Source organism: Marmota marmota, unplaced genomic scaffold (assembly GCF_001458135.2).
Source record: "Marmota marmota marmota unplaced genomic scaffold, marMar, whole genome shotgun sequence".
Lineage (NCBI taxonomy): Eukaryota > Metazoa > Chordata > Mammalia > Rodentia > Sciuridae > Marmota > Marmota marmota.
The window spans coordinates 3,375,309-3,447,397 of record NW_025999905.1 but is presented as its reverse complement, the minus strand read 5'-3'; positions in this window follow the sequence as shown (position 1 = coordinate 3,447,397).

Sequence of the window (72,089 nt, the reverse complement as noted above, 5' to 3'; positions counted from 1 at the left end):
TTTCATTTACCATAATTTGTTTGTAGTATATAAATAATCATATCCTTATTTTCTTTTTATTATCTTTCTAATGCATGCACACATACATACACACACACACATAATTATATGTATTGTATAACCCCACATAATCAAGTACACAACTTTTTAAGATCTCATTTTTTCAAAGTAAAGCCTGATTTGGAGTCATCTTTTTCTGTCAGCCCTGGAGACGCAAGGAAGACTGCTGTAGATGAGTCAATAAGTGGACGATATTGGATTATACTTGAGATGGGTTTCACTATAATATTTTCATAGTCTTGAGGAAATAAATTATACAAGAAGAAACAATATGTAATTTGCATATGTGAAAACTTGGGACATTTATGATGTGTACGCACACACGTGTGCACACACACACACACACACACACCAGAACCTTAAAGGTAAGCAAAGTTTCTGCTGCCTTAAAGAATGACCTGATGGAAACTTATAGTGCTAATGTCTGCACCCCATCTTTAGCTATTTGATTTGATCACTGTGCTCTGTCCCAATTTGGTGTCCATTTCTCTTCTTGCATTTGGCTTTCATGCATGGTTTGCTTGTCTCCATAGCTTCAAGATTTCCTTCTCTTGCTCTCCATTCTGTGGATCCCAAACTTGATCCACTTAAGTCCATGGCAATAGTTGGGACTGAAATCCATTCACTTCTTTACCTTTTCCCCTATCACATTAAAGTGGGCATTACTTGTGCAGCACTCTGGAGACCTAGAAGCTGAGAGAGAGGGAGAGAACACACACACGCTTGCAGTGCCGAAATACATTGTCGTTTAAATATATTTGGAAACCTCCATGTGAGCAGTTTCCTGCTTACATCGATGGTGTTTTAATGCATTGCCTCTATTTCCTTAGATCACAGAAATGAAAATTCACAGCTTTGTTAAAGTCTGAAAACTAGTTTTTCATGTACTGCTTCCAGGTACATCAGGATTCAGCTGTAAGGAAATGATTGGAGTTAATGAGGAGTTCACAGTGCGAGCCAATCTGTATGTCAGCCAAGCACCAACAAATACCTAGCTCAAGTTATCTGTAAATCCAAAATCTAAAAAGCTCTAAAAGGGAGAAGTTTTTTTTCAAGTTTGTGGTATATTCTTTTGTAACAAATCCTGACCTGATCTTACAAGAGGCAATTTCAAATCTTTAAATATATATATATAAATTACTGGAGAAAATGTTATCAGTCAATGTGAAATAATTTTTGTGCCTTATATGCATGAAGATCCACATATAGGGGGTGCTTAGAGGAACTTTAAAAATGATACTTTCATTCCTTCTGGGCTGGACTTGAGTACTTCTTTTGTGGTGTCTCAGAATTATGTAATATTATTGCATTCGAAATATGTCTATTTCTTACTTCCTTTCATCATTTAATATATAAGTAGGCAACTGTTAAGGTGAGAGAAAATGTTTTTGTCCAGGAAATTTAAACATGTAAGCTGCTGACTGTAGTTTTTTTTTGGAGCAGAAAAGTATCTTTTTAGTAAGAATATGCAATGCTACAGAGGAAATTGTAATGGATAGAAAGAGGCAGTAGTGCATGAAATGACCAAATATAGGCAGTAATAAGGCAGATCTTACAGTCTTAATGGTTTTTCAAATGAATGACAAGTGGTGACAAGGTTTGTGGTGAGATCCAAGTTGAACTGGCCATCACTAATTACCAGGTATTTTTTGTTTGTGCTTGGCTTTCATACAGATTGACTTGCAGTGTGCCCAGAATCAGTCAACTGCACACTCAAACTCAACATTTTTCAGCACTGACAACTCTTCATTAACTCTGACCATCATTTTACTGCAGCTGAATCCTCATCTGTCTGGAGGGGACACACAAGGAGCCAGACTTGTTTCAGGTTCTGCCGAGGGATATTTATGTCTTGAGGTGCTGCTACTGCAATTAGTCAATCCCATGAGCAGTATTTCTTATTTCTAAGGGTTTAGGACTGAGTGTTTGATGGTGGGTAGATTGTTTGACACCTGGTACTATTAAAAGCAGTGATAGTTTCAAGGAAAAAATAATAGACTGTCAGTGCTTTTTATTTTCTTTCCTATACCTGGTGCTTTTTATTTTTCTGCTTCTTCAATCTGTCTCTAATGGACCCTGGTGAACTTAGAAACCAGAAGTTAAAAATAGAAGCTTTCATGGACAAAGAAGAAAACAAGTCTCTGGATTGGTAAATATTATCTGTCCTTAAGAAGTGAGAATAAAGTGCTTGATATATAACTAGTAAATAGAATCTGTGCATTCATAGTGTATTCAAGATAATCATCTGCTAGATGGGGAAAAAATGCCTTCTGAATGAAATACCAGGAACAGTTTATTATTTCCCTTTTCTTCCCATTGCACACTTTGTAAGAACAAAGATTATAACTTCTGGCATTAATTTTAATAGTACTTTTTGAGGTAAAATCCATATACAATGAAATGCGTGTATCTAAAGCAAACCCTCCAATGGGTTTGAATAAATACCTGAACCCATCTCACCCATACCCTTATCAAGATGTAGAATATGTACATTTATCCAGATAGTGGCCCTGTTTCCAAAATATCTCCCACTTCCAAGAGGCAAATACTTTTTAGATTTCTGTTATTATAGATAATTTTTTCAGTTTTGAACTTGATGTAAGTAGAATCATGATACAGTGTTTTATGTCTGGATTTATTTCCTTAACTAATGTTTTTGAGATTCACTCATGTTGTTTTGTATATCTGTATTTTGTTCACATTTCTTGATGAGTCATATTTTATTGTGTGAATGCAACAGTTTTTTTTTTTAATCTGTTCTTCTGTTCATGAACATGTGAGCTTTCCATAAGTTAGGCTATAATGAATGAAACTGCTTGAACATCCCAGGAACCATCTAGAATCCTCTGTAACACTATGTCCTGAAGGCTAGCTGAATAACTTTTCTTTGTTTAATGGACATAACTTACCGATTGTTGCTAGGTATCAAATACCCAACCGGCAGGTAAATACCTGTTAGCATGAATCCCATAGTGTAGATACAGTATATTTCTCAGCAAATAAAAACATGACTTGAGTCTACTTTTTCATTTTGAAGAAACATCAATTGCTTTTATCCCCTCACATATAAACCAAATAGCCTTCAACTGATTTACTTTAAAAGCAATGAGCCTTAATAGTAGACATATGAAGATGTATCTGGTATTTCTTATGTCCTTATTTGTGGGAAACTATTTTTATGTAAACTATTTCTACTATAATTCTTACTTGGCAGCAGGTAGTTAAATTTTATAAGTTGTTCTTATGGAAAGGACAGTCTACTTTAAAATAGAAATCTGAAAATATACCTAATCCTGGATGCTTACTGAAAAATTTAAAGAAAACTATATGCTTACATTATTTGCATAGCATCTTTTAAAATTCCAATTGATATTTCCTTGATAGTTTACTTTAAAAATGTTCAAACATTTTATAAATGCATATTATATGAGTAGTTCTAGAGAATCATACATATCTTAAAGTTGGGGCATAGGCAAAACAGGAAGAAATAGTGATCCAGAAAGAAACAGATGTATACTTTATTCTTAAATTATTTTAAATGGTTACATTACATTATGCTGATTATTTATCTCTCAAATATGACTTCTTCATTACACAATTGAGTAGGCTGATCACAATAATGATATGTGAAAGAATTTTGAGTAGCAGTAATTTCTTGGGGTTTTTTACAAGCCTTCCTTATGTATAGCAGCAACTCGTGTGTGTGTGTATGTGTGTGTGCGGTGGTGGTACCAGGGATTGAAATCAGGGGCTCTTGTTCCCTAAGCCACATCCCCAGCCCTATTTTATGTTCTTATTTAGACACAGGGTCTCATTGATTTGCTTAGCACCTCACTTTTGCTGAGGCTGGCTTTGAACTTGTGATCCTCCTGCCTCAGCCTCTCGAACCACTGGGATTACAGGCGTGTACCACCATGCCCAACCAGCAGCAACTTTTAAAACTTCACTTTTCATGAGATGCAAAACTTCTAATTAGGAGAAGGCAACAAAAATTGGCAACAGACATGTAAAATAAGTAACATATAGTTTTAAAAGTCTGATATATAACACTTGAGCCGGTTTAGGGAAGGAGAGACAGGTTATGGAAACAGTATTCCCGCTGTTGTTCCTCTGCCAAGGCAGCTCATGTTACTTCTGTAACACAAAGTGGTTGTAGAGATTCATTGGCCTCTAGTGTGTTATATGGGATGAGGGGGACATCGAAAATCTTGAGTGAGAAGCATCTTCTGGAAGAATGCTATAGTGTTTGCTGGTGGTTTCTGTGTACAACAAAAGTCATTTTGTTTAGCTCCTATTTTTTTCTGGAAGAAAACAATAGAAGTAGAATCAGAAAGCATCAAAAGAAAAGAAATAAGAAGTTTTACCATTTTTTTTCCTCTACTAAATTGCAGATACTTAGTAGGATTCAGTAGTCACAGGAACTGGAGGCCCATGACAGGCCCTAACTGATAGACTGTGGCTCACGGGGCTGGAAACTGGACATACTAACCCAAGGCCAGGAAGTACATGGATTGGATGTGCTGGAGAGTATGGGACCTCTGGGTACCTCAAAGGGTCTGTGCAAAGTAGTTCTCCCTGCTCCAAATGTAGATAGTGAGGCAAAGATATACTGATTCCAGCTATCACATGTAGAATTTCTACTTAATATAATCAGCACATAGTCTATTGGATATAGTTCAAAATTTTATTAGTGTTTGGAAGAAGTAAGATGAAGGTGGAAAAGTTTGAGATTCTTAACTTGATGAGTAGGCTGAGAGGTATCAGCATGACTTGTGTCAGCATGATGGACTCATCCTAAGGGGTATTTCAGTTCTTTATAACAAGTTACTATTTGAGTAACAAAGTAGAACCTTGAAGTTGGTTTTAAATACACTTTGTAATGGATTTAACATATTAGCTTCTCCTGTCCACACTACAAATAGTGATACATGATTTGGCTAACCATGTTCCAAAAAGTGTGTGTTCTCTCCAAATATTAGCCCTGGGAAAATGTGAACTGAGAAAAAGAAAAAAAAAAGCCCTTTTATCAGATATTTATTGAACCCCTACTTAGACACTGAGGAATGAAGAGTAAGAAGGTGAAAATTCATGGTTTTGGACCACAAGATATGTATAGTCTAGTAAAAATTATACCTATATGTGGTTAATAATTAAGAAGTTATGAATTTATATCTTTGTGGAATATTTCCATAAATTAGAGTTATAAAGACAGACAGCAGAGCATAATAATATTTAATATTTGTGGAAAATGTCCATATATCAGCTACCATCCAGGTACTTTTATAGGTATGTTATTCAATATAACTGAGTATTATTATTCAACATATAATGACAGACTCTCAGAGGCACATGAAGGTGGACATTGCTTACCTCATCCATCCAAGGGCCAGCTGCAGTTTGCTTATTAGGCTGGGTCAACCTAGGTAGCTCTGCAGCATGTCTCTCTCATCATCCTTTTGGGACCAAGGGGCTCCTCTGCTCTGGGCAGGTTTTTCCAAGGATGATGGCAGAGAATAAGCACATTGGCATGCCATCTTTTACTTATTTCCATTGGCCAAAGCAGATCAGATGGCCCAGTCCAAATCAAGGGAAAATAATTTACTCTTTCAGAGGAAGGAACTGGAAAGTTACCTGTTGAAAAACTTGAAAATAGGGAAGCCTGAAGAATCAGAGTCTAATTTTAAGATGTTAGCACTTACCTTTTTGTATCTCAGTTTCCTTATATGTAAATTAGAAGTAATTGAATGACCTGATGAATAAATGAGTTTGTAAGATGTTTAGAACAATTTCTCTGACACATAATAAATGTTCACTGCCTTTTAGACATATTACCAAGGTGATAGCTAACAGTTCTAAAAAAATCAAACTTTGATCATGAAAGCATGTAACTCAGTGTCAACAAAAATAGTGAACAGAAAAACATGAAGTCATCTCTCTGTTGTTTTTCATGTTATAATCTCAGGCACTGTTCTCTGCCTGCCATTCACAAGTTTTTTTTTTTAATTAAATACTATTTTGAAGACATTCTTATTGGTATTGTTAATTTGACAATAAAATGAAATATATAACCTTGCTAGTAAAGTGTATACATTAATAATAATGTGCATCGATAAGTTAATTTCAATTTACCATTTGAAATAGTTTTTAGGTCATGTCCCTTAGTTTCTATGAAAAGCTCTATTATAAAAAGTATGTGTTTAATCCAAATATTATATTTTTATTTTTATTTCTCTATGACACAGCCATATATAATTTGAATTTTCAAAGTTGTAGAAAGGTATAAAAATTTAAATTGAAGTATTCCTAAATTTTCATGAAGAGATTTTGTTTGAGAAGAAATTATTTTATCTTGTAACAAAATTCTGAAGAAATTATTCAGTCACAAAATATTTATACATTACCTACTCACTGATAAACCTTGAAGAAGGCACATAAAACACAGATGAATAAGGCAATGTTTTTGTCTTCAAGGAATTCACAGTCCAATGAGAGAAAATTAAATAAATGATTACAGTACAGTGCTATAGGATCCAATAATTATCTAGCAGTACCTTGGGCATCTTACCCAAATAAATAATAGAAATTTAAGAACAGCAGAAGCAAACAGAATAAGAATATGCAGAGTGGAGATGACAGGGACTATCAGTGTTTTAGTCAACTCTTTCGCTGCTGTGACTAAAGGATCTGGCTAGAACAACTGTAGATGAGGAAAAGTTTATTTGGGGACTCACAGTTTCAGAGGTCTTAGTCCATAGAAGGCTGGCTCTGTTCCTCAGGGCTGGAGGTCAGGCTGAACTTCAGGGTGGGAGAATGTCGCAGAGGGGGAAGCAGCTCACATCATGATCAGAAGCAGAGAGAGAGACTTCACACACAAATAATATATACTCAAAGCCACACCCCAATTCCCATCTCCTCCAGCCACACCCTACCACTTTAGTTACCACTCAGTTAATTCCTATCAGGGCATTAAATTACTGATTGGGTTAGGACTCTTACAACCCAATTATTTCTCCTTTGAACCTTGTTGCACTGTCTCACATGTGAGCTTTTGGGGGACACTACATCTAATCCATAACAGGCACAACAAAAGAACAGTTTACAACAGTTTGGAATGAATACTGACTTATAGAAGTGGGACTAGTATGAGATTAGTGGAGAGGACCATATATCAGATTTAAGGATCCTGGATGTCACTCTCAGGATCATGGACTTTACTTGGAAGCAATGGGCAGCCTTGCAGGCTTTTTACACAGTGTCTTTCACATATGCCCATGATTCCTTCTATAGTTTTGTGGCAGATGAGCTGGCAGAGAGGGCAAGGAGGAGGGCAAGACTCATGAGGAGCCTGTTTCCTCCAGGTAAGAATTAGCAGAACCGGACTTAAGGCATAGGCAAAAAGTAAAAGGAAATGTATTCAGAGATCCTAAGTATCTGGGCAGAGAATTTTCAATCACTATGTTTAGGAAACTTTCTCGCAGGATTTGTTTTTAAACATGAAGGAAATGAGGCTTGAGCTTTCCCTACCTTCCAATCTGGCAGTGTGAATGCATTTATATTTATCATTCTGAGCTGTACATAGCTCCACAGTGAACATTTAGGCATTTAAGCAATAAAAAGGTACTACCCTAAACCAAGGTGGGTATGTAAACTATTTAAACTGATTGGATAAAGATTTAGATTTATCAGGTGTCAAAACTTGAGCAATCAATCAAATCTAGTCCATTAAAATCTTAGAATTTTGGAATTTTAAGGTAAATCATTGTACAGATGAGAATACTGAGGTCAAGACACGCTAAAGATTTTGTCAGTGATAAAGTACTATTAAAATCCAAGTATTCTAACATAGTTTGTAACACTTTCTACCACACTGCTACTATTATTGTATTTTATTTGAAATTTATCCTTGTTTAGATTAAATTGTTTTTTTCTTGTAATCCTTCAGTGGGTATTTAATGATCTGTTTTTATTTTGCTTCAACATTTTATCCCTACTCATTTTTTTTCACTATGTGTTTTTAGTTCTACTTGATGATTTCCCTTTAATGGAATAAAATTTAATTTTACTTTACACTGCAAAAGAAATGAATAAAATAAAACTTTTTAAAAGAATAACTTAAGCCTCAAATACATCCCCTGGCAATTTGATATTAGAGTACTTTTAAATAAATTATAGTTAATTAAGCATGCAAATACACTAACTACTTTAAGTACCCAATTAGCTACCCAAACTGAAATAATTGTCCTGAATAGCACATTTTTAAAGGTATTTTTCAAGTTGCTACATAAATCTTTGTCTCTGGTGTGAAAAAATGTAATTACTCTTGGAAGAAAGAATATGGCAGCAGTTGATTGTTCAGGAATACAAATGTTGTAGCATGAATTACTAGCCTCTCTAGACCCCAGTGTACTCAGCTGTTAAAAAAAGAGCCTGACCTAGAAAATTACAAAGGTTCTCTGCTTCCCCACACTCCTGCAAATGTTCATCTATGAACTGTGATCTACTGCTCACTTTGTCTACAGGCTTCTACACATTCTCCTTCTTTGGAGTTCTTTTAAACCAACATTTGCACCCATGTCCCCATTCCAGTCCTTTTGCATCCTGCTGTTTTCTGTGTTCCAAGGACTGGTGAAATCACTTGGAGATTCTACCTCGTCTAAAAACAAAGACCACCCCCCCCCCGCCCCCGCAATAACCCTTCTAGTATAAACTCTCTAGATCAGCTCTTTGACCCATCATGACTGAATACTTCTGCTTGATTTCTATGCCCATTTTACTGTTACAAAGTCACAAAAAGGAAGAATAAAAGAACACTCTGTTCCTTACTCTTGGGATTTATGTTCTGTTTCTATTCTTGTGATTTTTTAAATGTTACAAATGTGTATATGCCTTGATAGAGATAAAATTTGATAAAATTTATCATTATCTCTAGCCTTTTCCTTAACTATGTCAATACATTACAGTGCTTTGAATGTTATCAGTGCCATTTATCTACGTTGTTGTCATATAGCATTTCAGTTCCATTTGTTTTTAAGAGTCAAATTTTCAGGTAGCACTTACATAAAATATATGTGTGTTAAGTGTACGATTAAGTGGATTTTAACAAATGTATACACCCATCCACTTGGCTTTTAGCATCTTCAAAGTTATTATCATTAGGTTGAATCATATGTTATCATCAAAAGGATTCAAATCCATTTTTTAACTTGAATTTAGAGTACTTACATGTTTTTAATTTCTTTGTTCTTTATTGCTTCTTTCATTCTACTTCTTCATTTCATATTCAGTTTTCTTCTTCCAGAAATATAATCTTTATTCTATTACATGTAGAATTCGGGTTTTGACAATTAATCATCTTTCAGCCCATGAAAGACTTTTCCGCTGTCTTCTTCTATTGTTAAGTGTCAAGTCAGCTGTCAGTCTAGTTGTTATCCTTCTTAAGTAATCTATCTCTTCTCCTTTGCTGCTTTCAGATTTCTTGCAGCTTTACTTCTAATCATGTAATTGTGAATTTGCTTGTATTTATTCTACTTGGGAGGTGCTAAAGTTTCCTGAACTGGGGGACAACTGTTTTCTGTCAAATATGGGAAATTCTTTTTCATTTTTACTTCAAATGCTCTCCCCCATTTTCTCTCTCTTTCCCTTCTCTATTTTCTCTTTTTCTAGATATTAGACCTTATAATTTTATCATTTGTGCCTTTTAGTCTCTCAAATTTTAATTGCTTTTTTTGCTGCCTTTTGGATAGTAACCTCTGTCACATATTGATATTTTCTGTTATAGACTGACATTAATTTCCTTGGTTACATTTGACAGGCTGGTTAACCTGCTCATGGAGACTGTAATTGGTAATGTTTTATTTTTCTCCTTATAGAATTTCTGTTTGTTTATAATGTCATTTTTTTCCTTATAAATCCTTTACCTTCTAAAATATCTTTTATCATTTTAAACATATCTATTTTATCCACTTAGTTCACCAGTAGGGGTGCCATAATAAAGTACCACAAACTGGGTAGCTTACCCAACAGACATTTGTCATCTCACAGTTCTGAAGGATAGAAGTGTAAGAGGAAGTGTCCCTAGGGTGGTTGATTCCTTGGCTCTGTCTCATGTCTCTCTCCGAGCTACTCATGGTTTGCTAGGAGCTTTGGTGTTCCTTGCCTTGCATAAGCATCACCCACTCTCTGCCTTCATGCTCACTTGATGGTCTCCCTGTGTGTATGTTTGTCTTTTGGTCCAAATTTTACCATTCTAAAAGAACACTAGTCATGTTGGATTAGGATCCCGCCCTTTCCGGCATGACTTCATTTTACCTAAAAGTTATATCTTCAGTGTCATATTCTGTGATGCTGGAAGTGAGACTTCAAGATATGGACTTTGAAGGGGAACACAATCCAATCCATTATAGTTTCCTTTCAATTACAGTTATGAAATTTGAGATCTTGGTGCTGTCTAGCTTTCATGTCTGCTCAACTCTTTTTTGCAGATGATTTATTTCCTTTTGACTTTTGACCTTTATAAATGTGAATTTGAATTTTCAAGAAGGGAAAGTTGGCTTTTCTTTGTGGAGAGAAAGGCTAGTGGGCAAAGGTCTCTCTGCACCAGTTTTGCATGCATTCCAGTCACAGGGAGGATGGCTGTAGCACATCTTAAGAGCCATTTTTATTGTCATTATTAATTTCTGGTCTTAGGATTTCTTGAACTGCTTGTCTCATGGAAATCAAAGCTAGAGTTTGAAAGTCACTCCAAAGAGGTTTTTTTTTTTTTTTTTTTTTCCAACCAGAGCCAGGATAGAGGTCGACTTTTTCTTTGCCTGTAGACTTGAGGATATTGAAGCCTCTCCTTAACTAGGATTGCAAACCTTAGAGGGACTTGGATTTATTCAAGATTTGGGGGCTTACTTCACCTCCTCAAATGTCCAAGGTCTCATGATGTGTTCCATGGTGGAGCAAAAAGTCCAACCTCAGCCATTCCCAAGATTCCGAGCTCCTGCTCTGCTACTCACTCTCTTTTCTCTCCTGCCATCTGAGGATCTCTCTTTCTTTTTGCTATTCATTAAAAATTTCAAGCATGGTTCATAAATGCTTCTCTCTACCACTACATATTAGTAGAGGGAGCGCTTTCTTCAATGGTTATTCCTCAGTTGCTGGAATTGTAAGTCCCAAGTTCCTCTTTTTGAAGAGTTGAAAATAAATAAATGCCCCAAAGTTCAGGTGTCTTAGCTAAGGTGATACCATTATTTGGAACTCTAGCCTTCGACTTACTGTGTGATGACAGCTCACCCTTTCTCTCTGATCTCCGAAATTTCTCTTTTTTACTTAACCATATCACCTCAGGCTTTTTACTTCATCAGACTTTAGGTACCTCTAAGGTCTTTGTAATCCCCCAAATGGCATTAATAAGTGGCTTGGACATGTAATATTGAGTAATTTTTAAAATTTTAATAGCGCTAAAAATCTCTCCTCTTCTATTCATTAAGTTGACCCAATGCCAAATGACACTATGATTTGATAACACCCAGCTCTTTAAGAGGTGTTCTAGGTCTTTAAAGTTAAAGCATGAGTTTGATTTTTTTTTTTAAAGTACGTGCTTGATATTTTTTCAACCTCAAATTAATGTAATGAAGGAATCACTGCTTTAAGTGATTCCTTCATTACATGCTCACTTAATTGTTCTTTGGGAAATCACTTTAGACTCAGGCATAGTGGTGGCTTCTACTATGAGGCTAGTAGGAATAGGAAAAGTTTTCTGAAGATGGATATATTTGAGAATTGGAATTACTGGAGTTTGCATCTTATTCTACATTCTTCATGTAAAATAACATGTGGCAGATTAAATTCCATTTCCCATTAGATCAGACTGACCCTAGTAATACAAAAAGATTCATAGAGTTCTCTCAATTATTACACACCTAAGACTCTTGGATGAAAGTGCTTGGATTACTCATAGCCATCAATTTAAATGACAATCCATATATAAAATTAATATTCAAATACTTTGACACATTCTCTCCCATTTTCCCCATTTTATTTCCAGCTTCATCCTCAAGAGATGGGATTTTGGTGGTTTTTGGAATGAGCCGGAACATGAATTTTCTTTATGAACACAAAAGACATTAAGGAAAAGGGCATATGGAGAGAGGAAAAATTGGAGCCCACTTTAGACAAAATAGCAATATCTATCAAACATGAAATCTTCCCAGATTTCACAGTGGCATTAAGGATTAAGGAGTACCAGGGAAATTCTCTTGGCTTTTTTTTTTCTTACTGTCAAGAATTGTACATGTCCACACACACATCTTCCTGCCTCCAGGGCTGCAATTCTTCTGATTACCAAGCACTTTGATTTACATTCCTGTTGGATATGAATACTATGTTCTGACATCCACTATACCAAGGAAAGCCAGCACTGATCTACGCGATCTGCCTGGTAGACTGCGGTCTCTGAGTTTTTTTCTTGGTTAGAAAGAAAAATTTTCCTTGCAGAAAAACACCAATAATTTTACCTCCTTGTAATTTTTACTATCCCTTACAAGTCTACCAGATAAACAGAAATAACACTTAAGATGAACTGCTTTCCATTAAGCTGTGAAGCAATAAAATCTTAGGGAGGTATTTATTCTTACATGGCAGTACAAAGTGTAAAACAACATTGCCTTAGTAATAAATAGCATAAATACAAATTCTTATCATTTAGATTTCTGTGTGCTACCATGTTGAGGAAATAAAATAGATGGATATAAGATCTCATGAACAACCATGACTTGACTAACTAGAAGACTTTAAAAAGGCTTTTGGGATCTTATTCAAGAATTGTTCTTATTCACTGTTTCAAAAGAATATTGGTAATTACACAGAAAAAAACCAAAATTTATAAGTACACATGGATTGCAAATCAGACTCCTAGTAACTGTTCTTTTTTAAAAAATATTTTTAGTTGTGGATGGACACAATACTTTTATCTATTTATTTATTTTTATGTGGTGCTGAGTATCAAACCTAGTGCCTTATATTTGTGAGGCAAGTGCTCACCACTGAACTATACAGCCCAGCCCCTTAGTAACTGGTTTTAAAGTTAGTGAATAGAGACCTCCTATGCAGTGTGAAAGTAGACATCCCCCATAAGCATTTTAAATTTTCGACCATCTGGAATAATCCTGAGAAATATGTTTACTATTATGTTACATTCAAAATTCATTGTTTTAATGAATAGCTTCCCATTATTAAGCTTTACTTCATTATTATATATTTGGCATTTGGGCTTTCCTAAATTGAGTTTTATCAAAATGCCAAGGAAAAACAACAACACACTTGAATCAAAGTGTGAAATATGATATATCAAGAACTATGTAATGTTTTGAACAGCCAGCAATAAAAAATTAAAAAAAAAAAAGAAAAAGAAAAACAACAACAAAACCCAAAACCAAAGCAAAACTTTGCACATTGAAATAGTGAAAAAAGCTGGGTATGGTGGTGCACTCCTGTAATCCCAGGGGCTCAGGAGGCCGAGAAAGGAGAATCGCAAGTTTAAAGCCAGCCCCAGCAATGGTGAGGCACTAAGCTACTCAGTAAGATCCTGTCTCTAAATACAATACAAAATATGTCTGGGGAAGTGGCTCTATGATTGAGTGCAAGGAAATAGTGAAAAAGAATCACTTTTAAGTTATTTTGCATTATAGTTTCTATTTTTACCCAAATTATGTTTTGTTTCTCAGTATCCTAAAGTATATCATGTAAGACATATATTTCTTTGTTCCTCTTTGCTAGTGTTGTTTTCCTATAGGAGCTCAATGGTATACTTTATATCAACAGTATTTTAGACTTTCTGGTAGCTTATTTTTTTGTTGTTGTTATTTTGCTATTTTACTTAAAACATATACAAATAGATAATATTAAAACAAACTATATTACCACAGGAGAACATTCTGTCTCATATGGTTCATTTAGTTAAGTGTACAGAAAATACCCTGTCCTGTCCTACCGGTTGGGAGACTCATGAATTTCAGTGTATTCATATTGATATGGGCATGACCTCCCCGCCCGCCACCTCTCTCCTTTCATTTATGTATCAGTTGAACATATACTTGTCATACCCTCGGCTAGAGATGAAGATAAACAAAAGCAAACAACCCTGATATCTGCCTCTAAAGCCAGGGACACACTTTAGTAAACACTGCAGAATTTCAAATTAGATATAATGCCTAAGGGGTTGCTGGTGCCCAAAGGGTGGTTAAAAACTCTGGTAGGTCAGCAAAGTCTTCATGAAAGGAAAAAAATCCTTGGGTTGAATTTTGAAATACAAATACAGTTAATGAGAAGTGATGAATGCGTATTCTCATTCCATCTAGCCTGAACCAAAAATGTAGGTGGGGAAAGAGAGTGATAGGATACTAAATACTGAAGAAGCTAACAAGATGCAAATTATGAAGGGGTTAGTGTGCATTTTAGAAAGATCTCATGCACAGTATCATGGGGAGGTTGTTAAGAGTTACAGGGACCAGACTGGTTAAAAGCCAATGGAGGAGGAGTAAAGATCTCAACTACAGCTTCAGTAGCCAGATGAGAGAGAGGAGTATTTCTTTCTTTTCTCTTTCTTTCTTTCTTTCTTTCTTTCTTTCTTTCTTTCTTTCTTTCTTTCTTTCTTTCATTTATCTCTTTATTATAGATTATCAGTGGTTTATAGTCATCATAGAAATGATGAGGTATAGTATAGGAATACCACCATCCATGTTCTGTTAAGTTTACATAGGCCTGACATTGAAAGAATATAAAACACTATGGAAATGTGTCCTTGATCCTAACATCACATTTGAATCTTAGGTGCACCCCATTACTTGGTAACAGTCCTACATATTAAAAATCATTTCCAATTAACACAAAAACATACTCCAAAATTTCCATTCCCATGTCCTTATTTTTGATTATGTTTTTTCCCATCATGGTATACTTCTTCATTTCTTTGAACAAAATGACATCCTTTCCATTTATGACCTCAAAGGCTGGATCCCTTTAATCTCTGAAAGTTTTGTTATGGCATTCCATGATAACTGTTTCCTTGAGAGGAACACTTCTAAAGTGAAATCAAAAAGGTAGATGGACGAGTCCAGGTGACTGGCTGATTGATTTGTGGGCTAGAAGGGAGAAATATGGGAGCCATCATAATGAAAGAAGAGACATATAAATGCAGGATTTGTGAAAGTAATATATGTTTAATATGTCTGCAGCACATTTAAGTAGATATGGTCTATAACTGTTGGATACAATGGTGTGGAGTTTAGTAGAGTTAAGGTAGGGCTTTGGGAGTCTTCAGCATATTGTCACTGGCCAAAATCTTCTACAGAGGTGTATACAGAAAAAACATGGTGCATGGAAAAAATGTATTGCTTCTTATATTAGTAAGTAAAATCTGTTGGGTGTATTGGAGTAAGATGCTTAGAAACTCTAGCGACAATACCATGGGATCTGTACCTACTAGGACTTAAAGTCATTAAGTAACTTAATCAATATCACTCTATTTTTAATCACTAAAGAAAGAATTTGAAACTAGAACTCTGTCTAAAAAGCCTGTGCTATGGATCACAGTATTATCTGATTTTTAATATATCTTCCTAGACAATATAAATTATTTCTACTAGGCAGTTTGACATCTACATTTAATGGAATTGGTTCTTCAAAAATTTAAATATTAAGATACTTTGTTAAGTAAATGTTAGGTAAAATTCCATGAAAATTAATGTATTTCTTCATTTTATTTAGACAAAAGGACAGATGAAAATCTCCTTGGGAGTAGCAATTTAAAAATAAAAGAACAACTGAACTTTCTTTTTTATGAAATAGTTGAACAGGGTGTTGTTCATGTTTTTCTAGAGCTATATAGATTCCAAACATTCTAATACATCACATGTGATTCTTGTAACAGGCTTGTGAAGCAGGTATTCTTCTCATTTTATAGTTTAAGAGATTGAGTCACTTAGGCACATCAAATATTTTGACACTACTTTCTTCTTCCTTTTGTGTATTAATGTAACCGTGGCATGGAAAAATATAATGCTCTTATACTGATAAGTTGGAAAAGCTTATCAAGGAAATGATACTCAGTTAAAATGTTGCGTGAGTTTTAATTTCCTAAAATCTCCCAGGTGATCAATTTTTCTTTTCCTTATAAGAATGATGATTTTCCCTTCACAGAGACTGAAAACTTAATTAAACTTTAGTTGCTGTTTAGCCAAGCTACAACACAATTTCATTGATTGGAAATGATGAATCATATTCATAAATTCAACAGCATTAGGAAATGAAAATATATAAGGCAATGCTTTAGGAACAAGTCACTTTTATGGAAGGAGAGCATCCTCCAAAGAAGGCCACACACATACGTGCATACATGAAAAAGAATTAGAGTATAAAATATATTACTTTTATATTTTTTATTTTTTAACTAACAAGTCACTGCCATAATAATAACCCATTTCCCAGTGGATTTTGGTAATAAGAGCTTAGCCAAATGGCCCATTGATCTATATAAGAAGCCATTAGTCTGAGGGTGGGGTAGCGTTTTTAACAGTATGAATTCACCACAGTACGTTTACATAAAATGCCACGGTGATGTGTTCTTGTTTACCCAAGAACCAAGTGAACTCAAGATTTTCATATAGGAGTATCCTTTAATTCCATGTTTATATTTAGGCAAAGTGCTGCTCTCGTAAAAGATTCACTGCACTGTTTGGAAAAACATTTTAACATTATGCAAGAGGCAGATGAAAGTGATATTTTTAATATACTTTGCATACTTAATTCAGAATTATTTATAGAGATTACAAATGATGTTAAGTGGCAAAAAGATATAACTGAACTATATTCAGAAGAATTCAGCAAGAGCTCTGGATTGCAAAAAGGATACAACTAGTAAGAGCTAAATTCATGGTGACTTATTGTCTTCAAAGTAAGAACAATCTAGAAGATAAGCACTTTAAAAAGAGTTCCCATTTGATTTACTAATTGCATTGGAAAGGAGCATGGCATGAAATGGCAGATTGAAAGATCAAGGTTATTGAGGGTTTTATGTAAAGAAACATCAGTGCTTTGGGATTAAAGTCTCAGTTCTTTACTCTGACTGTAGTGACTGTTCATTGAGGTAGGTTCTCCTTGGGATAAAAGAAATGCTGAAAAATGGTAGAATTAGAATTGAGATTTTAAAGAGATCAGAGAATTGCTTTATGAAAAAAAAAAAAAGGCTAAAGCTTCAGAATCCTAGGGCCCCTTGGAAATTAATTCAATTGGACAGAATTTATATTCCTTGTCCAGTGTTAACTTCCAGGTCTCTGGTACAAGACAGGCAGGAGCACTCAGACTGGGTTTAGTTCATGTCCTCAGGAAATTTACCTTCTGAGTGAAGCATAAGAGAAGGATAGAAGTAAAATTAGTATAAAGCAAAGAAAAAAGAAAAAATTCTCCAGAGTTATAAACATAGTACTACTGGACAGAATCAGTAGAGGTAGGGATTTCATTTACCCTGGAGAAGAAACAAGGAAAGAACTCTGAAATTTGTGTTGAGAAAATGATAGGACCTGCACAGGAGAGTTGTAATGGGTGTGTCTACACAGAGGTTAGAGTCTGCCATGAATTGGAGAATGGAAATGCTGAGCTAAAGTTTGATTTCATTGTGTTGTAGTTGGTTGGGAGGGGATTAGTGAAAGGCCAGGCTGAGAAGGTCTACTGGGGCTTCATTGATAGCTCAATGAAGTGCCAGGTGAGAAAAGCAGGCAGGGGAACACTTTGTGGGTTTTGACAGGCAGATGATTATGCACCTGGGCTTAGGTGTCTGCTGGATCTTAATGGAAGTCCATCCTATGTTCTTTATGTGATGTGTTTCCTTAAGCAAAATTAAATTTCCTGGAACATTTTCCTTTCCACAATAAAAACTAGTATTTTTACTACCTCCTTGAGTTATAATATTCTGATAAGTAATGATGTTGCTCATTATACAAATTAGATGATCATTAAATGTTTATGATTGACATTATTGGTGCTGTGATTCAGGAAGATTTATCTAACAGCAGTGTGGGCCTTAGATATGTAGATAGGGAGATACTAAAGGTAGACCATAATGGAAACTAGGAAGAGAGAAGAAAAGAGACAATAAATTCATAGGACTTAGAAACAGGTGTTCATAGTGTTGGGTGCAGAGCAGGCTGAACTGTGTTGTCTGCAGGGCAGGCTGAACAGATGTTGGCTGCAAGATAGCCCACGCACTCAAACCCCCATCTATCTGGTCCTTTATCACCTGTTTGCCTCAAGTCTGAACATTCAACCCTGCTTAAGGCTGAACACTTAACCCCCCCTTGGGCCAACAAGGCAGCTTGCAGACCCAGAGGCCCCATTAGATTTGGGCTATAAAAACTCCCTCCTGCCAGGCCCCCCCTCTCTCTTGCTCTCTCTCTCTCTTACTCTTTATCTTTCTTACGCGCGCTCTCTGTCTCTCTCTTGCTCTTGCTTTCTCCCTGTTCATCTCTTCTCTTTTCTCTCTCTTTCCTTCTTTCCTTTCTCTTTGTTGCACTGCTGCAATAAAGATCTTTTGGTTGCTCTGAGTGTTGTGGTCACTTTCCTTTCATATAGGACACAGTGAAAAAAGAATAGACAAGAGTGACTTCAAAATTTTGGAAAATCCAGGTGCGGTGGCACATCCCAGTGCCTTGGGAGACTGCGGAAGGAGGGCTCAAAAAATAAGAAAGGGCTGGGGATGTGGTTTAGTGGTTAAGTGCCCCTGGGCTCAATACCTGGTGCAAAAAATAAATAAAATGGGGATAAAATAGAAAGCCATGCTTAAGTTTTCTTAAAGTGAAAATAATTTAGATTTATGACATGCCAAGTTTGGGGTTTGCTGAGGTCATCTAGATATATTTAACAGGCAGGTAGAAATGTAAATTTGAAGACATAATCTGCAGCTTCACCTGCATGTGGTGTTCAGGAGGAAGTGAGGCAATATCAAGGAAGAAGGAGGACATGGCAGTGTATCCTACTACCACAATCTCATGAGATAAATGGGTTTGGAGAAAAAGGAAATGTCCACAGAAGATAGGTATGTCTGAGACAGTGAGAGTTCTAAGAAACTTCTCTTAAATTTATTGGAAAGGAAGTCTTGGAGAAAGCAATGTGAAAAAAAGTATTGAGTGTGCAAATTTGGTTGTGAGAAACTTAAGAGTGAATAAAAATGTGAATATAGACTTTAAAAAAGGCTTGTAGCAAGAATTTTAAAATAGGACTCAAGTTTGAGATCATCATAAAGAGGAAAAATTTTTCTTCAGTTATTTTTACTGCTATCTTATAGTTATATATGATAGTGGTATTTATTATGCTACATTCAAATATGCACATAACATAATTTGATCTGTTTCATTCCCCAGGACCTTCCTTTTCCCTCTCCTCTTCCGTGCACTCTACTTTACTGATCTCTTTTCTATTATTTTTACTATTTTAATTAGTGCACTATAATTATATATGTAATCAGGGTTCCTTGTAGTATATTCAGATATGAACATAGCATAATTTGGTAGATTTTATTCCCCAGGACTTTTCCTTCCCTCTTAATTTCTTTCTTCCACTCTGTGGGTCTTTTAATAGAATCAGAGTAATAACCCGATTTTCTTCTATAGTTCCAATGTTTCTGGTTTAATTCCTAGGTTTTGATCCACTTTGAATTGATTTGTGTTTAGGGTGAGAGAGGAGGATTTGATTTCACTCTCCTGTATATGGCCATCTAGATTTCCTAAGATTGTTTATTAGAAAGGCTATCTTTCTCTAACACACATTTTTTGGTACCTTTGTCAAGGATCAGATGACTGTATCTATGAGGTTTTGTCTCTGTGTCCTTTGTTCTATTTCCTTGGTCTTTGTGTCTGTTTTTATTTAAGTATCATGCTGTTTATTTTTCTTTTAAATATAGCTTTGTAGAATAATTTGAGATCAGGTATTGTGATGCCTCTAGCATTGCTCTTAATTGTTCAGAATTGCATTGTCTATTCAGGATCTTTCATTCTTTCATATGAATTTTATGACTATTTTTCCTAGTTCTGTAAAGAATTGTCATTGGCATTTTTATGGGAATTACATTAAATATATAAATAACTTTTGGTAGTATGACTATTTTGATAATATTAACTGTGTATATCCAAGAACATGGAAATTCTGTCTATCTTCTAATGCCTTTAATTTCTTCAGTGTTCTGTAATTTTTATTATAGAGGACTTTAACCTCCTTGGTTAGATTTATTTCTAGGGTTTTTTTGTTTGTTTGTTTGTTTGTATTTTATGAAGCTATTGTGAATGGCATTGTTTTCCTGATTTCTTTCTTAGCAGATTCATTATTTGAGTATAGAAAAGCTATTGGTTTGTGTATATTGATCTTGTTTCTTGCTACTTGGCTGAATTTGTTTATCAACTCTAGTAGTCTAATTTTTTTTTAAAGAGAGAGAGAGAAAAAAAAATTTAATATTTTGTTGAGGGCCACAGCCGAGTCAGGATGATGCATGGCATTTTGCCAGAAGGGAGTGGTTGAGAGGTGATGCCAGCGAGCCATTGAGATGATGATGGTTAAGTTAAGCTGTGTATTCACTTGTATATAGACCTTTACTGTCCGGCAATAGGGCGGCTCTTGCTGCCTCAGGGGCCCGCTACTTTGGAGTTCCCTTTGAGTTCTTGCAGGGTTCCGAGAGAGTGCAAGCCGAGCCTGGTAGAGGAGAGAGGTCCCTGGGGAGCGTGTGTGGAGTGTGCTGGTGGAGTTCGGGAATAAAGAGCTGCTGTTTGAACCTACAAGTGCCTCGTGGCGGCTCGGTTATTTGTGCCCAGCCAGACTGTAGCAATATTTATTTTTTAGTTTTCGGTGGACACAACATCTTTGTATGTGGTGCTGAAGATCGAACCCGTGCCGCACACATGCCAGGCGAGCGCGCTACCGCTGGAGCCACATCCCCAGCCCCTCTAGTAGTCTTCTGATGAACTATTTTGGGTCTTCTAATGATAGAATCATGTCATCTTCAAACAGAGATAACTAGACTTCTTCTTTCCCTATTTGTATCCCGTGAATTTCCTTCTCTTACCTGATTGTTCTGACTAGAGTTTCAGGAATTATATTAGGTAGGAGTGGTGAGAGTGGGCATCCTTGACTTGTTCCTGATTTTAGAGAAAATGCTTTCAGTTTTTCTTCATTCAATATAATGTTGGCTTTGGGTTATCATACATAGCCTTTATGAATGGGTGCTGGTTTTTGTTGAAGGCTTTTTCTGCATCTATTGAGATTATCATGTGATTTTTGTCCTTAATTCTGTAATTATATTTATTGATTTGCCAATGTTGAAACAAAGTTGCATCCCTAGGATGAAACCAACTTGATAATGGGGTACCATCTTAATGTGTTTTGATTTTGTGGATTACTGATGTTTTATTAAGCATTTTATTAACTATTTTCATCAGGGATATTGGTCTGTTGTTTTCTTTCATTGATAGATTTTTATCTGGATTTGGTATCAAGGTGATACTGGCTTCATAGAATAAATTTGGGAGTGTTGAGGGAAGATTTTTAAAGTGTATGGGTAAAGGCTGGCATTGTATAGGATTTATGTGTGTTTTTAGGCTTAAAGCTTAGAGAGGATTGAGCCAAAGAAAAGAAGAGAGGAAAACCATTTCCTTTGCAGGGACTCTTGGAATGGAATGAAGGCCTCAAATAGAACTGTGAGGTCTTGTAGCTGTCGTGAATCACACCTCAGTTCTTCGGTAAGTATGTTTTTCTGGTCAGAGGCTCATGTTGCTTATACAATCCAAGTGTATTATGGCTGAGTGAGCAAGTAATAGTGGGCAGTTTGAAGAGAAAAGAACATCTAACAATGTGTGCTAGCCTACTACTTACAATTGGTGTGAACTTAAACAAGTTTCTTAATCTTTGGGGTCTTCAATTTCTTCTCCAAAAGAGAAAAAGAATTTAGAGAGCCCCTTCTCTTTATATTGTAGGCACCTGGAAGTTGCTAAATTTACTGAATTACCATTAATATAATTAGGTAGGCTATTTATATTTAACTTATATAATAATTTTACTATTAATACTCTATTATATTTTTTCCTAGTCATTAAGTTACTCCATCATCCACTGAAGTAATAATTTGATAAATGCTTCCAAGTGAACTGAGAAAATTACTGTAAGTTCCTAAAGGTAATTGATCTATTGTCTCCCTTACTATAATCAGGAATTAATCTATGATAATGACTCAGCATTTTCTGTTATGTATAAAACATTATGCAGTAAAATATAATATGACTAATTCAAAGTGAAAAAAAAACCTTCCCTTCTCATTAGTGAGGTCACATATAGAAGGTCATGCTTTATCATCTTAATTTATGTGTGTGTACTGACAATGACCTTCTCAGAGCCCAGGTATTTGTCACGTGAGCCTGATAGAGAGAGAGGTTTCCTTTGTCCTAGATTCTTTTGCTGAGGGTCTAGGAAACTTTTCAGCCAACCAGTTAATGTTTATATGTAGAATCCAAGAGTATTTTTTATAAGTACCTTTTTTTTTCATCTTATTAGTAAAAAGCATTTAAGAGCTTATTTTAAATATTCACATCACTAAAGACCCCTCCTTTCCACTCTTCCTAATTGCACCCAGAAAAGCAAATACTCAAGCAAAATCCCCCAACTGCAAAGTGGGTCACAATTTTATAGAAGGATCTGAATTGGGCACCAATCTAAAAATAATAGGTTGCTAAGAACGAGGGCATCTGACATGCTCCTGACAGGGCCACTGGAAAGCTACAGTAAGCTGATGAAAATAGATTTTATTTTTTTGATACCTCTAAGATTCTATATTGCCTGTTGATCTTTGACTCATTTAAGGAGATGGCGTAGTATCCTATGGTGGGTACTAACAATCTCTTCCAATAAGTTGAGATTTAGAGAAAATGGAGTTAAGATGAATTAAACAGGATTTCATGAGATCTGAAGATTCCTCTAATATATCATAAAGCAGTGGTTTTACTTCTTTCATTTTATTTAATGGGTAGAATCTGTACTCTAAATGAAGGCTTAGCCCAGAAATGTAATATATAAATTTGATTAAAGTGGAAGTCCTCTTTTCTAGGGGTTAGGGTCACTTTGCCTTCTTCCTGGACTTTCAGCTCTTTGAAGTCCAGGGCTGTGTCTGCAAAGCCAGTAAAGTCATATGTGTTTCTTGGTGTTCTTTTCACTGTAAAAAGATCACTCACCAGCATTAAGGAAGTCAGTGTTTTAATAGGTAGTCGGTAGGGAGGAAGAGGAGATAGTTTTGGAATCTGTTGATCTAATAGACAAAATGATAGAAGAAGAAGATTTGAGTAGAAAACTTTGAGCAACTAGAGGGCAATAGGAAGGGTTGGGCTGAAGAAGGAATAAAGAATGAAGAATTATAAGGTGCATTGAAATCCCACAGAGTGCCAGACATACTCATAACATTTAGTTTTCACAACATTGTTCTGAGACAAATAACCATTTTACAAATTGAGAAGTTAAGGCTCAGAAAGTTTAAATGACTGGCTCATTGTTGGCAAATAGTAGAGCTCAGATTTACCACCAATTCATAGCTCAAGATGTTTTCACTCCACTGTGCTGACTTGGGGAAGAACTAGGGCAAAGGAGGAGAAGGAGGAATTCAATGACTTTGAAGATCTCTCTTTTCAGTTTTATTTAAGGCTGTCTCTAAATGTGTCTCCTGGTGAGAGATTGCAGGTGCTACTCAGCAAGTACTAGGCCAGTTCCCAGAGAAGGCTTCCTGGATCCACCTGATAAACCTGGGCTACCTGACTCACCTCATTGTCTTACCTTGCCCAGGCCCTAGGGGAGGGGAGTGAAGGGTTTTGTTGCAAGTAGTGCTATTAATAATTACTCAGAAGCAGATTTTCTTTAATGCAAGCTTATATTCAATCACACCAATCATCAAATATAAACAATTAATGCAAAAAGTGTTGTGTGTGCAGGAGCACTCCAACTAGCATATAGTGCACTCTAATTAAACACTATAAGCTAATCACACAATCCTAGGGAAATCATGAGCCCCCAAATACCTCTGATGCCACACGTCTTCTCTTAGCCAAAGAGTAGATGTTGTCCTTGTCTGGTGATTCTCTTCAGCTGGAAGCCAGGGAATGGTGGAGTCAGTCCAGGGACGGACAGCAAGTTGGCCAGTCTCACCGATGGCCTTGGAGCAAAACACTTCAATGTGAAAGGACCAGCAATTTAAATACAGTTTCAAGTTGGTGGTGTATGTTAGTGATTGGTTACACCCAGTGAAAGTCAATGTCCGTTGGTTATGTACAGTGAGGTGATGTAATTGCATCAGGGCATGTTCCTTGTGCATGTCCATGGAGCTGTGCTCCCTATCAATTGTAACCAGTCATTGCAAAGCCTGCCTATGGCTAGTGTCCCTTATCAATTGCAAACAGACTGACCAAGCAGTTCAATGGCTGCTGTTCCTTATGGCCAACAACTTAGTTCCAGCATGTCTATAGCAGATGCTCCTTACAGGCTTCCTGTGTTATTCCTGAGGTTCATTTAACTATGGACACTTTCTGTTCTGTGATAATACCCTGGCCTTGATTCAGTACAGCCTATGACTATAAAATTAACCTTTGTCTTCCCTTTCCTCACCTCTCCTCTCCCCTCATGTCTTCTCTCTCATTCATCTGTTCATCCATCTACCCACCCATTTTTAAAAAATCCCATTATTTCATGACTGTTCAGGCCTTTAGGGAAGGAGCTGTGAGTTGGAAGTGCCTTCAGAGGTTTTCTCATGGCACCCTTAGGTTGGGCAGGTGGAGGGGATTCTGGATCTCATTCACCTACCTTCTGGGGAGGTACAGGCTGCAAGGACACAGAGCTAGTTAAGTGTCCACAGACATTGGGTTGGGATTAGGGGTTCATTTTGTGGGGAACCTATCAAGAAGAAGGTAATCCCAGATTGGTGGCCTAAGATTTTCAACAATTTACTGAAGGACTCAGAGGGAGCCAATAAGGAATCTAGGTACCACTTCTAGAATATAAATGGGGTCTGAGATTTTTGAAAGACAAAGGTTGGGTTAAGAGTGTTGCAGACTAAGGCTGGGAAAACAGAACAAATGAGGCTCAGTGCTGAGTATAGGGTTTGTTCCCTGAGTTCATGGCCATTGGATTTCAGTGAAGCAGGTGAGTAGTTTGTGGACTTGGCTTTCTATCTGCTCATATTATCTTGAGCCCAGAAGCCAGGCAGGACTTTCTTTAAGTGATAATAAGCAAGGCTTTGATTCCCGGCAGAATGACATTCAGATCCTAACTCATTTAATACTCACTTGGTACTCACAAAGTATTTAACATTGCCATTCCTCAGTTTCCTTTATCCACAGAAGTGAAATCAATAGGTGCTCTATTTCAGAGAGAGCTGTTAAGAAGATTAAACAACGTAATACATGTAAAGTGATTAGAACACATATTCAGTGTTATGCATTAATTTACTAATAGAATTTTTGATATATTTTTTTTACTATCATTACCTAGATCAGCTGAAAAACAGGAATTGTGAAGGAATAACATGGACCTTACTCCTGTATCTTGGGCATACTTTGCTAAGGAATGATAAACATTCTTTCCTGATAAACCTAGATACAACTTTAGAATCAATTCTCCATATAGTGCTCTAACAATTTCCATAAATTAATTATGTCTAGACATCTACTCTCTCTATTCCAATCTATTAATTCTCCATACAGACCCCAGAACATCTGTTTTTTTGGTGAACTTTTCACTGTCAATGAACTTACCAACTTTAAAATTCATAATTTTATTATTAGTTATTGTTAATTATTACATAGAGTTGTGAAGAATCACTATCAACTTACTGACTCACTGAACAAAATTTAAAAATCTAGTTTTTCTCAAAAACCAGAAGTGATATTTGCCTTTACTATAATATCATCTGCAGAAATAAATATGAATTATATAAGTATCTATCAACCTTTAGTTCATACTTATATTCAATGAAATTGTCAGATATTTCTTTGTAGATATTAATTTGCATTTGGCAGCTGGCCTTCAATAAAATTTTCAATGTTCTTGCAGATATGACTTTGACATTTATTCTTGGTAAGATAAATACTATTCTAATACTTTCTTTTTTACAGTATCACGCACATATACAAAAGTGCAGCAACAGATAAAGAAACCATCTGAATTTTCTATAAAATATTTTTGAATTGGTGCACTCACTTGTGGATCTAAATATGAATTTCTAATTTAATCACAAGGTTCAATTAATTTTTTAAAAAAAATGTAGAAAAATAACATTGAAAACTTCAAACTAAAACTTCAATGATAGACACATCTGAATATTTTGGTGAGAAATTTCAAGACAAACATCTTAGCTCTGGATTATCAGTTTCATTTAGATAAAATTGTTAGTATTTCAAAAGAATGAAAACCAAAAGGACATCCACAGACTTTTTTGTTGCTGTTTTCTTTTTACTTTATAAGACACCAACTCTATTCTTCAAATGTCTTAAAGAGAGAATATGGATGAAAGACCTTTTTATCCTGTTTTGTTTTATTTTTATAACCTCTTCATGCCCAGTTTCTGATATTCAGAGTCCAAGTCCATTCCCTGGGAGATTTGTAAACACATGATAGAAGAAGCTTCTGATTTGACCTTTACAGTAGAAAAATAGAAATTTGTTTTCTGACATATAGATAGTAATAATTTTGGGAAACTACCAACAATGTTATTGGAGAAGAAATTATCAATAATAATTAACATTTATTAAATATTTAAATGCCAGGAAATCAAATATCTCTGTAAGGTGAATTACATAATTTTACTTTTCCAGAAAAGGACACTGAGGCTAAATCACATGCCTAATGCCTGTCTATTAAATAGTGAAACTGGATTTAAATAGAGGTCTGTCTGTTGTGGTCAAACCCTTTCATCTTCCATTGAAGCATTTTGACTCCTACCTAGGATTAAAAGATCTGTTTATTGAAAGTGTGAACCTGAAAGAAGAAAAAGGTATATCAGGTCTTCAAAGTTTATTTTATGTGGGAATTGCACCTGCTGCACATCTGATTGCACGTCATAGATACAAGAATAAAATTACTTAAAAGGGAGAAAATAGTTGTCCCTTGATGTCCATGGGCAATCAGTTTCAGTGCTCCGCATGTGTTACAGTTTAGATGAGGTATCCATAAAAGCTCCTGTGTTAATGCAGGAATGCTTAGAGGTGACTTGGTGGGTTTTGAGAGATATAATCGAAACAACCCTAGTCTGAATAGACCTGGTGGTACCTGTAGGCAGGAGGGGAGTGGCTGGAGGAGGTAGGTCACAGGGGTGCAAGGTGGTACCCTGGAAGACTTCATCTTTCTTCTGCCCATGCCCCTTCCTACCTCTCTACTCCCTTTCTTTGCTCCCTGGCCAGCCGTGAATGGAGTATCATTCTTCCCCCATGTCCTTCTGGTATGTTCTGCCTCACCTTGGGCCCAGAGCAATGGAGTTGACCCATCATGGGATAAACGTCTGAAACCATGAGCCAAAATAATCTTTCCTTCCTTTATCTTGTTTGTATCAGGTATCTTGGTCACAGCCATGGAAATCTGACTAAACACACCATGGATACCAAAATCCTTAGATGCTCAGGTCCCTTATATGAAATGGTATGGTATTTGATATAACTTCTACACATTCTCCTGTATGCTTTAAACCATCTCTCGATTACTTGTAATATCTAATGTATTAAAATATACCACATTGTTTAATGACAAGAAAGATGTCTGTACATCTTGAGTACACGAAAAATTTATTTCCTGAATGTTTCTTCTGTGGTTGATTGAATCTGCAGATGCAGAAACCACGGATACACAGGGTAGATTATACTCTAAAATTGAAAAAAAAAAATTACAAAATCATGGAAATCTTGAGTTTCATTATTTTCTTAAAGTGTGAGATCTGAGGCCAGGAGCCATAAACAACCTTCAGTTTCCAGACTTCTCAGGAGAGTTGTTACTCTTCTTCTATTCATTTTTACAGCTAGCTGTCTGTGGTTTTATTACAACTTTAATTGGCTAGAGCCTTTAATTATGGTAAGGTGAATCCATTTGTGTGAAATAACAAGCATAAACTTTCTTCCATTATTAAAAGTGAACGTTTGTGCAAATTTAGACTATCTTTTTTTTCCTGCTACATACCCTTCACTCTAGTCTCCTATTTCTATGTAATTTGTGTCTTTCAGACTTTGTATTATTAGCTGTGGAATGTGACAGGTAGAAAGAAGGCACAAGGTCATTTCATTATTCTTTGAAACAGTTTCTGGCACATCACTTTCTTGGTTTTAAAAAAAAAAATCTATATAACTTGCAATTGAATCTTCTGTTTTAAATGTCTTCTTTCCTGATGACATTCCTTCAGTTACTTGATTCTGGATAAATGCTAAAGCAGATATCAAATTTTTCATTGAGTGTTCTACATTTCACTTTTTAAATGTGATAAAAAATAAAATCCTCACCCACTTTAGGGAAGATGCCATCAATGTCAGCATATATTTTTGGGTCTTCCTGAATCCCGCAATAAAAATAGAGAGATTGGAAAGCAAAAGCAAAAAGCCATGTTCAACATCTTCACCAGTGCCAGGAGTCACCACAGCCCTAGGAGCCCCAATATACCAAGAAGCACAAAACCCATTAGAAACTGGCGTTTGTGCACTGGAAGGTGAAGATGAACCATGTGTGCGAATAGAGATACAGCCCTTCTAAACCCAATAAGAAAGGTCTTGTTGCTGGCTGGAAGAGTGTGATTAGGAAATAGGTGCCAGCTGCTAAGTTTCTTTAGATAGGCTTTGCTTTATAAGTCATACTCTTCTTGAGGGAATCCCGGCCAAGAGCTAAGCAAGATTACTGGAAAGGGTCTTGTTATTTCTACCAGAAAGGAACATCTTTAATAAAAATGCACACCACATATCTGCTTTATGGGTTGGTAGCTTTTTGTCCAATCTTGCTTCCTCTACTTTTTTTTTGAGTGTGCACTTTCATATTGTCCCTAACTCTGTCTCAGTGTCTGCATGCAGGTGGATTCTGCTGGCAGGAGGGTCAGGGTTGTTCTGAGAAGGCAGGCAGTAAGATAGGTGGTGTGTGAAATTGGTCTTGGTGTAATTGGATGGGTCAGTTGCCAAGCACTTCCCTGGAGGTGGTATGGCAGAATGTCCTGGTGGATAAGACTTGCAGGTGCAAGGCTTTGGGATTTGGAGACAACAATGTATACAAAACCAATGGAAATTGGTTATTATTATGTTTTATTGATGGACTCCAAAAGGTTAATAAAAAAGCTGAGAGCAGTTGACAACAAAAAAATTATGTATTCTGGAAGGCTTTTTTGGTCAAACTTATAAAGAGTTCAGGGTCTTCAGTATCAGGAATGAAGAAAATCAATTGGAAACCAAACCCATTCCTTTAGGGAAAGACATTTTGCCCCTGAAAATCCCTTTCAGGATCTGCTTCTACTTCTTCTCTCAGCTGCCAGGGGTAAGCCACTAGGGTTAAGTCACAGCATAGACCAGGCAAGGACATGCTAAGTGTGAGCAGAGAACAATGGAATTATTCTACAAAGCAGGCATAAGAATTAGCACCATGTACCAAAACTGGTAAAGTACCTGGGTTTTGAGGGAGAGAACCCAAGGGGCCCACAACACAAGAATGGAAAAGGGAGACTATTGACTTGTGATGCTAAATGCAACATCCTGACAAGGACTTCAGAAGACAGAGAAAACTCTCTTCTTGTGTAGCCTCTAGAAACCTGAGAGAGTGTTGATCCATGTTGAGAGAAATTGAAATGCCTTACCTGCTGCAGTAAAAGTGCAGAGTAAGATGTTTAAAATATTCGTAGATGTGGGCATACCCCCATATTCCCTAAGGCCATCAGGAATGTGATGGTGGGAAGGGAACTGGCATCCACAAGAAATTCTGGTGACTCTCCTCAGGAAAGCAGGGTTGATGGTAGCAGATGCCATTAGGGAGGGTGGCTTGTTAGCAATGGGGATGAGAGGCGACCCAAAGTAATAGAGGCCAGGTGGTGGCACTTACTGTCCATATGTCATAGAAGAGCAGGTGTGCTTGAATTGTAGAAATGGGTAATAGACCAGACATTCTCAGGGGCAAAATTGAAAGCCAAAGAAGTTACTGATGAATGTGTGCAATAGCAAAGAAGTATATGAGCAGAAAGTAAGAACAGATCAGCAGGAAACCAAAGGAAGTTCCCCAATGAAAGCTCAAAATCTATATCCAGTTTCAAGACCTGAATCATTTTTTTTTTCTGACCTAGAATTCATTGAATGGAGTGGTGACTGGGTCACTAACAGGAAGGACCTTGCAACACCATGATAAGTACACTGCAGTGATTCTCCCAACCCTTCACCACAGTATCTCTGGGCCAGTGGGTCCTGGGTCTACACAATGAACTTGTACTGGAGCAATAAAACAGACACCCATCACTGTTGACAAAGCCATATGCTCTTCAATAAGTGAAATCTATACCTTGTACACGTTTTTTTTTTTTCATTTTGTGTCAGAGCAGTTGATTTTATGACCAAAAAAATGTTTTATCTCATTAAGTAGACTTTCATATGAATCGGGTCTCTGATATTTTGAAAGAATGAACTATTTTCAGTATACCGCCTTTTAGAAACTAGATACAATTCTAACCAACTATTAGCTGCTGCTGCTGCTTCTTCACCTTCACACTGGATATGAGGAGGCCTCCAGCAGCTCATCCAATCCCACTCAGTTGCTAGGGAAGTTCAGGATGAGCAGAAGGATGTAGGAAGTCTCAGTCTCAAGCCAGTATCTGGTAAACCAAGGAGAGAACTGAGGTTTTCACAGCTTCTGAGGCAACATTCCCCATGGTTTTGTGTTTGTCCTTAACCAGTTCTACAATTGAATTCTAATTTTCACTTCTTTATCTGATAAGCCTACTTAGCAGTTCACCAATCTCTTTCACATGCTGGAGTCCTAACTCAAATTTGTTTAACTAATATAGTCTCATTCTTGTGGATAACTCTCTGTCTTCCCATCCATCTTGTAACTGAGAGAGTGGATTATTTTTGTTGAACCCAAACCTCTACCTTGCAGTGACAGTTCCTGGCAAGACAATGGATATTATCTGCTCTTCTGACTAAGATTTAGCCTTTTGACCCCACACCAAACACTGTTCACTTGCTTATTGCCTCAACTTGACACCTTTAGGATATTATGCCTTTAACTACCAGTTGGCTTTCAGGATTCCAATCCAGGTATTGGTTACTTCCCTTAAACTTTCACCCTAATAAAGCATGTCTAGGCAGCAGTCTGATATTTTTGTGAGATAGAAATGGAAATAAAGCTCATTTTTTAATCTTCTTAAATTTCATTTATTAGTAATTGCAATTTGTTTTTTTTCATGATATAGTAAAAGAAAATTTAGTTTCTTCTCATGAATTTGAGACTTTCCTCCACATCAAGAACTGTGAATGTTCTGAGACTTTACCCTCTTTGTACGATAGCATATTTTCTTGCTATAGTTTTATAGATATTCACAGGTCTCTGTTACAACAGCAGCAAATGTAGTGAGTATCATGTTTGTATGGGTTCCCATCCTGTCCTCTCATGCAGATAACATAGAAACCCAGACGAATGTAGCAAACACAGGAGGCTTCCATCCCAGTTAAGGAATCTTGAGTTAAGGAACCTGAAACTTTTATAATGGGCAATAAATTGCCTCTCATTTGTCTCAGAGGAAAACATTGTCTTTGTGTAAAAAATAACCTTTCCATTGCTCTGGAGAGAGATCTATACTACCCTCTAAGTATGTTCTCTACAAATATACTTGAAAAGATAATTTAGAACAAAGATAGTCATTACTTCTCATAATAGCAGGAACCTATGGGGAATTATCTCCTAAGATCCCATTCTTCAATGTGGAAAACAGTGTACCAACTCTGAACCAGTCATCATATCTAGCTTGTCCAAAGACATTATTTTGACAGTGATACTCTTTGATCAGTTAATATTTTATTCTTCTTGGGAATATGCATTTCTGATTTTATAATATAGATATTTTATTAAGATGATGAAGAATAAACATCTAAGAGGAGATCCCAGAAACAATAATCTTTTTAACCTTATGGAACAGGTTATTATCATTTTTTTATCTCTAACTGAACAGTATGGCTGCCTTCTTTCTTCCCCAAATCTCCTGGGGTAAGAATGTTTACTTCAGTAGAGCTGAATTCATTGTTTTTGATCCCTTCAAATTCATTATGCAAGTCTAAGTAGTGGAAACATCGGTGGCAGGTCATTTGTGACATAATATTTATCTTTTATGGGCAGTCTCTTTTATCTCAATACTTAGTCTTATTTCCTCTGAAGCTGAGACCGTTGAGTGTGATGACTGCATTGACCTAGGTACCTGTTCTTACGAATTTAAGAATGGTTTCCTATCTCTATACTCATAGGTAAGTCCCATTATGTCTATTACTTTAGCATTGAGGTATGAACAAGATCAGAGATCAAGAACTCAAATGCCTATGGTCTAAGCCACTGAGTGACCACAACTCCAGGGGATGATATTCACACTGTAGGCTATGTAAAAGGAAAAGCCTAAGGTACAACCATGTTCAACAATGCTTCTACAACTATACATTTTGGGGGCCCTGTCTATAGGAATTCCACGTATTAATGCCATTGTGCTGATAGGGGTGGGATATAACAAACCAGTGCCATGGCCTCTGACCAAACCAGAGAGGCCATGTCTTTCCTAAAGGCATGTCAATCAAAAATGTGAAGCTGTAAGAGTCTTCATACTCAGCTGGGTGGTCTTTAGAACTCCTTCCAGGCCTACATTTTATGATTTTGTTGGTTTGTTGCTTTTTTCAGGTGCTCTTATTTCTGTTTTCTTCCTGAGTAGTGATTTCTCTGATGGGTACAATTACCAGAAAGTGGTAAGAAATGGGTGAATAAAAGCAAGTGCTCCTTGCGAACAAATACCATTCCTACTCAGAGACAGCAATAGTTCTGGTTTCCAAAGACCAATTACAAAGCAATCACCTGGAGAACTTGATTAAAAATGATCAAAAAGTTTCCTGGGGTCCACATGAATAGAATCAGCATCTTTGGGGTTAGAGGCCAGGAAGTTGTATCTTATAAAGACTTCGCAAATTATTCTTAAATGCAGCCAGAGTTGAGAATCAGTGACTGTGCAAAAGTTTCTGGGAAGAGCAGACACTTTTAGTGGATCAACTTTCCACCTCTTATAAAACCACTGTGCCGAGCAGACATCAGGTACTGTGGCATGGCTAGTACTGAATTGAAGAAAGTCCTCTTTTTCAAGACAGCTGGTTGAAGAAACAGATGCTCACAGGTTTGGATATGCCTATCAAACTATATTTTGAAGCATTTAATTTTGATGGGTGATTGAGATTTTGGAAGCCAAAGATTGGCTCTGGATAAGCAAAAGTGGTTTAAGTGTCCAAGTAATAGCAGGTGCTTCAATTAAATTCACTTCCTTTTGCCTTTTTTTTTTCCTGTTTTCAAATTTCTGGTTGGTCTAACTTGAGATTTGATAATTAATTAAGTGTATGCAAAATTGCCCTGAAAATGAAATATTCCTCTTCAGATGAAAATGTCAGCAGAATTCATTTTTTAAGTTCTCTTAGGTCTGGGTCTATTTAGCCTAACTGAACTGGGCACAGGACCACATAGTTCAGGAAAGTTCTCAAGAGGGTAAGCCTGTTCGAAGATGAGCAACAACTTATTTCTGCTCCTTATCTCATGGCTTTAACCATGGTTCCAATTTTGCCAGCTAGCCTGGCAGTGGCATTCAATGCTAGCTTTGATGTGCTTTTAGAGTGACTCCTGGCAGCACTGACACTTTTCCAGAAGTGCCTTACAAAAAAAATCTGTAGTTGTGGTGTAGCGGGAAGACTGGAAGAAGGGAAGAAACAACTTCTCTGACCTTAAAAGATTTCTTCCTATCTCTAGGTTTCTTGTTTCTCACATATAAAGCAGAAGGCTGGTTCTTTTTTTTTTCTTATTAGTTACATATGAAAGTATAATGATCTTGACATTCCATACATTTGAATCAAATGGGGTATCATTTCTCATTTTTCTGATTGTACAGGTTGCAGAATCACATTGGTCATACAGTCACGCATATACACGTATTTTGTATACCGATGAGGGTCTCCTTCCATCTTCCGTGCAATTCCCCTTCTCCCTCCTTTTCCCTCCCACTTCACTTCCCTATTTAGTGGTAATTTTCTGGTTCTTTTTTAGTGCCTCCTATTTTTTGTTGAGTCCTTGGAAGTGGGTGGGTTTGTTCTGGTAATGAAGGACATTAGATAATGGCTTCATTGTCTTTTTTTTAAAAAAAAAAACATGAACCAGCTCATTTTATAACTCTTTTCATTTCTTCAGGTTAACAAGAGATGATCTCTAAGATGTGTTGCAATTTTTAAAGAGCAATAGGTATTACCTTATAGATTGTGTGAATTTTATATTTTAGGACCCTGTTGTGTTAAATAAAATTGGTGCTGGGTAGGAGTAAACTTCAGTGAAACTTAGAATTGGATACTCAGAACAGGTTCTTCCTGAGAGAAAGTACTTCTTTACCCTGAACTTTCCTCCTCTCAGAACTTCTCAGTTCTCTAAAATTCAGGATACCTAACATGGTATATTCTGATTGGTTATATTACTAGTAGAATGATGATAAAGTTCTAGACAGAAACTTCCAAAGCTGAAAGTTTACAAAGTACATGAGTGGGAGGTGAAAGTTGGCCATCAACTTACTGAGAAATTCTTCCTACCTTAGCCATAGGTCCCGGACCTCCTCTCTCTAGTGGCATAGACCCCACCCAGTGCTTCAAATGATACATTTCATGAGTCAAACTGTTGAGGGAGCCATGTCTATGGGGGACAACTTCCCTGTCTACAGGTCTGTTGGAGTGATGTGAAGTAGACTTGAAGTGCTTACTAGCAGAAAAGTATATTCCTCCTCCTCCTCCTCTTCCTCTTCCTCCTCCTCCTCCAGTTTAAAGGCAAAAGCAAACCAATCAGCATACTAAAGCTTATATATCCACTTCCACTATGGGCGATGACACTGATCTTAAACTATTAAAACCTTAAAGCTCTCTCTTCAAATCTAAAGGAGCATGAATAATCCTTTTTTAAAGATGTAGTACATGAACAAAGTGCTGTGCTCATTGAGGGTGTTATTCAAAATACAAAAGGTGTTATTCATAATGCCTCCTTTACCACAGAAAATGCATGCTTGCTAACTTGGGCTTCAGCTGTTGTTAAAAGAAAATCTGCAGATAGAGCAAAAGGGCAAAAGGGTGACATCTGGCATAACAGACTTTCTAAGATGGTTTTGGCATAAAGCCTGCATTAAATAGCAGAAGCAGAAAAAAAATCTATTAAAATAAAAATTTAAAAAATGAGGACAATACCACAATGACTTCCAATCTCTAGCAAACTTGTTTAAAACCAGTGCCACAGTTTTGTTGTTGTTATGATCTGAAATGGGCCATCACCTCTAATATTGGCTCTGGAAGACACGAAAATATGATATTTTCTCAAGTGGAGGAGTTTGAATCTTTTCATAAATTCCCAGCTACTGTACACTTAACTTCACCTTTTCATCTGAATGAGTAATGCCCCCAAATGTACGTGCTATTATAGAATTTCCTCCACTTGAGAAAATCTCCCATAGTCGTGGTTCTCCTGTCTTGTATGGATACTTGCTAAATGTGAGGCACCAAGTGATGCTTGAGGTAATAAAGAGCATATTTCATCTTCAAAACCACAGTGGCTTGGAAATTATGAACTCTGTAGCTTGAGAAGAAAATAATATACTGCTTGATACAAACAAGGGACAAATTAGAATGAAGCTTCTAAATCATGTAATTATTCAAGACACTGAAAGATAAGAATTATTGTACAGAATTACCTTTGCAGGAGGCTGGCTTAAGACTAGCAATTTTATAGGATTCTGTTTTTTTCTTAAACTATATTACTTTGCCTGCATCAGCTCTGCTTGAAGCTGAGCGAGTAAGTGAAAGGGAGGCAGGAACACAGCTATCGGTTCTGGATGATCAATAGCTCATTGTTTGACAGTTTCAAGGCAATGATTCTGCTGGATTATGAGTGAGAGCCCTTCGGTTAGTTCTGATCTGAACAGTCTCAATCAGTTTGTGCCTTTTGCTTTGATATGCATGCACATCTGTGAGGTGACCAAGCCATGGCAACAATTCTGTTAAAAATCAGTCTTTGTATTTGGCCTTGGACCCCAATCAGTTACACTGGAGTTTGAACTTTACTGATGTAAACGACTTATGGCTTCACCCTACTTTCTCACTTGGAGATGAAAGTGAGAATATTATCCATAGTGTGACCTTGATCTGCACAGACTAGATCTCAATGGGAGTTTGGCATGTGAATTGGGGACACAATATGGCCTTTGAGAGTTGTTTATAAATAGAACCTGTGTTGCCTTACATGATTTATAAAGCCATGATTCCAGAGATTGAGCAATATTTGCTGGTTGAGAAAGAGAGAGTAAGCTATAATGACAAATAACTGAATGCCACTTTTATACCCCAGCTACTCAAAAGCCTTTCTAGGCTAGAATTCCTTGACTCAATTAATCACATACATTTTGGTTCCCAATTTCTCACTAATTCTAATTCAGAACTTATAGACTCCACTGTTTGGTTAGTTTAAATCAAGAAGAATTATAAATAAAAGGAAAAGGTGTAAAGGGAAAGGAGGAGAGATGCCAGGGGCTTATTAACCAAGGGTTATACCTGGAGCCATAATGAGGGATACAATTATCCTAGGTGTCAGATTGACCTGAAGATAAAGGAAGATGGATTTAATTATTTTCTCTCTTGTTTATCTGAAGAGTGGTGACTTTTTTTTTTTTTATGAATTCTCTAATGTCCCAGGGCTCTGTATGTGAGACTGCATTTGATATATAAACAGTAGATTTGAAATTGAAAAGAATCAGAGCCAGACATGTATGGATGTGAGTAGTTGAGAATTAGGAGGAAGCAGAGAACAAAGTGACTGAGAGCAGAGGCTCTGAAATCAGAGTTTTTTGAGTCCTAATCCTGTCACTCACTGTCTCTGTGAGTTACTGTGCCCAAGGATTCTTCTTTGCAGTGTGGGGATAATGGGTGGGACTGGTACTAAAAAATCATTCTACCCTCCTAATCTGCCTTCCTCCTATGTAGCATTTCAAAATTAAAAACTGTTTCTCAGTGTGTGTTTGCTTTTTCCTATGAAATATAACTTAAAAGTTTTCATTTTTCTGACATAAGAAACTAGAAAGATGGATAAAATATGTAAAATAACTCTTTTCACAGGCACTGTAAGACTGTGCTAACTAAGAGCGGATGTTCTGCCTCACCTCAGGCTCTAAAATGTGCAGTGACCCCTACAATTTCCCCACCTCCCTGCCTGAGATCCCTCCAGGTCACAGCATAAGGAAGCCAGCCAACGGAAGCCCAGCCTGGTGTTCTTGCTGAATGGAAGAGATCAGGGTCCAGGCCAAGGCAACTAGAATGTGCAAGGCCAAATCTAGAAAGGAGACTTTTTGAGTCTTCAGATAGAGCATGCTCCATAGGGAGTACCTTGAGTCTTCGACTGAGTATGGGTTTGTATCAATATGAAGTGAAATATCCTAGAGCTGGTGAGGTGAGGTGGGAGGATACTGCTAGAAATCACCAACCAAACAACTCCGGGAGCACATAAGGCTGAAATATGTAATATTTCAGCCTGCCAGCGTGGCTAAACTTTATAACCTGGGAGCCTCTGGATAGAGTCCTCAGACAGGTGGTGTTTTCCTAGTGTAGACAGATTATCCCAAAGGGAAGATAACTCTATACCTGCCAGGAAAGCAACGATAGCACCAGAGAGCATACACACAATTTAGAGGCCCAAAAGGATCAGACTGAACTGAAAATCATTTTACTACAGGCCAGAACAATGTTGGTATTATGGTTTAGGTATAAGGTGTACCTCCCCCCAACTCATGTGTGAAACAATGCAAGAAAGTTCAGAGATGAACGATTGGTTTAAGAGAGACTTGACCTAATCTGTAAATTAATTCCCTAATAGAGGGGGCAGGTAAGATGTGGCTGGATAAGGTGGGTCCCTGGGGGTGTGCCCTTGGGGGTATATATTTTGTCCTTTGTGAGTAGAGGGCTCTCCATCTCTCTCTCTCTGCCCTCTGGCACTGCTACCCCACCCACCAGCCCCCACCTCTTCCTCTCTCCCTTCCCTGCTTCCTGGTACCATGTTCTGAGCTGCTTTCCTCTGCCACACACTTCTGCCAGGGATGTTCTGTCTCACCTCGGGTTCCAAAAGAATTTAGTCAGCAGTCCAGGGATTAAGACCTCTGAAACCATGATCCCCCAAATAAAACTCTTCCTCATCTAATTGTTCTTGTCAGGTCTTTTTGTCACAACAGCAAAAAAGCTGACTAAAAGAGTTGGGCATTCTTAAAAAAAAAAGAAAATGTAAGAAAATCTAGCAATTATTTGGAAATTCATAATGTCTGGCAACCAATGAATAAGTATCCCTGGTGTACAAGGAAATAGGAAAATACTACTCATGACAAAGAGAAAAAAAAATAGTAGAAACAGGACCCAAAGTGATAGGGATGATAGAACTGACATTAAAAAACAAAATTCCTAAAACAGCTATTGTGAGTCTTACATATTTGTTCAAGGAAGCCAAAGAATAAATGAACAATAATGAAGAAAGAAATAGAAAATATGGAAAAGACCCCCAGACAAAGCAATGAAAACACAATGTGTTCAATAAAAATTCCCTGGAGAGGTTTTACAACACATTGGCCAGGGTGGAAGAAGTGAACAGTGATCTTGAAGACACCACTACAGGCCTAAGTAGAAATGAAGCATGGAGAGAAAAAAAAAAATTACAAGGATGTTAGCAATCTTTAGAGCAATATCAACATATCTAATGTGATTGAGTCCCCAGAAGAAAGGAAGGTGGAGGGCAGTAAGTGAAGTCATAATGGCAGAAGTAATCTTGAAGGAGGAGTTGGCCAAATTTTTCCAAATCAATGAAAACCTGAACCCATGAATCCAAAAAACTCGAGGAAGCTCTAACCAAATAAAAAACATCCAGAGCTACACCAGTACATAACATAATCAAATTTTTAACATGATGATGAGAAAAATTTTAAAAGCAACCAAAGAAAAGGCAAAATATATCATCCAAAAAATGAAAGCACAACAAAGGTATTTTCCAAATAATTGGAAGCTGAGAGGATGGTTTGCCAGTAGATGTGCACTGCAATGAATGTTTAAAGAATTGTTTTGTTTTTTTATTCAGGCAGAATAAAAACTGTTATGAGGTAAAATTTGGTATATAAAAATAAATGAAGATTACTAGGACTAATAGATAAATAGATAAATGCAAAATACAGTGTTAAATCTCATTTAAAAAATTCTTGACAATCACTTTTTAAAAAGCAGAATTACATACTGCAGAGTTTATATTGAACATGAAAGAAAAAGTATAAAAGCAATAGCACAAAGGATGAGAGAGGGCAAATAGAGGCGTACAGCTATAATGGCATTAACTATAGTGAAGTTATTTTTTGAAGTGAATTATGATAACATAAAGTTGCCCTGCATCTTTTACCCTACAGAAAAACAAAATATATAAAATAAACCATTAATGGAATTGAACAATCAAAATATCTAAAAGCAGCAGGAAAAATGAGAGAGGGAACAAAGATCAGATGGATAAGAAAACAAATGGCAAAACAGCACATGTAAAATATACATTATATTTAAAAAAAAGAATAAAACAATGCTTCAAAAATTTTTAGCTGCTTATATGCAGCTGAAAAATGTCTAATCACAGTAAATGTAAATGGTCTCAGCACTATTTAAAAGTGGATAGAAGATTGTCAGCCAGGGGACAAAAGCAGGTTGCAACTACATTCTGTCTAAGGGAATCCATTTTAAATATAAAGAGAAAAAATAGATAAAAAGGAAAAATGTAAGGAAGGACATACTGAATTACGCCAACCAAAGCCAAAAGACAGCTGGAATAGCTATACTGATAATGAAATAGACTTGAGAACAAGGGATTTTCAAGATAAAAAGACTCATTTTTTTTTAAGTTTAAAAGGTTCAATTAATAAAAGATGATATAACATCCTAAATATGAAACTTTCTTATAACATGGCTTCAAAATTAATGATCCCCAACTGACAAAATGGAAAGAATAGACATATCTAAACACTTCAAAGCTTTTCATCCTGTCTCTTAGAAATTAATATAACTAGTAAACAAAAACAAGTAGGGATATGGACACTTAAAAATATATTGACTGACTTGTCCCAATAAATTGGCATTTATTGAAGACTCTACCTAAGAACAACATAAAGCACATTGTATTCAAGTGCACAAGGAACATTTACTAAGATTCAGTACATACAAGACCATGAAAGAGACATAAGAATTTTAAAAATTGAATTTATACAGATTATATTTTTACCACATAAAAACTAAACTAGAAATTAATAACAGAAACAGATCAGGAAAATCTCTAGATATTTAAAAAATAACTTTCAAGACTTTAAATAATCTATGGGTAAAATAATTAATCAAAAAGAAAATTAGTATTTGGCATTAAGTAAAAATTAAAAGAAGAAGGTATGGTGGCACACAGCTGTAATGCCAGTGACTCAGGAGGCTCAGGAAGGAGAATCTCAATTTCAGGGCCAGTCTCAACAATTTAGTGAGACCTTCAGGAACTTTTCAAGGCCCTTCACAAAATTTGAAAAAAATCACTGGGGATGTAGCTTAGTAGTAAATTACCATGGCCTCAATCCCTAGAAAGAAAAAAAAAGAATAAAACATAATGCTTCAAAAAATTTTAGCTGCTTGTATGCCGCTGAAAAATGTCTGAAAGGAAAATAATAGCATTAAGTGCTTATATTTAACAAGAAAGCCCTAAACTAATGGTTTCAGCTTTTATGTAAAGAAATTGAAATACAAATAAAACAACTAAACAAAAATAAATAAAGGAAGAAAATATAGAATAGAAGTCAATGAAATGAAAAACAGATTATGAGAAGCTGGTACACTGGAAAACAATTACATAAATCATAAAAAAATCATAAAATTAATTTTGAGCTGTATAGCCAGACTGCTCAAAATAAAGGAAAGCAGACAGATACAGATTGTTAATATTAATAATGGAAAAGGGACATTATTAAAGAACCTATAAACAATGAAAAGATAATTAGGAAGTATAAATTTTAGCAATGAAGTTGACAACCTTCTTGAAATGGTTAAAGTGCTTGAGAGACACATTAAACAGTCTTAAACTTGTAATAAAAAATATTTAAAATGTTTTTCAGCCTCAAATTAATTCTCTATTGATATCTCCTGAATATTTAATGAAAATAAACAACATCTCCAATTTTATACCAATTCTTAGAAGAAAATAGAAGAGGAGGAAATACTTCACAAAGTATTTTGGAAGTCAGCATATGTCTAGAAGTGTGGGTATCATCCACATATATTCATTATCCTGACACCAAGAGCAGAAAATTACCTGAGAGGAAAAGAAAAAACAAAAACAAATAAATTTTATGAATATATATCCAAGTCCTTTACAGAATATTAGTAATTTGAATTAAGTAGTTTATAATGTAAACAATATACATTGAACATAATGAAATTGGGTTGATCTGAGTAATATGTTGGTTTGTATATAAATCAATGTAAATAGTCATAATAATTGAAAAAGTGTATGAGCATCTGTAAATACAGAGAAAGCATTTTAAAAATTCTATATTCATGATAAATATACTCAGAAAACTAGGAATGGAAGAGAATTCTCTCAATCTGATTATAAATTTTATTAAAACTATTTCTAATATCATATTCATAGTGAAATAGCATATGTTTTCACCACAGAATGCTAAAGATTGAGCACAAGGCAAGGATATCTACTCAATTTCTCTTCATATGGCACTGGAGAAAAATATTGGTAGGAAATAAGATTACATTTAATAGAAGATAAATGATTGATTAAAAACTAAAATCCAATTAGTTTACAAAAATATACCAGAACTAATAAGTGAATTTAGTAAAATCAAAGGTTATAAATATTGAATCAAAGGTTACAAAGATAATGGTATTACTATAGACCTTTTAGCAGTTTAAAATGTTACATATGCAATGTTATCAAAAGATAAAGCATAGGTAATGTTTAAGAAAATAACAAAAATCTGTATATAATTTTACTGAAATTTATAAAAATTGGTAAGAAAACATAAAGAAGACCAAAAAAAGTCCTATACCATATTCATGAATTAGAAGACCTAATATTGGCAAAAGGTAATTCTCCCCAAATTGATCTATGTATGTAACAAAATCACACTAAAAATCTAAGCAGGCTTTTCTTTAGTAAGAATTAATAAGTTGATTCTAAAATTTATATGGAAATGCTGAATATTTAGAATAGCAAAATCAAATGTAGTAATCAAGATTGTGTCCCTCACACATACTACCAAAAAAACCCCCAAAAAACAAAAAACAAAACAAAAAAAACCAACCACCACCACCCAGCAAGAAAACATTGTCCAATCCCTAGAACGAGTGAATGTATATATTATATTAATGGGCAAAAGTGGCTTTGTAAACAAGATTAAAGGTACAAACCTTGAGATGGTGAGATTATACTGGATTATATATATGAGCTCAGTCTAATCTCATGAGTCCTTAAAGAGAATCTTTGGATGCTATATCAGATAGATGATACCAAATTAGGAGGTCGAGATAGTTGAAACATGAGAAGGACTTTTACTAGTTGGAACATGGAGTTAGGAGTGACAAGCCACATATAATGGTAGCCTCTAGAAGAAAAAGACAACTTCAAGTGAAAGCCAGCAAGGGAATGTAGCTTTAGTTTTAAAGCCACCAGGTCTTGAATTCTGCCAGTTACTTGACAATAGGAAATGTCTTCTCCCTTAGAGCTTCCAAACAGGAATGCAGCTGTGTAACTTAATTTTAACTCAGTGAAACTTTTGTCAAACTTAGGACCAACAGAACTGTAGGATAATAAATCTGTGTTGTTTTAAACTTCTTATTAAAGGAGGAATAAAAATATGAGAATGTTCTAAAAGAAGAATATTTTTGGAAGACAATCTGATTTTAACATTTACCATAATATCTTATTTTAAATTTATTTAATCAATACAAAATGGTACTGACATAGGGATAATATATAGATCAGAGAGTCTCAAAGACTTTTGGCAACAGAATACCTTTAAACTCTTAAAAATTATTGAAGATTTCAAGTGCTTTCTGTTATAAGTGCTTTCTGTTTATATATATTTATAAACATATATATGTTTATATTTTATATTTATATCTATAAACATTTATATCTATAAACATATATATCTATAAACATATATATCATGTATTTTAGTTACATTTTATGTAAAATTAAGAAGTTTTAAAGATAATATTTGAACTAGTTATTTTAACCTCCACTGTAAAATAATTACTATAATCTCATTATTTTTCATTTTTATTTTTATTCTTTTTAGTTATACATGACAGTAGAGTGCATTTTAACATATCATACCTACATGGACTATAACTTTTCATTCTTGTGGTTGTACATGATGTGGAGTTACATTGGTCATGTATTCATATATGAACATAGGAAAATTATGTCCAATTTATTCTACTGTCTTCCCATTCCCATCCCCCCCTCCCTTCCCCAATTCCCCCCAGTTCAATCCAGTGAACCTCTACTCCTGGTCACCCCTGCCTATTGTGAGTCAGCATCTGCATATCAGAGAAACTTTGGGCTTTGGTTTTTTGGGATTAGCCTATTTTGCTTAGCATAATAATCTTCAGTTCTATCCATTTATGGGCAAATGCCATAATTTCATTATTCTTTACAGCTGAGTATATTCCATTGTGTATATATGCCACATTTTCTATATTTGTTCATCTGTTGAAGGGCATCTACCTTAGTTCCATTACTTAGCTATCCTGAACTGAGCTTTTATGAACATTGATGTGGCTGTGTCACTCTAGTATGCTGATTTTAAGTCCTTTGGATATATGACAACAAGTGGGATAACTGGGACAAATGGAGACTCCATTCCAAGTTTTCTGAGGAATCTCGATACTGCTTTCCAGGTAATCTCATTATTGTACAACACATTTTTTTTTGGGGGGGGGGGGNTAGCTCCAAAGACTGTCCTTTATTTTGGGGGGGGGGGGATACCTGGGATTGAACTCAGGAGCACTTGGCTACTGAGCCACATTTTGTATTTTATTTAGAGACAGGGTCTCTCTGAATTGCTTAGCACCTTGCTTTTTCTGAGGCTGGCTTTGAACTCATGATCCTCCTGTCTCAGCCTCCTGAGACACTGGGATTACAGGCATGCACCCCCATGCCTGGCTATTCAATACATTTTTGAAGAAAAATATTTGTTTTTATGCCCTTCCTTCCAAAAATTAGTGAGAAGAGTGGCATTGTTTTACATTTTTGAAGCTTTTAAATATTTGGTTTATTAACAAACAGCTGTATTTTCATTTTTGTTTAATTTGTTGTAATACCATACATAATCCTCCAGAAAACTCCATTAAAATTTTGAGAGAAGAAAAATAGAAAAGGGAAATGATGTCTTTATATTAGTGTTAAAGTAATTTTGACTTCAGGTAACACTGACTGGATCTTTGGGAATCAGACTACAGGATGAGAACTTCTGATATGGGTCAATGGAACACTGTTATCTAGAAATAAATAAATTAATATATATTCAATTGATTTTTGAACTGAGGAACAAAGCTGATTCATGGGGAAAAGGATAATCTTTTCAACAAATGATGTGAAATATTCAGGCAGCATAATTAGAAAAAGAGACCTTAATCCTTCCCTTATGCAACATTAAAAAATTAATTCAAATTATTTCTGAAACATTGGTAATAAAACTATAACATTCTAGACAAAACTATAGAGAAAATTCTTTGTGACCTTGGGTTAGGCTAAGATCTTTTAGATAGGTCTCAGAAAGCATGAACCATACAAGAAGGGGGAAAAAGAAAGAGGAAGAGATAAATCTGATATTAACAAAACTCTTGTTCTTTGAAAGAAACCAAAAAAGACAAACCACAGTCTGGAGTAAAATATTTGTCATTCATTTATGTAACAGAAGACTCTTGGACAGAATATATAACCAACTTTTGCAGCTCAATACTGAAGAAGACAAATAGCATGATTTAAAAAATGAGCACAATGTTGCAGCAGACACTTTACTCAAAGAGATATGGGGATGACTTATGTCATGAAAAATATTCATCGTGATGAGTCAATAGGAAAATGCAAGTTAAACTGGAACATGACACCAAACACCCACTAGAATGGATAGAAAAACATCAAGTATTGGTAAGAATGTGGAGTTCCTTTGACTCTCATACAAAGGTGGTAGGAAAACAAAATGTATGCCACTTTGGAAATGGTTTGACAGATTCTTATCATGCTAAAAATACAAACATCTACATACTTTGTGACACAATGATTCCATTTCTAGGAGTTTATGCATGAGAAATCAAACATGCCTGCAGTCTTATAATGTGAATGTTCAAAACACTATCCATATTAGCCCAAACTGGATACAACCTAAATGCCCAATTAGGCTACTAGATAGATACACAAATTGTATTATGCCCATATGATTGAATATCACCTAACAATAAAAATAAAAATAACCAGACTACTACTGATATATGCAACAACATGTAAAATCAAAGCCTTATGGTTATGTGGACATAGAAGACTATATAAGGTGTCATTCCATTTATATGAAATTCTAGAAAAGGCCAGCTACTGTGATCGAAGTAGACTATGCTTGTCTGGCACTTGTAGTGGCAGGCAGTGACAATCTGGAAAGAGACACTAGGAAATATTTTGGGGTGGCTGGAGGTTTTATATCTTGATTTTGTAGTAGTTACCAAACCTCTTTGAACTCCAGACTTACAATGGAAGATTTTTATTTTCTGTAAACCATCTATGAGTAACACCAATTAAACAAAACTATTATACCTCATGGTTTTGCAACTATGACTTTGGGTAAGTTAAATGAACCAACTCAAGGTTTGAAAGGCTGAAGTGAGACGGGGGAGTACTTATGCAATATTTTTTTCTGGCAAACAGGGAGTGGAGGCATTTGGTTTATTCTGTGGCAGCACTAAGCAGAGTTCACCCTGTCCTGTCATTTGCTTTGTAGGTGCCAAAAGGCAGGCATGGCACATTCATTCTGTCAGTACAGATTGTAGCTAGCATGGACCAGTTCCTGAGTTGGCAGCTATCGCAGCTTCTGATTTATGGAAGTTCCATGACTGTGGCAGCCACTTGGCTGTGTGACTTCCCAACCAGCATTAGCTTTGGGTGCCCAGTGGTTTTCTGATCTTGTGAAAGGCAGCACCAATTCTGTGGTGTGGCTTTTAGGGCTATTTCCTTTAAACTCAGCCCCAAATTGGATTCTTCAGCTCTGTCAATGGTTCTTCAAGCTACATAATATCTGGTGATGAAAAAATTCTTCATTCAAACTAGCTAAAATAGAATTTTCTCTTTAACTAAATGTGAGTGTACTTCCTTATAGCTAAATAATGAGAAATAAATGAGATAAGATATGTAAAGAACTTAGCACCTGGTCCTTAGTAGAGAATTCAATAAATATTTATAGTTATTGTCATTATTATTATCTGATGCTAGACATACGCACAGTGAGCAAACCAAGATGGGAATATAAAATAGAGAGTTGATTTGATTTGTTTATCTATTCAGAGAAAACTGAAATCATGTAATGATTTGATGGCACCCTGGATACGCCTGGATTTTCAGTTTATGCTAATTTTCCTACATAAGCTGGCCTTTTCCTACCCCCTTAACCTCATCATCTACTTACTTATTGGACTCCAGACAAACTGGCCTTCTAATGCTCTGTTTAAAATATGTAAAATTTATATCTGCCTCAGGGAATGAGTGCAGACTGTTAAGGTAAGAGTCTCATAGATCTCACTTCTCTAAGTTAGTTCAAGATGCAGAATTTTTATATCCAAGAATCCTTAGAAAACCTGTGGATATGATTGTTGCTGCTTGAAAATCATGAATGAGTAGGTGGAGGATAGGCAAATAATGTTCTAATTTTTTAAAATGGGGGAGGGTCAAAATTAGATTTGGAGCAAATCCTAATATAATTATCTAGGAATCCTATGTAATAGATATTTTAAATGGGTTTTGAGTGGTTGAAAAGAATATAGTAGTTAATAATTATTATTGGTTTATGGAAAACCTTAGTTTAGATGGCAAAATATGCTCTTTCTTTTGAGGGAGGACCGTATGACTGTCAGATTAAGGAGCTGCTATGGACAGACTTCAGAAGAATTTGACCAAGAGATATTATCTTTAGGAATAAAGTGGAGAGATGTAAAACACTTAAAACACAATGCAATGACCTATTTGAGTCAGTACTTCTAGCGTGGGACCAATTAGTGAATACCCACTGGCAAGCTCAACACCTGAGGCTGTGAGGTCAGTTCTGACGCCAGTCATGATTTAGGTCAGGGACTCAGTGGCTCAGCGTACATCTCAGTATACTCTCTTGTTTCCTCAGACATCTTGCCTGAAATCTCATTTTGGGATCTTGGAGTCATTCTTGACATCAGTCTCACTTTTTATGTTCAGTTATCTATTGAATACTGATTAAGTCCATCTTGGCCCAGTTATGACTGTGGTCATCTTAGCACCTATCCTCATCTATTGATGACTACAACAGCCTTCTAACCATACTTCATGTCACAGCTTCTTCACTTCTCCCAATTCACACTTCACATTGTTGTCTGACACCTTCCTAAAAGTCAAATCTGATCCTATAACTTTCTGGATTACATATCCTGTTATGATTTGAATGTGAGGTGTTCCCCAAAAGCTCACGTGTGAGACAATGCAAGAAGGTTCAGAGGAGAAATGATTGGGTTGTGAGAGTCTTAACACAATATGCAATTTAATCCCCTGATAGGGATTAACTGAGTGGTAAATGAAGTGGTAAAGGTGTGCCTGGAGGAGGTGGGAATTGGGGGTGTGGCTTTGGGGTATATATTTGTATCTGACAAGTGAAATCTCTCTTTCTGCTTCATGATTACCATGATGTGAGCTGCATTCCTCTGCCACACTCTTCTTCCATGATGTTCTGCCTTACCTCAAGCCCTGAAGAATGGAGCTGGCTGTCTAGGGACTAAGACCTCTGAAACCATGAGCTCCTAAATAAACCTTTCCTTCTCTGTAGTTGTTCTGGTCAGGTCTTTCAGTTGTAGCAGAAAAAAAAAAAAAATGACTAAAACATGTCCCAAACAAATAAAATTAAAAATTCTCATAATCTGACCCAGACTTATAGGTACAGTTTTATTTTCTGTGACTGCTGTCTGTATCCAGAACTCATGTTCAAAAACACTTCAAGATCCTTCATAGTCTGTTTGGGCCTTAGGATTTCCAATGTCTCTTCCCCTCTACATACCTACTGCCTGATAAGCCTTCCTCTTTTAAAGCTCCTGAAATTTTAAAAAAGAATTGTTGCATTAACCACAGTCAACTTTCAGAATTTCAGGGGCATTTCTCATATTGCAGTTTTTGTGAAAGATATATGCCCAGACCCTATGGGTAAACCAGGAGCTCCTAAATAAACCTTTGTGTTAAGACTCTCTCACAACCCAATCATTTCTCCTCTTCACTTCTGAAACTTGGTGCCCAGGAGCGAATATCTGAAGTTATATGGTGAAAAAAAATGCAAATTACATGCAAACATAGGAATACTTGAAAGTTCTGCTCTATTGGCCCTGGACCCCTCCCCTCAGAAGTAATCTGTATTATCTCTTTATATTGCTTTAGGTCCTTGCCAAGATATTCACATAAGTATGTAAGTATACACAAAGCATGATTTTTTTCTTGTGTGAATGAGATCATAATACATATTTTGTTCTGTAACTTGCTTTTCATACTTTCCAGTATGCTTTAGAAAATGTTGGTGGTCAATATATATAGATCTATCTCATTTCTTCATGAGTTAAACTTTGCTGTCATGATTCAGTTCAAATAGAGTGTTTTTGCCAAACTTTTCTTGGCAGATCTGTTACCAATTTTGTGTGATTTCTTAACACTGCATATTCATATATAATATATAATTATGTAATATTCTGATACAATTATATCTTTATAAATCTATTTCATCCATAAACAAACTCTAAAATCCTCAAAAACTGTCTTAGAAGATTCCAGGGACTCAAAAATAATTTCTGTTGAATGATTTACTTATACTGGTGATTTCCTCATAAGCCTAGTACTAGACTGACAGGGTGATAAAAGCTGGTATCCTACTCCTTGTACATCATTTTGGATTGAAACAATTAACTTCCAGATCTTTGAACCAACCAAGGAGAGGTATTGTTTGCCTTATTTTCTGGCCTTTTTCTGGCTTTCCTTGGTAACATCTTTGGAGCATCCCGTGATTTGTTGTGAAATATGAAATTTCAGTTAAATATAAAAATTGGAAAGCAATTCCTATTTTGGTGCCTCCAGGCTTAAACTTGTATTTTTAAATGGATTCTCAATTGAACCAGAGTCTTTTCCTATTTTGTCTTTTCCTCTTGTGGTTATAAACTAAAACTCCTTTTCAAAGCCCTATTCTCTGTGACTTTACTTTTCTCTTTTCAGACTTCTGTGTTTTCTTTTATTTATTCAACTTTCATCTAGTTGTGGATAGAGAATTTAATATAGAAATACTTTAAAATTGCCTTTACTCAGCAAAATATCTAGGAGGGCCACCCTATCTTGTTACCTTCCTCCCCTCTTTCTCTTATTTCTTTGCCTTCCAGTTCCTCTTTAATTTTTCTTAATTATTTGACTACATTCATTAAAATTATTGTGAAAATTTGAAGAAAATATCCCATAGAACAAACAAAATATCCTGTCTGAACAAACAACAATTTTTGTAAACCAAACAATATTTATGCTGGTTATTAAATACTTATTAAATATAAGAAAATGGTTGGGTACATAGTCCAGCAGGAGAGCACTTACCTATAATACATGAGTTCTTAGGTTTGAGCCCTAGTATCAGGGAGGGGTGGAATATATATAAATACACACACACACACACACACACACAGAGTATAAGAATTATATTCCTTGTCATCCAGTGGCTACATTTAAAGTCACATTAATAGTCATATCCAATTTTTATGGTTTACTGTCTCTTTTCCTAGCAAAAGATCTTCCACTATCACATGCATAGTTTTCTGGAACATATGGGATACAACATTTTACATATTCTTAGAAACAAGTGACCCCTTTCTTAGTATTACTGCAGATACCAGCATTACCTGGTACTAACATACTTGGTTCCAGTAATACCAAAGTTACATGTTTATAAAAATGGAGATATTGTCTTTCTCACCTTATCATGGTATGCACTATTAGGAATATATGTGTATTATATAGAATTATTGTTTTGTTTAGAACCTGAAGTTAATATCATGACCCAGGGTGGAGTAGAAGGACAGGCAATCTATACTCATAATTACTTTTCCCCTTTGAAGCATCACATCACTACATATTTTTAGTAGGTGATCTCTGGTTTCTTCTCTCCCTGTATGATAGACTTAATTTTCAAAAAATGACTGCAACAATATTTCAAGACCCACATATCTTCTAGAACCTTTCCACTTTGCTGTTAATATATATAATCTATGCCGCCTCCTCTTGAAAGTCAGAGGGACTTTGTGACTGTCCCAATGAATAATGAATGGAAGCAATGTTGTGTACTTGGACTTGAGAGACTGAGTCATTAAAGGCAATAGAATCTTCATCTGGCTAGAACTGAACCACTGTGATGTGAGAAATCCAGGCCACATGGAAGACCACATTCTGGATGACAACTATACTGAGGATGAAAATGACAATCAGTAGCAATGGCTGGACATTTGAGCGAGAAAGGCTTTGATTTGATTCCAGCCCCAACAACTGACTGATGGCAGTTACTTGAATGAATCGGCTAGTTAAGCCCTTTCAATGCCCAGAACCATGAGACAGTGATAATGAGTGATTTTTATTGTCTTACCAATGAGTTTGGAGTATTTTGTTATGCAGCAAGAAACAAAAGGCTTTTGTGCCTGGGAGATGGGTGCTGTTATAAAAACAAAACAAAATTTGTGGCAATGTCACTGAGACCAGGTGGTGGGTGGAATTTGGGAGGGACTTGAAAATGCTTTTGGCAGAAGACATTTTAGAAGCTGTTGGTACCATGTAATTGAAAGCCAGAGAAAAAGAGACCCTAGTTATGTAGTATTAAATACATGTTACCTGCTGCTATGTGTGTGGAAATTATTGTATATAATATGAATTGATGATCTTGGCTAAGGAGATTTCTAGGCAGAATGCTGAAAGTAGCATCTGGTTTTGTTTAGCGATGTAAGTTCAAAAAGGGTCTATAACTTTCAAGGGGTGAGTAAAGGATACATAGAGGAAACAATTTGGTAGGACACTAAGTGGTAGCTCAAGTCCACATGAAGAAATAAAGATAATGGTAGTGATAACTGCATAGAAAATACAAAAGACAGCACATTTTTAAACACATTTTCTTTTTGTATATGATTTAAGAGGCAACTACACAAAACAATTATTAAAAAATATTTTCATGGACTTATACAGTATATGATTATAATGTGTGTGGTGCAAACACCAAAGTAGGGAAGAAATAGTGGAAGTATATTGAAGCAAAATCTTTGTATATAGTTATCTTCAGCAACTGTGGGGGATTGATTTTTAGGACCATCCACAGGTAACAAAATCTATGGACACTAAAATTTATAATGCTCAAGGTTCTTATATAAAATAGCATAGTGTATTGCATACAACCTACTCATAATCTATGCTTTAAGTCATCTCTAGCATACCTTTAATACCTGATATAATGTATATTCTACATAAATAATTCTATTATTTAGATAATAAGCAACAATGAAAAATGTTTGTGTATGTTCAGGAGAAATGTGAATTTGTTTTTTCCAAATATTTTTGATCCATGGTTGATTGAAGACTTGAATGTGGAACCTTTGAATAGAGAAGGTGCATTAACTATTGAATTCAAATTAGTATCCACCCAAGCTTGATTAAGATGCTAATTCTAATCTCTAGTAAAATCACTAACAAAATAACAAAAAAATAGTAAAAGAAACAATAAAAATTAAAGTGGTATACTAGAAAATATTTTTTTTTCAAAACCAAAGAAGGCAGTAATGAGGAAGAAAACCAAAGAGACATAGAAAAAACAAATAGCAAAATGGCAGACATAAATCACATTTTATTAGTAATTACATTAGATGTGACTGCACTAAACACTTCAGTTAAAAGGTGGGCATTGGCAGAATAGTCTTAAAAAATAATAAATTGCTCTCGTTGAGATGCACTGAGATTCAGAGACAGGCAGAATAGTTTTTTTTAAAGAATTGAATAACTGTTGTAAATGAAATACATTGAGATTCAAAGACAAGAATAGATTGAAGTAAAAGTGATAGTAAAAGAAATAATATGCAAACTGTAACTGATAGTAACAACACAAATATTATACAAAACAGACTGTAATGTGGGAGGATTCTGCAAAAGTGCAGAGTAGGAAGTACCAGGAATCTGTCTCTCCACATATAAAGCAATTGCACTGGCAGAATCTGTCTCATGTTAAAATTTTGGAGCCATGAATTCTTTAGAGCCTGTGACATCCAAAGGAAGGCTTGGATGGCAAATTGTGATTAATTTTGATCATTTTAAATTCCTAGTGTAATTGTGGTTACCCATCCCCTACCCCAGTTCTTTAGCAAGTGGCTGTGCATGTGTTCCTGAAACAACTGCACACAGCTTGTGGGGACAAAGGAGGACAATTAGGACATTGTTCTCCACAACTAAGGGATCTGTACTGTAATTGCTGATTGCTACTACTAATTGAGGCATTGCAGACATAGGTGTTGGCCATTTTGGTTGTGCCTCCCACAGTTGTTACAAGTCTTCCCCTCTAGCTGAAATGACTTCCTACTTATAGGGCTGAGGTGTTTTTTTTTTTTTTTTTCCTTTTTCCATTTTTCTCTTTTCCTTTCAGGGAACTAATCACTAAAGAAAGTCAGATCCAGAAAGATGAATAGTCACATGTTCTCACTCATTTTTAGAAATTAAGAAGTCAATTTTTTAGAAGAAAGGAGGGTAGTGGTCCCTGGACTCTGGCCTGGTCACTAGATTAGATCTTCATTGGTGGGGGAGGAGAGATGTTATAGAAGGGGCACCAAAACAAAGCCAAATAGGGAAAATTAGTTCTGGTTCTCTGTAGCGCACAATTTGGAAGCTACTGTTTACAATAAGCTATTATATATTTCAAAATAACTAAAAGAGCACCGAAACTCCCAGCGCATAGAAATGATTAATGTTTGAGAACATAGAAATGTTTATTACCCTGATTTGATCATCATATATTGTATTCATTTATTGAATTATTATAGTATATCCCATAATGATGTACAAATGTTATGTCTTAATGAAATTAATAAAACCAAAAAGACTAGGACATTCAAAATCAACAATAAAGGTCAAACTGGAAAATACACAAAACAGAGAAAATTAAACAACACATTTTTAAGTAGTGAACCAAAGGAGAAATCACAAGGAATATTAGAAAATACTTAGAAATCAGTAAAATAACATTTCAAAACAGGATGCAGCAAAAGCAGTAGTGAAGGGGAAATTCATAGATATAAAGGCTTACCTTAAAAATCAGGGAATAGTCTCAGTATAGTTCACTGATAGAGCACATGCTTAGCATGCACAAGGTTCTCAGTTCAATTCCCAGCACCAAAAAACAACCAGGTAAGAGCTCAAATCAATAATCTAATTTTACAACATAAGGAACTATAAAACATTTAAAACCCAAATGTAGAAGAAGAAAAGAATAAAGATTAGAGTACTGATAAGTAGAGAATAGAAAGAAAATAGAGAAAAATCAAAGAGATCAACAGATAGTGTTTTGAAAAGATAACAAAATTGAAAAAACTTTATCTAGATTTACTGAAGTTAGTAAAATTGGAAATAGAAGTGGGGAGACTACTAATGGTTGTATAAAAACAAAATAATTACATGACAATACTATGAACAATTATATGCCAACAAACTGGAAAATCTAGATGTAATGGAAAACCTAAAACCTACCAAGACTAACTCACGAAGACAAAGACAATCTAATTAGGTTTATAAATAGCAAGAACACGGAATAAAAGATCAAAATCTTCTAAGAAAATCTCTGCATCTGATGGCTTCACTGGTGCATTTTACTAACATTTTAAGTGAAACTAACACTCCTTCTCTTACTTTTCCAAAATACTGAAGAAAAGAGAATACTTCTTAACTCATTTTTTTGAGGTGGGGCAGAATTACCCTAACATCAATGCCAAAGACACTGGTGTAAACTGAATGAGCTTCCCAAAATCGTACATTGAAATTCTAACTCCCAAATTTATGGTGTTAGCAGCCAGAGTCTTTGGAAGATGATTAGGTTATGAGGGTGGAGTACTGATGAATGCAACTAGGGTCCTCCCAAAATAAACCATAGAGAGCTAGTTTGTCTCTTCTACCACATAAGGACACAGTAAGAAAGAGTCATTTATTAACAAGAAAGCAGGGCATCACCAGACATACAATTTGCTGCCATCTTCATCTTTGACTTCCCAGCCTCCAAGATTATGAGAAATTAATTTCTGTTTATAAGCTACCAATTTATGATATTTTGTTATAGTGGTCTGAGTTAAGACAGACACTGTAAGAAAACTATATAAAGATATACCTTATAAATGCTGATACAAAAATCAACAAAATGCTAGCAAACTGAATTCAGCATATTAAAAGAATTATACACCATGTCCTAGTGAGATTTACCCCTGGAATGCAAGGGTATTTCAATATATGGAAATCAAGCAATGTACTATATCACATTAACAGAACAAAGGGGAGAAACATGATTATCTGGATTAATGCAGAAAAAGCATTTGACAGAATTCAGCTTTTTATTCTTCATGACAAAACACTCAATAAACTAGGAATGAAAACAAAAACAACAATAACAAAGCAAAACTACATCAACTTAATAAAATCCACACAGGGAAAAAATGTGCAGTGAATATCATACTCAATGGTAAAAAACTAAAACTTTTTCTTTAAAATCAAGAACAAGGCAAAGATGTCCACTTTAACAACTTTTGTTTAACATAGTACTGGAAAGTCTATCCAGATAGATTAGGCAAGAAAAAGAAATAAAGACAGATAAATATAAAAGAAAGAAGTAAAATATCTCTGTTCATAGATGATACAATTTTTTATATGTAAAACCCTAAAGATTCCACACATTCACAGCAAAAAAGTATTACAACTGATAACAAAATAGCAGGACATAAACTTAACATGCAAAAAAATCAGCTGCATTTTTGTATACTAACAATGAACAATTTGAAATGAATATTATGAAAAGAACTCCATTATCAAAACTCCATTGTCAAAAACAATGAAAAACTTAGGGATTCACTTGAACAATAACAAATACAAAATCACTCCTCAAAGAAATTAAATATATCAAAACACATCCCATGTTCATGGATTGAAAAAATAACATTGTTAAAAAGTAAACACTACCCTGTACAGTAATGTACAGATCGTGTGCAATCTCTATCAAAGCCCAAGGACCATTTTTTAGCAGAGATAGAAAATTCTTTCTTAAAATTTCAAGCAGAATCTCCTAGGATCCCAAATAGCCAAAAACAGTGTTGAAGGAGAATTACAAAGGACTCAAACTGCCTTATTTCAAAACTTACTACAAACCTATAGCAATCAAAATTATTGTACTGGCATATAGACAGATATAAAGATCAATGGGATAGAAGTTCAAGAAATAAACCTTCATGGTAAAGTTTTTTCTTTATAAGATTTTCAAAACCATTCCCTTGGTAAAGGACATTTTTCTTTGTTTTTTAAGAAAATGGTACTGGGAAATTGTCTACCTACAAGCAAAGATTGGATTTGGATCCCTATATAACCCCATGTAAGAAAATTAACTGGAAGTGGATCAAAAATCCAAATGTAATGCATAACACTCTTAGGAAAAAAAACAAGGTAAAATTTTTATAACTTTGGATTTGACAGTGATTTCATGGCTATTGCACTAAAGGCACAGGTCACACACAAAAAAATAAATAGACACATTGTATTTCATGAAAATTAAAATGTTTGGTGCAATGAAGCTCACTATTAACAAAGTAAAAAGCAACTCATGGACTGTTTATCTGGGATTAATATCCAGAGCATATGGAGAACTCCTAAAACTCAACAGCAAAATTTAAAGAACCTAAATTAGAAATGGACAAGTGACTTATAAAGATATACACATGACTAATAAGCACATGAGATGAAGCTCAATAAGCAGTAATCATTAGGGAAATGCAAATCAAAATACATTGAGATATCATCTCATACCCATTAAGATGATCACTATCAAAATAAACCAGAATTATTCAACATTAAAAAGGAAGGAAATTCTGACACATGCTCAAGCATAGATAAACCTTAGGGACATTACACTGAGTGAAGTAAACTAGTCACAAAAAGATAAGTAATTTATCATTCCACTTATATGAAGTACTTAGAGGAATCAAACTCATAGGCAGAGAGTAAAACATTAGTTGCCCAGGGGTTAGTCATAGGAAGATATGTGGTATGTTCAGGCAATAGAATATTATTTTTGAAAATAAAAGCAGTGAAATCTTAATTCTTATTAAATCATTCATGAACAGTGAAAGCATTAGGTTAAGTGAAAAAAGTCAGTGACAAGTGGCCTCATATTGTTTTATTCCATCTATATCAGATGTCCAGAGGAGACAAACACAGAGAGACAGTAGATAGGTTCATGGCTATCTAGGGCTGGTGGCAGAGGGATACTGCTAATGGATAAGGGGTTACCTTTCTGAGGTTACACAAATATTCTAAAATTAGATCATGTTAGGATCATACAACTCTGTGAAGGCAATAACATACACAAAACACTGGGCTTCAAATGGAAAACTTTTAAAATATCTGAATTACATTTCATAAAAGTATAAAAAAATTTTTTACCAAAGGTAAAAATATGTTTCACTTATTTTCCAGGCATCTCACTGAAGTGGAGAGATGTAAAATATCAATAATAAGTAGGGGCAAAATAGCCACAAACTTTAGTCAATTATCTAGTTTCTTTCAGAAGCAAAGACTGCTTTGCAGTAAACTTCATGACTCAGAGTAGAGCTTTCATCCAGGAATTTCATGCATTCTTATCCTCAGATTTTATAGGATGTCTTCAAGTTTCAGTCGAGGTAGACATTATCTTAGCTATCCAATCTAAGATCCTCTAATTGTATATTCAGGGCGATTCATTGCAACATTACTTGCCACAGCAGAATAAACCAAATATGCATCAGCGGAGGACTGTTTCAGTAAACTACCTCACACACACACAATGGAGTATTAAGGAGCTGTAAAATATAAAGAGAAATATCTCTATTTCTGCAGAGCTATCACCAGGGAATTTTCTTAAGCAGAAAAGAAAAACAGAAAAAAAAATACTCAGTGGAAAATTGTGTATCCAGTGTGTTATCATTTATCTAAAAATGAGAAAGGAAAGACTACTATCATGAGGAACAGAGGAAGTAGCTGTGTTTCTTTGAATAATCTTTGTAGGTTTGGATTTTGAACTAAATTCTTTCCCTAATTATAAGACACAATTATATTTAGAAACCAGTGTTAAAGATCAGAAGTAAAGTGAAATTAATGGGCAAACTAATTGTATGAAAAGATATTTATATATTCTAAAGTATTCCGGGAAAAACAAGAACTACTTTTACTTCAAATCCTAGTTAAGCACTTTTGGAACCTGTTGTCTGACCTTGGTGGTTGGGTCAGTGACCTACCACCATTTAATATTTTCATTAGAATTTTATAACTCCTATGAAAAATGATGTGTCCATATTATATAAAAATCTTTAGTTGTCATTTTATTTAACCCTCACAATGAACCAGCTTTCACCAGGGTATATACTTAAGAAATAAATAAAACTCCATGGCAAGTTGTGTATACAATGTGTTATGGTTTATCTAAGGCAGAGGAAGGGGTGATTACCATTAAGAGGAACATAGGAACATAGATATCTAATATCCTGCTTTTTACAGAGGAATGCTAAGACTTCGGTACATTAGGTGACCTGCCCATGATCAGTTTGAGTCACCCAACGTACACAGTTATAAGAAAACCACTGTAACACTGTTTGGATGAAAAACCTGCATTTTCTGTATCATTGCAAGAAAAAGTTGATTCAGCTAATTCTCCCACCATAAAATAGAGAAGTATGAAATTTAAACATCTGTAACATTTAGGAGCTTTTTTTTTTTAATATCAGCATGTTACTTATTTTAATAAAAGAAAGTATGTTATTTAAAACCAACAAATGGTTAATCTTAATAAAAGCAGTATAAATAGAACTATATTGAGTTATTTTTAATTACTATTTACTGCAGATTTCAAAGGGATAATTTTGGCCATTTCATGGATATGTTTTGATTAAACCTCTTGAGAAAGTGACATCTAATTTAAATGTTAATTCTCATAAAACTTATTACAATCTTTAGTGTATTAATGGTAATACACATTTGTTTTTCTTAATGTATGAAAACTTGCTATACAAAAGAACAGAACTCAGATTTTGAAAGAAAAAGTAATTATCTTTTACATGAGTAAAGTTAATAGCCAAATTCAATGTCTGTTTTCCTCATTTTTATTTTCTTTTACCTAATGTATTAATTTCTTCTGTAGCTTTTATTGAGCACCCACTGTATCAGCAGAGAACTGATGTGTTGGCCATATTCCCTCCCTTTATCTCTCTCTGGCAGTCTCTTCCACCCAGTGAGCACCCCACTCTAGTTCGAGTGCTTTGAGAGCATGCCCAAGAGAGTGAGCCCAGAGGAAACTGGCACGCTTTTTTTGCTGATTCTTTGAGACAGAATCACCCAATCAAATGCATACAGGGATATGTTAAAGAATCTGAATAAATGAAATGAACCAATTGAAAAGACAGTAGGAGCTGGGTGCTGTGCACATGCCTGTAATCCTAGCAGCTCAGGAGGCTGAGATAGGAGGATCTTGAGTTTAAAGCCAGACTCATCAAAAGTGAGATGCTAAGCAACTCAGTGAGACCCAGCAAAAGTGAGGCGCTAAGTTGTTTCTAAAAATAATACAAAATAGGTTTGGGAATGTGGCTCAGTGGTCAAGTGTTTCTGAGTTTAATCCCTGGTACCCAGAAAATAAAAAGACAATAAGGAGTGGTGGGGAAACTGAAGACAGCTGCATCTCAGATCTCTCTATCATCATTACAAAACATGAGAACAAAGTTGCAAGACTGTCAAAACAAGATGAAAATTACTTTTGTTTCTTTATTCTGGATTAAAAGATCAGTGGGAAAACAAAAACAAAAAAACTACTAAAGCAATAAAATAAAAATTGTGCAAGTGCCCCCGTACAGTGTTGATTGAAGAGCATCTGTTGACTAAATCTGGCCAATATAGTGCAGAACGTGACTTCTCATTACAACAGTTCCTCTAAGTTTCATATCCATCTCTGGCATTCCATCTCTTCTCTAGGAGATTGAAACTGGGAATTTTTCTATCAACCAAAAGAGGTTCCAACTGCTACTTATGGTCATGGTCTTACTCTAAGACCTATTAGACAATAGCTCCAAACATGACATTAATAAACCCAACATTCAAAAAGAATTCTATCTACATAAAATTTTTCTTCTACAAGTTTCTGCTTTAAGACCCATAAACTTTTAGCCTCTTCATATACATGCATTAAAATTGTTTCTTTCTTGTTTCTCTCAATATTTCAGGCTTTAGTTTCAATTATTAGCACTATTTTGACTTTGTGCCTAGAACTAAGCACCCTCAAACTCAAACCAGAATTTTATAAAAAATGGTTTCAGAATGAATTAAAATGTCCACGTCTGTGTTCTATTTCTATTTCTTACCTATTTCAGGCAAATAAAGATTCATTTTCTCCTTGGACTATGAGTCATGATTATCATTTTCAGGTGCTAGGCATGTTGTAATTGGTCCCCTAAGCTCAAAAATCAACTCTCAGAACCCATTTACTGTTACCTAGGGGGTGGAGTGATAGGTAAATGATGAGTTTCCTTCTCATGCCTCTTGCTTGTGTTAATGAAGCCTGTTGTGCTAGGGTAGGAAATTGGAACTTCAAATTTCCTTTAGTTGGGAAGTCATGTTAGAACTCAGGAACTAGCCAATGAAGAACAGTGAGTGAGTGTTCATTATCTTAGGTAGACTCTGGTCAAGAAAGCAACATCCCTGATGGAAGGAATCACCAAGCTTGTTACCATAACATTGATACCTCTGGATACCGGTGAGGAGTCCTGATTACTCATAACATTATACTCATAACAGCATAACATTAGAGAAGTACATCAAGGCAAGCATATAAAGCAGGGTTTATTTAAAAAGGGGTAACATAGACTTCTCCCAGGAGAGAGAAGGGGGCCATAGCTGGGATCCTGGTATCCCAAGAAGTGAGGGCATTCTCCCTTTTTTATATATCCTAGGCTTCTTTTGATCTCCTGTTCTCTTCCCCTTATCTCTCTCCTTCCTGCAGACATGACTAGGCGCAGGAAATGCTCCCTGGGATGGCTCAAAGTTGGGAAAGAGGTGGGCTGGAGGGGTCAGAAGGAGTGATCTGGACAGGAAGAGGGGTAATAAACAATTCCCTGTGGGGAGGAACAATCCCTGAGACAGGGATTGTTACCTCTTAGCAACAGGTTGGAGCAGGGGCAGGTTCTTGATAAGGGTGGAAGAAGGGCTCTGAAGGAACTAGCATTTCAATTCCTCAATTCTCTGGATCCAACTTTGCTTATCTGCCTGTCTAATTTTGGCTTCAGTATGGGTAGAACATTATGGTAGATATTGGCCCATGCAGTATCAATTTTTACCTGTTTCTAGGATGCTTCTCTATTACAGATGCGGAAAAGAATTTCCTCAGTGCTGTTAATGAGGAAATGATATAAAGTCTTCCAATTAGATATACTTCCATGAGACTTGAATCTGGACCTGTGGAGAAACTGGGCTAAATCTGGCAAAGTGTGTTTCTGGAGTCAGGGGCTTACATTGCAACAACTTAATTCCTTATATAGCTTCTAGTTGTAGCAGAGCAGAAATTCCCATTGTGGTCGTCTTCTGCAGTCTTGCTTAGGAGTATCAAATCTCAAGCAAGAATCTGTTTCTTCAACCCTCTCAGTGATTCTGTAAAGATTGGAAGTTTTGTGCTAATCAAATCCAATATATAGCAATGTTGGGATGGTATGTGCCACTTTGTCTATTGATTAAATTGTCCTATAGCCTGGCCAACTATTGAGCCTTAAAAAGGTGAGATTATGACTCCATTTCTGGGCGAGGTACTATATAAACAGAGAATATTAATTTGATAATAAAGTTCAAGAGGGAGAACTACTTGACTAAGTATCTTACCACCAAATCCACAGCTGCTACTATCAGAGGTATTATTTATAATCATTCAATCATGTCACAATGAACTTTGAATCTCCTTTTGCCAATATGTAGTTCCATGAAGGATTATAGTTACCTGGGTGTGAAAGGAGGGAGCTGTGTAATTGTGATTAACCAGTGATGGGCAAGCCATGCACACAAAAAGTCCCTATGTGTTGTCAAGTTCAGGGCCTCCAGAACTTCTTCCTTTTCAAAATGCCTTAGGGATTGCTCTGATGATCCAGCTAAGACCCACATGCACCCATTTGATGAAGGTTCAGATGTTGCATAGTGTCTTGACTTGTATCAGCACTGGAAAGATGTGATACCCTAATCCCATTTAAAATCCTGAGGCTAAGGAATCTTATTTTCTTTCACATCCTTGCCATCCATCATCCCTGACCACTTTCTAAAACATAGCTGCTCCCTTTGCTCATCTATCTCTATCAGAATCCCTTCTCCATTTCCTGTGCTCTTTTTCTCAAAATGCCTTCTTGGCAGCTTCTTCTTCCCTCACAATCTTTCATATGATTTCCCTTTGGAAAATCCAGTCAGTGTGAAGACATTTCTGTATACCATCACCTCTTCAGGTGGTTTCTTGCCTTCCTTGGGACTCAGCTCTCCCTGAAGGGCACAGCTGCTCCCTTTCCCAAGGCCACAGCCTCAGCAATTTCCTAATTCCATAATGCTTTTTATAAGTTACTGCTTTTCACCAGTCTGGTAAAAATCACTCCTTCTTTGAGGTCTATGCAATTTTATTATAACATATCCTTCCTTTTGCTTATATTCACGTGTGTGTGTGTTTGTTTGTGCACATGTGCCTCTTGTTCATCCTCTTCCTTAAAAAATATCAAAGTTATACACTTGGCTCGTGGTCTGACACTTCATCCCTGGTTTTACCATCTCTCTGGGTCCATGTAAACAGCCCACCCAACTCTTTGCCTCAGAGTTTCTTGACATCTTCAACACTAGAAATCTTGATCCCTAATCTCTTTCTGATGCTTCCACCATGGCCCTGGTTGTCAGCCATTAATGTGTATCCTTCTGAAATCATCAGCTCTAATGTCCTAACTCCTTTCTATTCTCTCACTTCATTATTCCCCTTCCTTCTGACTCCCTTTTCTGATATTTCCAGGCCCTTGGCCACTTACGACATCTTCACCAATCTCTTATTAAGAAATGCATTTATTTACTTTCCCATTTCTTAAGCCCAATGTTCCAGCAGCCCTCATCGAAGACTCCACTCTCTCTGTAATACCTGGAGTCTGGAATAAACGGACTTTGATATTTTTTGACACCTGTACTGTAGCCTAAGAAACTGACAAACCAAACAGATTTTCACTTTACAAATTTGTAGTCTCTGGCCTTAGAAGGGCCTTAGCTTCACCTTGTATGCTCTGTTATGTGACCAAGATCTCCTCTCCCTATTTGACTTAGTAGAGAAAATGGTAAAGGTTTTCAATTACTATTTCAACCTTGCCTCTTCTTTTGTTGAGAGGGCAGGAGCCATGAAGCAGGAACACTTTAACCTCTTCTCTTTCCATTGCATCTACCTTCATTTTTCTTATCTTTTCCTGTCTTTCAGGAAAGAGGACTCTTTCCTACTGGCCAAGGCCAGATCTTCCACCTGTCTGGGTCCCATCAGTCTCAGCTCTGCAGACACCTACTCACCAGCTATACCTTCTTTTCATCACCAGGGTCTCCCGCACTATAGACTCCTCTTCTCAGTCTACAAATGTGCCAGACTGCCCACGTTAAAAAGGTTCAACTCATCCTTGATACAACTACTGATTGATGTAGTTATGATGGCCTGTATTTTTATGGCTAAAATTTAAAGTGCCGTGAGGTCTCTTGACTGAATCACATGGCCCTAAGGGTTTTTGCAACCTAAACAACAAATATTAGAAACGTGTTATATTAAAACTGCACGCAGTTTTCTTCCTTTAAGGACAGAATGAAATGCTCCTTTGTTTTAGAAAATTTATTTAATTGCACCTTTTTTTATCAAATATAAAGTGAGCATTCACCTATTGTTGGAGAGAACAGAACCTTGTTGACCCAAATCTGATATATTTTTAGACTGAGAAGTTAAGGATTCTGTTGGTAATAAAAATTGTTCTTTATTGCTGGAGATGATTAACATCTCTAGGATGTTCTTTGTGTTTGTGTATGTGGTGGGAGGAGATCAAAATTAGTTTTTGGTTCTGAGTAAATTTGAAATGCCAGTTACTTCAAAGTGTCACTTGTTCTTGAGGGACTTTGTGGTCATTCTTATTCAAGAGATTGAGGAAAGAGATATGCAATCAAAGCAATTAGCCTCTTGGGAAAAGGATGTGGAATCATTATCAGATGCACATGGCATGGAGATACAGTTGAGAACAAGAATCAGACTGCTGAATAATATTTCATACCCATTCATATAAGTCTGGTATGAAAAGTACTGATGTTGTTTAAATTGTTCACAAGGAAAAATAATCAATCTATAGGGTATTTTCTCTGTCCTGTTGGTAAATATTCCTCCATCAGTTGTCTAAGGAAGAGACATAATTTGGCACTGAAAATAAGGATTTAAAGGCCAGAAGAAAAGCACACCAATAAAAAAGATGTTGCGATCTGGTTTCTGCAGGCCATTCACTAAAGGGCTCCTTTGAACAATGTCTGCTTCCAAGACAACAAGGAAAGTACAAGACAAACTTGAACGATTTGTTTTGTTAGGAAGTAAGAGTTGCTAAAAAAAAAAAAAAAAAAAAAATCACAAAAACCCTTAGGACAGAGAAGCCAGTGTCAAGGGGCTCTCAGTTGCCAAATATTACATTTGGACATCAAAATAAATAATTTACAGATTATAAACAATTGAATAAAATAGGAATTTGTGAGTTCATATAGATATAAATGCCTGAATAAATTCAACATTTAATGATGAATGGGATATTAACAGAGTCTCAAAATACCTCCCCATAAAACAGTGATTGATTACAAAAAAAAAAAAAAAGTAACTTCACAGTGGCAGACACCACCTTAATCAAGAAATGGAAGTTAACATCACCAGTGATGAGAAAAATTGAAATCATGTACCACCTGGCAGATGAAATGAGAAGAACACATCATCACTTCTGTGATATTCCTGCCTGAGATGCATAGCCTGAATCTAATCATGAGGAAATAGCAGACAAACTCAAACTGAGGAACGTTCTACAGAATACCTAGCTTGTAATCTTCAAAGTGTCAAGTCCTTGAAAGCCAAGGAAAGACAAATTGTTTCAGATTAAAGGAGACAAAAGAGAAATGACAACTAAATACATGTGATCCTGGACTGGATGTCTTTTGCTTAAATGACATTATTGGAACAGTTGCTAAAACTTGAATAGAGTTTTAAAATGAGGTAGGAGTGCTTTATCAATGCTAGTTTCCTGAGTCTGATGATGGTTTTGTTATTTTCCAAGGGAATGACGGTATTTTTAGGGTATGATAGGGAACCAGGTTGGCAACTTCTTAATAATTTGGCGGGAGAAGTGATAATTCTTTGTACTGCTTTTTAACTTGTCTGTAAACTTTAGATTGTTTCAAAAGAGTAAATTTTAAAAATCAGCAAATAAAATCAAAAGGTTAATATCTTCTCATTTTATCTTCATTTTCTAGTGAATCTTGGCTCTTGGTATTAGAAAACAATAATCTATACTCATTGCTTCTAGTCCTTTACCTTTCATTCATGTTTTAATGTGTTGTGATTTTTTTCTTCCATTAAATTTTAGCTGTTTACCAAGGACCTCGATAAAATCTTGATTGACCTACCTTGTGTCACTTAATGTCTTTGTAACCTTATAAACTTAATTTACTTGTGCCTTAGTTCATTATATTCATTAGATACATTGTAATCTATTGAAAGAGAAAATAATACAATTGTGATTAAGAATTAAATAAATATCCTTTGTTATTTTATATTTATGTTATTCTAAATAAATGTTAGCTATTTTTGTTGTTGTTGTTGTTGTTGCTATTCCCAGCCCAGAGTTTTTGACCTCGAGCTAGATCAATATATTCAAGGGCTTACTACTGGTCATCTCCACTTGGATGTCTCACAGGCAAAATGCCCAACGTCAAGCTCTAGTGTCTGTGGCTTTTTCATTTTCCCATGTTTCCTAACCTAATGCATGCCTAAGTCAGAAACCTGAGTGCCAATCTTGACTCTTGACTTCTCTTTTTATTTTTCCTATCAACATTGTTGTTCTTCATTATCCTCTTCCTCCTCCTCAATGTCCCAAATTTAATTCATAGTCTCATGTCTCCCCTGCTAATGACTGAAATCTGCTTAATTTGCTTGCTTTTTCTTTAGCTCTTTCTAATAATTTTTCTATCTCACTTCAAAAGTAATCTATCTAAAATGCAAATATAATCAAGTTCCGCCTCCCCTGCAGTAAGTGAACTCACATTATCTGTAAGTCAAAATGCAATTGTTCAGTATGGCTTATGAAGACTGATCTTTCCACCTCCTCTTTTGCCCTTTCTCCTTTCCTTTTTCTTTGCTTGCTCATATGGCTGGCTCTGAAGTTACTGGATACTCAAGTGTGCTAAAGATCTATTGGGATGCTATTCCCCCATCTTTTCTTGGCTAACTCCTGTTCTCCTTTTAAGCTCAACTCATTTATAACCACCTCCAGGAAGCTTTGCTTGAACCCTGTGTAGGTTAGATGCTCTTCCATCTCATGCTTCTTCCACAGTATTCATTTCATGGTCTTGTAACTGACTATTTATTCTCGTTTCTCCCATTAAAGAACCCACAGGCAGGGACTGTGGGTGTGTGTGAATGGATGGGTTGATTTATCTCATACATTGCATTCTTTGTACTTAGTACAATGTCTGAAATATAGAAGACATTTTAAAAATGATTCTTAAGTGAATGACACCAGCTGTATTTGTTACTCTCCCCCCAATTTCATATCACTTTAAGCTACCATCTGTGTTTATGGTGTATTTACAGATCATCATGCCATTATAGTATATTAGCCAGACTGTCAAATTTATTTTCTATTGTCAGTGTCTGGTTTTCAATAATTCACAATAAACACTGTTAAACGAATGTGTAGTTTTTACTCAGTAAGAGATTGGATCAGCTATTAAATAATTCCTTAGAATTTTTTTCTTTAAAACTGTGTACTTTTTTGTCAAACAAATTTCTCTGCCTATAAGATCTGAAATTTCTAGAGCCTTCAAAATCCCATCTATTTGCAAATATCTTCTGCCTCATTAAAGATGAAAATGATGACTTTGTAATAATTTTTCAGGGGACACATTTCTATTATGTGTGGCAATAGCATTAGAACAGTTTCCCAACTCCAGCTAAGACTAGTGAGTTCTTTTCTATATATTTCCTATAGATTTATAATCATCTAAACCTCATAAGGGACCAAATAGCAACCTGGGCATTTTATACCACAAGAGTTAAGAGTTCATAAAATAGCAAACATAAACACAATCAATAGAATCCTAAAAGAAAAGAGACCCTTTAAAGTCTTTCACAAAAGCTCTGAGGTATATCTCCAGGGAAATACATACAGAGCTTTTTTAAAGTTCTAGATTTCTAGAACTTCCTTGAGTATCAATTATACCTCAATAGCTTTAGCTTATATGTTAAATCAGATGTGATCAAAGAGATTCATTGTTTATTTTTATATATTTTCATGACTCTGGTATTGATATTATAAGTATTTAGAGAGTGGAGTACAATGCAGTATTAGATCTGGAATTCCTGATGATTTCAATGGTGAGCCAACTTACGGCAGTTTGTGCCAATAATATAGAGATATTTTACAGATGAAAGCACTTTCATGACTAGGATTCTTTCAGGACTTTTAAGAAGGGTTGACTCCATGGGCTAACTATGCACTGTCAGTGTAGTAAATCAATCATCCTGTATTCTCAAAAGAATGAATGTCACTATAAAAAGATGGGTAACTAGGCAAGTTGGCATATCACTGTAATTCCAATACTTGGGAGGCTGAGGTGGGAGATCACTTGAGCTCAGGATTTTATGACAACTCCATGCAATATAGTGAGACCACATCTCAAATAAATAAGAAAATAAATGGGAATAGAGCAAAGCAGATCTCTGCTAAGCCCCACACTGTGATTCTAATTCAATTTGAGATGATGCCTTCTTCATGTCATTTACACAATGAAGATTAATACTTTAGCTTGGGTCCTTGGTGTCTGAGACGCTAGAAGCCATTTAAGACATTAGTAGGTGATTTTGAAACCACAGCCAATAGAGAAGAAAGGTAGATGCCATTGTATCTAGTTATCTTGTCAGTATAGCAAGATAGCTCAAAGGTAGGAAGCTAACCAGGCTCAGCAAGCAAAGGACATGGTCTACAGGAATTGGAAGACCACTGGGTCCCAAAGGATTCTGGTCAGAGGTCACCATGTTGGAAACTGTTTACATGGCTGTTAGATGGTAAGTGAGCCTATAAGTCCATCAGAAGGTGGAAAGAACCTACAATCAATTCTAGATCCAAGAAAAGTAAGCTGCTAAGTGTGGTGGCACACACCTATAATCCCAGTGGTTCAGGAGGTTGAGGCAGGAGGATCTCAGGTTCAAAGCCAGGCTCAGCAACCTAGCAAGACTCTAAGCAATTTAACAAGACCTTGTCTCAAAATAAAAAAAATAATTTTAAAAAGCTAGGGATGTAGTTCAGTGGTTAAATAACCCTGGGTTCAATCCCTGGTACCCTCCAACCTCCACTCTCCCCAAAAGCAGAGGAAGCTATAAATAGGAAAGATTACCTCATCTCTAAAGTTCTTTCCTGACTGATTCTGCTAGGCCAGACAGAGTGCCCATGATGTCCTCCTAAGAATTTCTGCATTTAGGTAGACAGCATTAGAGAGGTTAAACACTTTTTACCTTTAGCACAGCACTCACTCAAGACTGGAAAGCAAAGTGAGACTCATCAATAATTTATCTCCCAGAGCCTGGTTACATAATAAGCACCCGGTGAGTAATAAACTTTATTGTTACTGTATACTTTTGTGTATGTTTCTTGAAATACTTCAGTAATTCTCAAAGCCTCTTGAATATGAGGTACTTATTATGTGCTTAATTAATAGGTTATTGAGTAACAATTTTCACAAATTTCATTGTAAAGCTTTTGCAAATTATTACGTACTTAAGTTGGTTACATAAATAACTAAATGAATAGTCAAAGTAGCTACAGAAGGAAAACAATATTTCACCTGTGCCTAGAATAGAATAGGCATGTAAATGTAAAATGATACAAAATAAAAATCCATTTATTCATTTGAAACTACAGCTTTCCCTTGTTATCCATGAGGGATTTGTTCCAAGACCCCCCAGTAGATATCCAGATGTGCAGATGCTCAAGTACCTTGCATAAAATGGCATAGTATTTACATATAACCTATGCATACTCTCCTGTATACTTTAAATCATATCCAGATTACTTTTAATACCTAACACAAAGTAAATATTATGTAAATGGCTGTTATGCTGTATTGTTTAGAGAATAATGAAAAAAAATATTCTGTACATGTTAAATACAGATGCATTTTCCCCTGAATATTTTCTATCCTTGATTGATTGAACCCATGGTACAGCACCTGTGAATATGGAAGGTCAACTATATTTATTAAAATCTTTCTATATGCCAAGTGCTGCTGTTGATGTCTGTGGAGCAGAGGGTGTTTTTATATGAGTTTGCAGTCTAGTGAGAAAGAACAGACATTGCTGAGATAAATTGAGTAATGTTAGTTTTCATAACATTGCTGTTTCGTATTTGTTTTGTTACAAATACCCTTCTTCGATATGACTATAAAGTCAATAATGGAACAAGCTATAATTTCTTTTGTGCTCTTTACCCTTAAACATTTCTAACAAAGGTGATGACTGTAATTTTTAAAGAATAATTATGGGGAATTTGGTAAAAAATAACCACAGCACAAAGTCTGAATCATGCAATACTATCACACACACATTGTTTTAGCTTTTTATTTTTCTCATTTGTAAAATATAAAAAGTAGTGAGAACCATGTCATTATTTGTCTTTTTTACTGAGAAACCTTGGATTAAAGAGATATATAAGGTGAAGGAAGAGAGATAACATCATTGTAAGGTAGATATTATTAACATGAGAAAATGAAGATTTAGGAAGATTGAGTAACTCGAAAAAGGTTATGTAAGGGAGTGGCTGTGTTGTGTTAAGGTTCATAAACTATCATTACCATTTTCATGTAAGAGATATATGGGAAAGGTAATTCTCGAATCTGTTACTTGTTTTATTTTTCATTCTTTTATATAGCAGCACCCACTTAATTCCTGGCTACTGCATCCATACCAATGATTCTGACTTCATTGTTCATAATAATTACATAGTAAGCTTGTTTAAAATACAGATGTGAGATGCCTATGACCTCCCACACTGATTCACTATATCTCATGTGAAACTCAGGAATCTGCCCTTGTAACAGCCATTATGTGGGTGATTCTGTATCAAATGATCCATTGATTGCCTTTTGAGACCTACATATTTACATCAACAGGTAATGTTAAAAAAGAAAGACATCACTCAATTTAGGAGAACCTAATGTATTGACAGCTTTTAAATCCAATAGGAATATCAAGTTAAGTATTAGATTATAAAACTTAAAAGTTAAGATTGACCCAATGTATCCTTAGTTGGACGGGAATTGAGGCCCTCTAAAACTTACAACCAAATAAGATCCTTTCTGTGTTAGAAGAAAGCAGGAAACTATCACTGGTCAAAGGGTGTCATGTAATTTCATGACTTTTCAACTAGTTTGATATTAATCTCCTTAAAGGAAATTTACTATGTATCAACTTAGTAGATCGAAAACAAAGAGTGATATCTTTGTATTAGGTAAAAAAAAATAAAGTAAAATAATATCATCAACAACAATAAAACCTGCTGATTTATTCTATGAGAAAAGACAAAATGATTTTTGAGACCAGGAGCTAATCTTTCCATAAATCTTTGAACAATCTATTCTTTAGAAATCATCGGGGGAAGGTGTTGTATTGATGATTTTGCAAATCTTCTGTCTCCTCATTAGACTGTCTTTAGCTTTAAATTGATCTGCTTAGCAGAGAGCCATTGAGTTTACACCTGAAGGCATCTAATCACCCTCTGTCTAATCCAGAACTAGTAATAAATCAATAGTAAGAAGTGATTCATGGCTTCCTTCAGGTTACTGAAACTCTTTGCCATCTGTTTCAAGGGGCTAATATTTACTGTTGGCTTGTTTTTAATGCTATAATCACAAAATATTTCTGATATTATAGTAATATATAAAATATATATTAAGTGGTTATACATGAAGATGGGTGGACCTCAAATTTCTTTTAAAATAATTGTATTTTAGGGAAAATATGAAAAAGGAGAAGATGATTTTCCTCTGTACCAATATATCAGATAATTTCCACCTCATCCTCAATGTTGGTTAGAGTGAGCAAACTTTCTGGATATGGGAAGAATTTACCAGGAATCATAACAATATTGATTTAAATGCAATTAACAAAAAAGAATAGTGATAAATAGTTCACAATCATGAAGAATTGCTAGTACTAGGCACTGATTAAGAGCTTTTATATTTAATCCTTCAACAATGTTACAAAGGAAGAAGGGCTAATACTGACCATTATAGATTAGGAAGTAGAGGCTTTATAACACGTTGAGTTTGCTGCCTGATTTAAGATGGCCAGTAAGTGGCAAAATTGGTCTCTTCCTTTGTTTGCTGGACTTTGAAGAACATTATCATTCTCACTATGCCATTTGCTCCTTCTATGCTGTTTCTAGATATTTTAACTGAAGAAAATTATAGCTTTCATATTTCATTCCCTTTCTATTCCAACCCTCCTCATCCATACCAGCATTATGGAGAGTCACAATTGTTTAACGGAAAAAGCTTGGACTTGGAAATTAGATCAGACTTCTACTTACCTTGTGTAACTTTGGGAAACATGGTTTACCTTGTGCAATTCAGTTTCTTCCTCTATAATGTGAAAATAAAGTAATCTACCTCAATATGGATGCTAATATTGTTTTATTCTTTCTTCAAACTAGAATGAATGTGTTGAATTTAGGGTAGAGAAAAGGAAGTAGGAAAAAAATTATCTTCTCCTTACCCTGCGTTAATGAACCATCCTCATACCTAAATAACAACCTTAGAAAGATCTGAATGAGGTGATGATTGAATCTGAGACAATATAATCCATTACAAAG